Source organism: Protopterus annectens, chromosome 4.part0 (genome assembly GCF_019279795.1).
Source record: "Protopterus annectens isolate FY-2018-M chromosome 4.part0, PAN1.0, whole genome shotgun sequence".
Lineage (NCBI taxonomy): Eukaryota > Metazoa > Chordata > Ceratodontiformes > Protopteridae > Protopterus > Protopterus annectens.
Window position 1 is genome coordinate 1,768,918,259 of NC_056733.1, and position 72,089 is coordinate 1,768,990,347.

Genomic DNA, 72,089 nt, shown 5'->3' on the forward strand with positions numbered 1-72,089 from the left:
AAGAAGTGTGAAGTTGGCTTTTGAGAAGTTTTTTATGATGGTTTCCCTAATTGGGGCTGGGGGTGGGATGTGGATATCTAGGCTGATTAGCTTGTGGTCGGATCTGACCAATGAGGAATTGACCTCTGGTGTGGAACATCGGTTTCCCATGTTGGTGATGACCAGGTCTAGGATATTGCTGCCCCTGGTTGGGGTGTGAATAAGTTGATCCAAGGCGTTGGAATTTATGAATTCTAGAAAACGTTGAGCAAAAGAGTTGGTACATGAGTAGTTTTCCCAGTTAATGGTGGGGTAGTTGAAATCGCCCATTATTAGGGTGTTGGGTTGTACCCTAATACTTTCCAGTGTATCAAGAAATGAGGAGTGTGAATCCTGGGGCATGGTGGAGGGTCTGTAGCAAGCTACAATTTGGATTGCGGTCTTGCCCAAAGTTAGTTGCACTTGGATAATCTCGGATGCATTATGCTGTGCAGCTAGCCTGGAGGTGTGGATATCCTTAATGAATATGGACACGCCTCTGCCTTTAGTGCTTCTTTCTGGGTTAGGTTGCCGAAAGGTGTGGTATGAAGCAGGGGTGTTCTCTGGAGCTTTGAATCAGGTCTCTGTCACTGCACAGATGTCAATGCTCTCCATTTTAAGGAGTGCCTCGAGTGAGTGCATTTTGAGGTTTAGACTTCTAGCATTGAGTAGCATTACCCTCAGATGTTGCTTGCTTGTACCAGTTACGGTGGTGAATTTGTCATTTGAACCTTGCCTAAAAAAGGTACTATAGGGGTGGCAAGAGTCTTAGCCAGTATCTGGAATCCTAAGGGCGACAGGTGCAGGCCATCTCTGGCAAAGCATCGTGGACTGTCTATCATGTCATCCCAGGCAGACAAATACTGGATCCCCTTAGAATGACACCAGAAGCTTAGCCAATTGTTGAAGTCAATCATTTTGTCCTTGTACTGTGGTATCATTCTGGGTGATGGCAGGATGCTACTCAGGGTTATGTAGTGCTTACAATGAGTTCTGAACAAGTGCTGAGTTCAAAGAAATAGATTTGCATGCTGAAACTAGAAAACTGGCTAGTTATAAGAAAAAAAAAATAAGCTAGAAGGCTTCCCTCCAACACAGAAGGGCTTGGGGACTCAGAAGCCTACAAACAGTCTATACCACTTAACAGGAAAGGCAGGAAACAAGCCTATATTTTTTCTTCTGTTTCCCAGATGCTGTCTTTGTACACAGTAGGAGTGCCTGAAATCAGAATATGATCTCACTGCACTCAGTTGAGTAAGAAAATGAGATGGGCCCAGAAGGAGTATCCAAACACAAATTTACAAGAGAGGCGGGCAAGTTTCAAGGCCACTAAGATTAACACCAAAACAAAAACAGGGAGGGTGGGTGGGACTAACTGAAGAGCAGAGTCAAAATTTCCAGTTCAGTTAATATATATTCCTGCAACACAGTTAAATCAATTTAAATACTGTATTCTTTGAAAAAAAAGTGCAGATAAAGGTACTTAAATGCTCTTATACGTCCAGTTGAATACAGCTAGATCTTAGCCAGCCAAAGCTGAGGTTTTTAAGCAGAAAATATTTCAAACTGTACCACTTAAATAGGCAAGGACAGGAAATCAAAGAATGTGGCTACTCCCACACCTGTAATTACTAACAAACAATAAAATTCAGCAGCACTGACTGAAGAGCAGAGTCAAAATTTCCAGTTCAGTTAATATATATTCCTGCAACACAGTTAAATCAATTTAAATACTGTATTCTTTGAAAAAAGTGCAGATAAAGGTACTTAAATTCTCTTATACGTCCAGTTGAATACAGCTAGATCTTAGCCGGCCAAAGCTGAGGTTTTTAAGCAGAAAATATTTCAAACTGTCCCACTTAAATAGGCAAGGACAGGAAATCAAATAATGTGGCTACCCCCACACCTGTAATTACTAACAAGCAATAAAATTCAGCAGCACTGACTGAAGAGCAGAGTCAAAATTTCCAGTTCAGTTAATATATATTCCTGCAACACAGTTAAATCAATTTAAATACTGTATTCTTGAATATGGAAAGATGCAACATATATATATATATATATATATATGTATATATATATATATATATATATATATATATATACACATTTCATTCGAAAACATCAAATGGAAAGGTTGTATGTAATATAACAGGCACACACCATTCTGGACAGAAATTAATCTCTTTGTTCACTCGCCTGTATGACTTAAAGTAATTTATGTGTGAAGGCAAGAACTTTGGCTCCACTTTGCTGTGCAAAATGTTCCCCTATTATATTTTTACAACATTACAAAATAACTTGTCATATGCCCAGCTTTTTACTGTAGCATGGCACTGGAGTTTTGTACAGGGTATAGGGCACCCAGGAAGTGCAGAGCTGTTTGTTGTAACACTGACTTGCCAAGGAGTGGTACAACTGGTACTATGTTTATAAATATGTCAGTGTAAAATTAGAGCTCTCGTTTTTTGTCTGATAAGCAGTCTACTTTATGGCATTCGATTTTATAACTTTAGAGGAGTACCACATGCCCAGGGGTGTTGTGAGGCAAACAACCTAAGTGTCTGTGTGCCATGAAATCCTTTAGCATGGCACTATACATAACACCAAGAGTCCTTTTTATATTTTGAATTTTATATATTTATATTTTGCATTTGCTAGTTATATGTAGAGTAGTATATTTTAATCTAATATAATTCCCATTTTAATTAATTGATTATTCCTCAGAGTTATATTTTTTAGCCTGGCAGAATTTTATTTTAACATTTTCCAGGTAGTCATTTAAGGATCCCTTCTGTCAAACTACTGTTTGCAATTGTATAATTCAATTTGTGAAGGTCATATCACAATCATTTTTGTAAGTCAATTTTATTTCCAAGTTGAGAAATTTACTATCATAGCTCAGGCAGGTTGATGCCATATATGGTATGTTGAAAATCTGAGCTCAAAATGCTAAATTTTGGTAGAGCATTCAGCTTCAGTTTTAACGAAGTGCTTAGATTTTATTTATCAAATTATTTATTGTTTGATAAATAGGTGCGTGGATTGGTACATGATCCTTTTCAGCCACTACCTGGTTTATATGGCAATGACAGCAACAATAATCAGTTGAGAACATTTTGGTATGATCCCAGTTTTTCTCATTAGGGGTAATATATAATAATCGACCATGGTATGGGTAAGGCCAATATATAACCAAATGGGATAGGTTATTTCGAGCACAAAAAGGGAAATTTGCTAGGCTTAAAACAGCCCACAAGAGCAGCTAACCTAGAATTTACATATGAACCTATGAGAAACCAACCTGCCTACTCTAGTGGGTGGGACTGGTGGCGAAGTGGTTGTTTCATTGCATGCAAGAAAAGGGTGCAAGCAAAACTACTGTAACTAAAGATGTGGACTTGGATTATGAAGTAGGTGATGGCATAGTTAGCTCTCATAATGATGTGATACACAATTCAGCCATCAAGGAGTGGAATTAAGCCCTAACAGAATGTCCCCTCCCCCCATCCCAATTGCTGCATAAATGATGGCCTTTGCCAGTTCACTGTGTTGTCTTTCAGGAAAATATTTGAGATAATTGTTTGCAATGGGCTAATATCAAGTCAGCAGAGAGTAGAGGGGGAAAAGCATACAAAAATATGGCCCTGTATAACATCTCACTATTTCTGTTATTTAGTTTTTTAACTAGAAGGCTAAGTCTATTGGGACTGTAAAACATTTTGATACTGAATATTTTTTTTTTTAAAAAAATGTCTGTTTTCTTTTATGTATTGTTACAGAAAGAAGAAAAATATGATGTCATTATTTTCTACCGATGATATATTATCATCTAATCTGAAAATGGAGCTGTTAGGCTTCTGCATTGCAGCCGAGACACGACAGCCTCCAAGTATTGCAGAGTTTGCAGCAATATATTTCACACACATGCTAAAGTTCAAAGCAGGTTTGTTAAAAACATGAGATAAGTTTTGTTTGGAATAAATGTTAGTTTACTCATATCTGCTCCAGACTACTCTTCCATCACCATATCCCTTCCTATCATGTCTGGCTTGTTTCCTTATTTGCTGTAGTAGATTATCTCTGGCACATCCTTTTGCTGGCTGAGCCTTCCTCACCCCTCATGTAAATGATGCCCTAAAGACACTACACTTAGAATAATTTACCAACAGCACCTTCTTACGTAGCCCTGAAATAATATGGTGGTAATGGTTTGGTTTATTTGTACCTCCTGTTCAATGGAGTATTTCTTATAATAAAGCTCCCTAAGTCACTTGGTTTTAGATGACTACCATCCATAATTGCAAAAAATCTCAAAAGACGTGAACCCAACTGTGTCCTACCTGTGGCACTGTAACCCTCCCATATCTCTATGATCAGAGCTACTGAGGTTTGTTCTAAGCTCTGGTCATAAATAATGTATCTGAATGCCTTGTTTGGGAGTAGCCAGCAGAACTCTTTGTTATCTATCACCAGGTAGGAGAATGACTTTATATTTTTAGCCAATGAGAATGCTGTAAGACTTTCTTGTGTCAAAGCATCCATTATTTGATTGGTTCACTCAGTAGAATTAACTGCAAAAATGGCACCTATTTCTTTCACAAGAAAGTACTATATGAATGAGTAGTTAGTCATTTTTGAAGGGAAACAAGGCTATGTGAGGCTACCTGATGTGCAGTATGAATTTCAGGTTTAGCCTTTTAAATCACAATATTTTCACTTGTAAAAAACAAATTGCAGTAATGGTTACAGTGATGGTAGGTACTGTATGTCACAATGTTGTGCATCACAATGCAGTAATGGTGCAAAACTGTACTAAGCATCACCTATCTCATTAATGGTATGTACTATACCTCATTATGCTGTATACCCCTTCACAATAATGGAGGTATTGCATATCACTGCTTTGTACATCATAAATTGCAGTAACAGTATGTACTGTACTGTGTAGCACCGATCACCATAATTCCAGGTACCATATGTCATGATCTAAGCTGTGTGTCACAAATCTCAATAATGGTAGGTACTGTACCCTAATGTTCTGCGCAACAGTGTACTTTCTATAACATCTACTCATCATCATCAAACCCCTTTTCCAATTTTCACATCAGCTGTCGTAATCTCTCCCAATTTAAAACCACTTTCCTGCCTTCTATAACAGCCATGCCTGACTGTCCCAGGTCTTTCACCCATTCCATCTATCTCTTTTCTGGATGATCTTGTTTTCTGTTTCCTTCTTCCTGTCCATCACAAAACGTCTTCAGCAGATGTTCTGCTTTCCGACATGTGCCCAAATTACCGTATTCTGTTCTCTTTGATCCTCTTTGCAGTTGGAGCTACTTGATCTACTGCTGTGATGTCCTCATTTCTTCATTTGTCCCTTAATGCTACCATCCATCTCAGGCACTTTATCTCCATCACTTCTAGCATCCTCATCAGATTTTCCATTACTCTCCAGGTTTCTGTACCATGCAATAGTACTGGCCATACCACTGTTCTGTATACTTACTTTACACCTTCTTTGGCATTCGTCTCTCATACACTACCCCTGACACTCTGTGACACTTTTCTTCATTCAGACTTCCCTTCTTCGTAACCCCCCTACACACAAATATGGAACATGTTACTTGTTCCAATATTTTCCTTTCTATCTCAGTTATCAGCTTCTTCTTATTTCCCCATTTGCTGCCATTACAACTGCCTTATCTGTACTCAGTTTCATTCCAGGTGTCTTCAGCTTTGCATTCTGTTTCCATATTATTTGCTGAATTTCTTAGGATCATTGGTTCATAGGTTTATACTAGGCTAATAACCAACAGGGTCTTTACAAGCATAGCCATGCAACTCAATCCAGTTTTGTCCCCGAGTTCCTTGAATGGTCATATCAGAAAAATCTATTTAATGGCTACTGCATTAATACTGCTTTGAATGAAGTTTTTTTTTTAAAGAACAACCTGTGCCATATTCTTTGGAAAGGAGGGGATGATATAATCAAATATATCTGATAATTTAATTTGGAATACTACAGGCAAGAAACTTTTAGGGGTAAGAAGCTGTCTGGTCATATTTTATGAAATGATTCCAATAAGCTTGTGAATTCCTTGGATGCCTATATGGTGGGGTATGTAATTAAGGAGGTAGCTAAAGGTTATGTTGAGTGCTATATTAATTGGGGATTGGTTTGGGCCTGAAGAGGGCTGAATTTGAATTTTCCATTCAGTGATTAAGGTATTGTTTGAATAGGGTCAGTGGTCATCTCTGCTTCATGCAGATGAGCTTTTTCCATAGCATGTGGATACCTTGAGACACATATCAGTCTGTCCAGCATGTTCTATTTATGCTGCAGGAAAATTTCAGGTCCTTGGATCCAGTGTTTCTGGTGCTGCTTGCTTTGTGGATGTGCAGGAGATCCATCAGAACTTGATCAGAGGATGCCTTATATGCCAGGCATAGATCACCTCTCAGTAACCAGTAGGAGACTGAGTGCAGAGACAGAGCCTTAAAGCAATATGTGTAGGACACAATATTCATACCCTGCATTAAGGCATCCGACTGTTGCAAGTGCCTGGTTAGGTACATGTCAATGATGGGTCTGATAAGATCTGGGGAGACTGGCACTATAACTTCAATGGACCTGGATACCCTATCCTTGCTTATGAATTGGGTGACATAGAATGATTTTCTTACTATCTTGGCTATATGTTGGTTGAAGGCCAAATCACTGTCTACATATTTCCTAGATCCCTAGCTATTGGGTCAGCTCTAAGGGGTGTATTATTGATGGAGTAATTAGCTTGGGTGGGCGATTTCCCAAAAGGCACTAAAATACATTTCTTCCACTGAGTTTTAATCAGTGGCTTTGAGACCAATAATTTGTTTGTGTTAGACCCTCTTGTAGAATGCTGGTGTCATGGTTAATCTATGATAGCTCCCAATTTACAGTCATCTGCAAATTTGGTGAGCCTGAGACCTTTGACATGAGCCTTGACTTCCAAGAAGTAGATGCCAAACAGGAGTGGGCCCAATGCAAACCCTGGGGTATTCCACTGGTGACTGGTCTCCTGGTGGAGGTGGTCTCTCTGATCCTGACTTCTTAGGTCCTATCTGTGAGCCAGCCAGCAATCCAGCAAGTTATGCAGGGATTTATGCCTAGAATTGAGAGTTTGCCAACAATACCTGAGTAGGGCATTGTATCAAATGCCTTGGCCAGGTCAAGTTAGGCAATAGGCATTATTTTCCCCTCATCCATAGTTTTAGTGACCATCTTGAAGAAGTCTACCAGGTTGAATAGGCAAGGCCTTCCCTTATCAAAGCCATGCTGGGATGGGTCCAGTGTCTGTAGGCTGACAGTGTCCGTGTTGATCATTTCCATGATAATTTGTTCCATGACTTTGCATATAAGACTTGTCAGGCTGATGGGTCTGTAGCTCCCAGGGTCAGTTGATGGCCCACCCTAATGAAGAGAGATGACAATTTTGGCTCTCAGTCACCTGCCTGTCATTTAAACTGTTTTGAGGCTGTAGCTGAAGAGTACCTCAAGTGGTCTTGCTAGGTCATGTTTATGTTATTTGGGAGGCAACCAGAGATATTGTTGGGGCCCATTGAAGCAGTGTTTTTTGGCTTTGGTGAGTGCCACCAGGACCTGCTCCATGTTGATTTTTGGGTGGGGAATATGCTAGAAGGGATTTCAGAGGGTGTGATGGGGTGGGATTGGGAGGTGAAGTTAAAGCTAAGTTTATCAGACAGTAGATTTGCTATATCATCCTGGTCAGTGAAGGTTGTGCCATTTACTACCAGCTCTGCACACTGCTGAGTGTTACCCTTAAGGTTCCTGACATAGCTGAAGAAGGCCTTATGATTGTCCTTTGCTTGGGATGCTATTCTAGCCTCATAAATGGTCTTGTTGGACTTTTTTAAACCTCTTAGTTTCTTGTGTAGTTGAATCTTATCTCTTTGAGAGTTGCTCTTTCTGATTTTGGTCATGACTTTTCTCTTTTGTTATATACCCTGTTAAGGTAAGGATTCCATCACTCTTTTTTTAGCATCTGCTTGTAATGCCTCATCATTTCCATATAATGGCTTTGTTGATTTGTCCCATCTGACCAGTTTGATAATGTAGTCCTTTACCAGGATGAACAATAGTTGGCCCAGTGCAGTAGTAGAAACATGTTTTGTAGATGCTTGCAGCTTAGCCCAAGCCCTGTAGAGGAGAAAGCTTTCACAAGCGTACATCTGCCGTTCATGTAGATTCTGCTGCTCCACTGTAAAGGTGTATGACCACCGAATAGTATGAACAGCATCTCATTTCCCTTTTCTTTCCTGCCTTTGGAGAGACTATGACATGTAATGTGGAAGCCTGACCCCCAGCAACAAATGGGAAACTGAATTTTACAGTCAGAGAATGACCACTCATTTATGTTCTGCAGTCCAAAAAAGGCCTTCAACCTAAGTTTTGTTATCTGGGGAGACTTGGGCATGAATATATGATACACGGGTATATACTTACCATACTATTTTCCAGAACAAACTGAGAAGAGGTTACTTTAAATATGCCTTAACTGCAGCAATGCTACCTATTATTCATTTACACCTAAGTTAAAAGCAGGTGTTTTCAGAGTTCCTGGAAGGTTTCAGTAGCTGGGAAACTGCAACTCCATGCAAACAAGGACCCCATTTCTTAACCTGTAACTAATTTTCCTTGCACTGCTGTAAAGTGCTTTACTATAGAAATGGGGAAAGATATGCCTCTCCAGTAAACTGTTGCAACCCTGCCGAAGCACAACTTGAGCAATGAGAAGCAAGGAGAATTCACTAGTCAGCTGCTTTTAGTTGGTTATTATATACAATAACAACTCTCTTAAATTCAGCATTGTACCCAAAGAACAACTATAGAACATGCATAGAGGTGTTCATCTGGAAACTGCAATACTTTACTAATGGAAAATAGCAATGTTCCTCAAGCACTTTACTGACAAGCTTTAAAGTATTCACAGTTTGCAGTTGTTGACAGTCAAGTTTACATGTCCACTTCTGAGTTCTCCATGGCCGTATGTGCATGCCCGACTGATTAGCTAGTGCAGATACTCAGTGGAGGCCCATTTCTCTCCCCTCCCTTCCCATCCCTGGCCATCCCCTGGATTATTTTCTTTACACCTATGAGAACAATCTCCATTCTCATCACCTATTAAAAAGTTAAACTACTTACCTTTCTCCTCCTACTAGGATTAATTACTTTTCATCCGTCCCACACACTACAAGACAACTTGATCTCTTGCAGTGCAGATGCTATGCTTCTCAACCCTGACCCCCATAAGATCACATTCACTAACATGAACATTTAATGCAGTATAAACAGCATATGGTCTCGGCTTGAAATTAGACTACAGCAACAATAACCCCTTAGTTTCAGGCATTACAGAATCCTGGCTGAAAGATGGCCCGTGGATTCCTTCCTTCAATACCAAACATTATGGAGTTTTTGATGACGTTCAACCAGCTGACAGACCTTGAAGTGGATTACTTATGCTAATTAAATACAAAAGATGTACTTATTCCACTGTTATTGAAATAAGTAAGTCTGAACCAGACTCCAGTCCTAACAGGACTTTCGTTCAATTAAATATAGACTGAATCATACTAAAATCTAGGCACATTATTGCTACATTTTATGTTCTACCATCCTCATCTATACAACTTCTTGAATTTATGATTGACAGAATACTGGCCCTAACTAAGCACAGCAAATCAGTAATAGATAAAGATGAATTTCTCTGGACCCTTGAAAAATAGTTGCACCCATTTGACCCTGTCGAAAAATCTCGCCCAGTGAATTAACAAGGCAACTGGAATACATCAATCTACAAACAGTCTCACTAATGGACATCATCCTAATTTTCCAGAAAAATGGCAAACAATGCAAATACTCCTGAATGTACTCTGCAAACACAATCCAACCCTATCTTCACAGATCCTAAAGACTAGCAAATACTGTCCCAGCTACATAACCACTAAAACTATAGCTGAAAATAAGATTGATCGACTGGATCCCTTAATGTAGAGGTAACTGCCAGATTAGGGTTTCTCTGCCTTCATCATCTTAACACCCATCCGCTAAAAACCTAGAAAACTTAAGTCAAGCAGAGAACCATGGTTAACAACACAATTAAGCTCAAACAAATGAAAAGCAGAGACTAAGCCTGGAAAGACTGGTAAAAGACCACAACAATAACGAGAAACTCAGTCATTTGAAGAATCTGAGTAAAGCAACAAGGCCTAGTGCAAGCAAAGCCAAAGATGAATACCATAGGAACATACAACAACAAGGCCTAGTGCAAGCAAAGCCAAAGATGAATACCATAGGAACATAACAAACCTGTATCAGCCCAGTCCAAACATTTCCAGAACAATGGTAAAATACTTTGCAAACCACACAATATTTAAAATCATACCAATCATAAAAAAATTAGCAGCTGAAATTGCACATGGTTTATAATAATACACAGAACCCCCCTCTACCTGATCACTGCTCATTCTGCACCACCAGCACTCATCAAACCACTGAATTCCTATCTAAACTACCCATATTTCTACTTTAAATCCATAACCAAAAAAGAAATCAAGGGTCATCCAAAAATATGTCTAACCATTGTAACAGCAACAGTTAAAATAGTCACCCTCTAATCCTTAAATTAGGATAACAGTCACTTTCAGTACCCCTTGCACATCTTTTTAACCTTTTCAGAACAACAAAATGCACACCATCTCTATTCAAGTATACTAATGTAATGCTTCAACCTTACACATATAGATCATATAACAAAACAACTGAAAAAAGTCATGTATGAACTAATTTTGGAGTTTCCCATTCAATGAAATATTCTCACTAACAAACCACATGGCTTTAGACTCAAATATAATACTATCACAATTATATTTTCTTTTGACAAATGAACTACATACTCATTTTAAAAAAGGAAGGTTAGCAGGTGTCATTTTCATAAACTTATCAAGAGAATTTGTATGTGTTGACTAAACATCTTTCTACTGAAGCCAAAAAACAGAAGATTCTTGGATGAGGTATGTGAATGGTTTAGAAACTACCGAATAGAGGTTTTGTAATTTATATCAGTAAAACAGAACATCATCTTTCTGCACAAGTATAGGAATTGGACCTCTTCAAGAGGAACCTTGATGATTGGATGGGAGAAAGGAAATTCACCCCAGGGATCACGTCAGTCGCCCTGCTAGACAGGGGTCCAATTAAGTAAATAATGTGTGAAGAAATAGCCAGGGAATTGTTATGGCTAGGCTTGTATAGGCCCTAGGGCTGATAGCCAAGTACCAACCTATGAACCTATGAATTCCACAAGGGTCAATGCTAGGTTGACTCCTTTTCTCATTGTGTATTGACAGTCTACCATGTGAGCTGTCCAAGATTAATTGTTTGCTTCATGCAGTTAACATCATTAGTAGGACGTCTGCTTCACAGCAAGAAGTTATCTTAGCCCTGCAGAATGGTTTGAAAAATCCCTGGCATTGGCTGTGCAAAATAAACTCTCACTAAATATTGAAAAGACAACAGCAATGCTACATGGCACCCAGAAAAGACTTTTCACATCACAGCCTCCTAAAACACAAACAGTAACCACCAATCAGTCCTTATCTCACAACAGAAACACCTTAGACTAATTTTGGAATACTCCCTTTCTTTCTAACTTCATATCAGCAGGCCCAAAAATTACTTGATCGACTTAAGGTGACCTATAGAATTCCCAGTTGATTAACAAAATAGACCAGACATGCCATTGTTATTAATGTTCTAATGCCATGTCTTGAGTACTCCCTTTCTATCTTAGCTCTTCATTCTGCCCAGAATGTTGACATTCTCCAAATGACACAGGACGGAATCCTTAGATTCATTCACCTGAGCCCACACTGTGAGCAGCAATGCTTGACAATAAATTAATCCATCTGGCTTACAGCTGAAATCAGAGCCACCTTCCGATTAAACACTTTAACCTAAAAACTATTAAATGACTGACACTGCCTTCCACTCAAAGTTCCTCATATGCTCTATGGAACTTTGATGAAACCATCCTCATCCCACTTCATTAGACATTATCAACAACAGAAGAGTCATATTATCCCCAGACACATGAAATAAAATACCAGATACAGTGAGAAGCATATCCATCCTGCCTATTCTCTGCAAATCTCTTAAAAGCACCTTAGGCAATGTAGTCAATGACATTGCTTTGACACCCATGGAGAAGGTGTTAATAAGATGTTCCCTAACCTGGGAGCACCATCTACAAGGCAGAATTTTATACAAGTGAAGCACTATATAAATTGAGCTACTGTATATAATGTGCATAAACCATGATCCTACAAAAGTGCCTATTCCAAACAAATTATTGGTGCCAAAACCATGAACTGAAACTAAATGCCAAGAAATGTATGACAGTGTTCTTCAGCAATCATGACTCCCTTTGTAACTACCATATTGATAACACTTTCCCTGAAAACTGATCCTGTAGTTAGAGAGCTGGAGACATTTGTTGATAATGAACTGCCCTTTGACCACCACATCCACATATCCACTACTGTAAGGAACGCTTTTTCATTGTACAGTGTATGTCAAAGAGCATGGCATCTAGATCCAGGGATGTAATTGTTCCTCTGTATTCATCACTCTTTAGGCTGTTCATTGAGTATAATGTCCCTTTTTGTAAGCATTTGTCATAGGTGGAACAACAACACTTCCTTACTAAAAATCAAAGGCCTAAATCACAAAACCCATGCAGACCATCTAAAAGCCTTATCTCTTTTTCTCATTGTCATACAGGCTACTGCGAAGTGACCCCTGTCTTACATTTAGAGCCTTAACATATGCTGTTCTGTCTGACCTATTACACATTCATAACTCCAGTGGTATCAGAAACACCTGCTCAAGGGGCCTCGATCTCTTTTGCAATATTAACAGAACATGCTAGAGGGATAGGTATTTATCACAGAGAATACCACTTCTCTGGAATCAGCTTCTACTCCATATAGAGTTGAGTATTTCTCTTATTCTAGTCAAATATAACTTGAATGATTGAATTATTAGCCAGAAATGCACCCTAACTTAGCACCAATGGCTCTCATGGAGAGCGTAAATGTATATGTACCCAACATATACTTGTGCAGCACATATAAAGATATTCAAATTGCAAAGTATAAGGACTAATAATTACTGTGGGAGTGCAGATCTAGGCTTCTTAAGATCTTCACAGATCAATAGCCTAGTTAAGTACCTATAAGCCTAACCACCTTACCTATCAGAAACTGCATATTTCTTCCACCCTACTAATCATTCCATCTTTAACTTTTCCCCGTACTAAAATCCACACTTGCCCTTCTGTCTCTTTTCTTTTACTGTCTTTTGTTGCTGTATTATACAATGTCACTACGTTTTGTATATTTATGTATTTAAGTGCATATATCTGCATGTGTGTGTATTTATTTATCTTTATTAATGGGATAAGTCACTAGTAACCACTTTTCAGAGGAGACTCAATGTGGTATTTATACTACTAGGGGAAATTTGTCCTGAGCATTGAAGAACTTCCCCTACTTTTTTCAACAGGTGCCATGTGATATTTTACATCCACCTAAGCTATCACTATCTCAGGCAAGTGATATCTTGGTTTAATATCTCAGATGGGACCTCAGTTTAATATCTCACTTGACTCTTTTAGGTATATCTTTGTTGCATTTATGTATTGTATTTTGCAAGCATATTTTGGTGTGTCAGTATTATATTCAATGCTGCCATTAAGGCCTGGGTCATACCTGAAAAGGGTCCTCAGACTAGCGTACTAATGTAGTTAACAAAAATTCTCCAGGACATACTTTGTCAAAGTCCTCTAGCCTTAGATCTGAGCCATGCTAAACTGGCTGTACCACAGATCCCAGGAGAACAATGCAATCCTCTAAAAGCTCAGTCTTTGTCTTCATTATGACTGATCACTACAAAAAACGCTCAAAAGCCAAAACTCTTCGAAACCAAAAATTTATTTAAACACTCAATACCAAAACGCTTTTCGTCTGACAGAATCGTTGGACTTCATCAGAACTAAACAAAAACGTCTGTTAACATTCAAACTCCTAATATATAACTTCCCGCCAAATGATGTGGTGACACAATTTGTTTTTAAACATATATACCCTTGTATAAAACTTTAAAACCACTTATATATTAAAAATACCTCATAAAAGAGCTTACCTCATTAAAACATTGTTAGCAACAACCATACAGCTATAAGTAATGTAGAATCTAAACAACATATAACATAATTAAATATAATTAAACAGTGTTATTGAAAAAAAACAAAATACAAAGGAGATAGAGGGCGAAAAAAGAAGGAAAAGGATTTTTTTTTACCACATATTCATTTAACTATATATATGCACCAACTAAAAAAACCTATATGTATATGTATATACAAGTATAGAAAAAGCATAGGTACATATATATATATATATATATATATATATATATATATATATATATATATATATATATATATATATATATATATATCTGGATATTATTAATTTTTGGTCCATAAATTGTGTAATTCCGATTCTATTTACTTTATACTGCTTACATTAGAAATTCTGATTATGAAGTTGCATCTATCCACGCTTTTAAGCTTTAATGAACACATTAGTGAACACTTCTCATTCAATCCTGGGTCCATATATGCATTAAGCCTAATTTGCCACAAAAGCTCTGTTTTTTCTAATAAAAAGAACAATACAGTTCACATATACTTTTCATATCACATCTATAACATTTTTGGATGTAGAACTTATTAAAAATCAAAAATGCACAGCAGAAAGGGTATGAAGCAAGAATTTTTAGGAAATCTACGTATTCAAATAAATTTCTACATTATTCAAGTGCACATCCAATACATCAAAAACGGTCCGTAGTTAAGGGTCAGTTGGTCCGGGCGGCGCGGATGATCACTTCAGAGGAAAGCTTTAGGGAGGAATGTTTCAATCTGAAACATGTTCTTGAGTAGAGCATATCCCCTGAAATTAATAGAAGAATTAATAGAAGAGGTTACATATAAAAGGATTAATGGACTATACAAACCCATATTAAAGCAACAAGGGATTATATTGAGCAATCAAAGTGATTTGCAGACTAGTTTAAATCCATATCTGTCTTCACAACAACTAAAACCATCAGACTATAATTTGGCATGTATTTTGAGTTTTTCTTTAGACTTCAATAGTATAAGAGAGATCATAATCAAAAATCAGAGTATATTAAAAGATGATAACATGCTGGTCTCAAAATTAAGAATATTACCAAAAATAGTTTGGAGAAGAGGACTGAGTTTCAAAGAACTGTTGCACAAGCAAAAAGACCTCCCAAATAAGTAATCGGGGTATGATGCAATGTGACAATTGTCCATATTATCATGTAATGGAATTAGGGAGTATGATTGAGATCAACGGGTTTTGTTTACATGCTAAAATAAATTCAACTGTAATTCGAAAGGAGTGGTATATATAGCGAAATGCCAAGGATGCCCGTCCTTTTATATAGGGAAGACAGAGTGTAGACTGAGGGATAGGGTGTATGAGCACCTTAGAAGTATCAATCAACAAAAAGAAGAAAATGCTACCCTGACCATAGGTTCAAATATAAAGTTATTGATCAGGTTATGCAAGATGTGAGGGGGGGTCCCTTTGGTTTGTTATTAGAAAAAACAGAGTTTTTATGGCAAATTAGGCTTAATGCATATATGGACCCAGGATTGAATGAGAAGTGTTCACTAATGTGTTTATTAAAGCTTAAAAGCTTGGATAGATGCAACTTCATAACAATCAGAATTTACAATGTAAGCAGTATAAAGTAAATAGAACTGGAATTACACAATTTATGGACCACAAATTGATAATATCCAGATATATATGCATGTGTATGTTTTCGTATATATAAGTATATATATATATATATATATGTATATGCTTATATATATATATATATATGTATATGCTTTTTTGTGCATATATATAGTTAAATGAATATGTGGTAAAAATCCTTTTCCTTCTTTTTTCGCCCTCTATCTCCTTTGTATTTTGTTTTTTTTTTCAATAACACTGTTTAATTATATTTAATTATGTTATATGTTGTTTAGATTCAACATTACTTATAGATCTAATGTTGTTGCTAACAATGTTTTAATGAGGTAAGCTCTTTTATGAGGTATTTTTAATATATAAGTGGTTTTAAAGTTTTATTCAAGGGTATATATGTTTAAAAACAAATTGTGTCACCACGTCATTTGGCGGGAAGTTATATATTAGGAGTTTGAATGTTAAGAGACGTTTTTGTTTAGTTCTGATGAAGTCCAACGATTCTGTCAGACAAAAAGTGTTTTGTTATTGAGTGTTTAAATACATTTTTGGTTTCGAAGAGTTTCGGCTTTTGAGCAGTTGTTTTTTTCTTCTTTTTTTGTTATCTTCATTATGACTGATGTCGGATGCCCTGTAGCCACAGTTAGACCTGTATGGAGCTAAGATGGGCAGCTGGTCTGAAAAGGAATATTCTTCTGCTTCAACTGCATCCACACCAGCTCAACCAATGTTTGACACCATCATGGAACATCAATCATCTATCTTAAAGAAGATGAAGACCAAGCTTTGGGATGATTGCTGAGTTCTCTTGAGGTCAGTGGTAGAGAAATCTGGCTTGGACCAGACCTGGGGATAGAGGACGTCAGAGGATTTTGTACAACTGCTTCAAGCAGGTACATGCATTCATGGTGCTCTAGAATGTATGGGGTGAGAAAACTGAGGGAAACCATCAGAAACACTTTATAAATCATGCTATGGTCTCTCTTTTTCACCACCCCAACACACACCTCCCTCCCTCTTCCTCTTGCCTTCTCTCCTTCTGTCTGTCTGTCTCTCTCACAAACACACAGTGACACTTATCTTAGCGTGTGTCATACATCAGCTCAATGGAACAGAGAGATGGTGCCCTGATTTTTCCTTGGCCAATTTGGATTCTAATAATGGGCACAATTGTTATAGATGTCTATGAGGAAGGGACTAGAGAGAGTGAGTGAGTGTCTGATGCTGGCCTGTATATCATATTGGGAGAGGAGTGGTTTTAACACTGTTGATTAGAAGCCAGTTGGCAGACAGGAGGTGGCTGACAGACTGTTGCAGTGGAATAAGCATATCATGCCACAAAATGCAATGTAGTCTAGCAGGGGAGGGGTAGATGGGCAACAGTGCTCACACAAATGTAATCCAAGATTGCAGGACATCATACTTACTGATGCTACAGGGAGAAAAGAGCTAAGAATAACATAATCCCTATGGATACTGAGGATGATGCTGCAACTGGGCTACCCCACATTAGGTGGTTATGTCCCATGGCAAGTCATACTTATAAGCCAGGATTGCAGATGTTTTGTGAGGAACTGATTATCCCAGAGAAGATGGAGGGGTGGTATTTTTGGAAGATAATTCTGAACACTTCTTTCAATATCATGTAGAATGATATTTAAAAAATGCATCCAGATTGAGGGTCAGCTAATCAAGGTTGGTGGAAACTAAATATATATTTGTTTGCTGAGTGAGGACATAACCCCCCACAAATAATACTAAAAAAATAGATTACTGTATCTTGAACAATTATAGGAAATACTTCACAAGGTAGCTGAATTAGTTAAATTGCCAAAAACACTTTAAGAATGTACATTTTATTTTTCACCATATAATGTTTCTAGTGCATAAACTAGACAGACATGGAAATCCAATATAATTAGCTGTCCAGTTACTACCTTGTTTGTCATAGACTTCCTTAGTTTTCTGGGAAGTGAGTTATCCTCCTTTTATTTTTGCTATATCCATAAGCTAAATAAAATTCATAGACAGTATAATATTTGTGAAATGAACTTAGTAATTTTGGCAATGGCATGCTCAGCCCCTGCATACAAGGACTGAATACCTACATTTGTAAATATAAAGAAGTAAAGACTAGTTCTTGACTGGTATATGTATCCAATACTGCTTTACAGGAAAGTTTAACCTATCTATGTTGTTTCAGCAAATCCTCATCTTAGTGCATCTGAAGTCATCACAGAATTCCATCAAAAGATAGGTAAGTATCCCAAATTATATGCATGTATATAAACTCTCTACAGCCAGGTGACACCTGTAGGTGCTTCTGTATTTATATCCTACTGATGCCTCTAGCTGTCTAATATTGCTTGTTCGTATTTGCATTAATAATTTTAAAACCATTCTACATACAAAAAATTAAAATATTTCATATTAAAGGCAAAGCTTACACAATGTCAAACACAACTGGTTTGATATTTGACCCTGTCTAGTGCAAATAAAAATATATTAATTGCTGTTCATACAATATTTATTTATTTTGTCATAAACTGTATGTTTTTCTAAATATCTCTACAACCAAGTAGCACAGACAGAACTTCTTAGCCTTATATAAAAGCTCTCAATCGGATGAACAAAATGCTAATAAGTAGGTGTGTAAAGTGAGTGGTTGCTGAGATATTGTAAGTTGTTAACAAAATATTCTATGAACTGTGAAATATTACAAATTTAATAGTTGCTATGTTTACTGAGACTATTTAATCCAGTTTAAAACCAAGAACCTAAATAATACTACCACTATAAAAATAGTTTGTACTGAAGAGTTTGCCATTTACACTTCTTTTGTAACTCCCATGGTTCAAGGCATATAAGCATTTGTTTGAAATGTCAGGATATAATTTGATTTTATCAAAAAGCTTAGGATCCACCCACTGGAAGTTATGGTGTTCCATTGGAAAGAATGAGTTAATTTTACTATGATTTTGCAGCAAACCTGTTTTTAAAACAGCGTTTTTCAAGCAGCCATAATAATAGTAATCTGATTTTGATCTTAAAAGTGTTTTGATTCTAAACAAGGCTGCTGGTTTGCAAAATAGCATTAAAACAGAATAGCTCAAATGCTTGCAAAACCTTAGGCCATTAAGTTAGAAGCAAGCATTTGATGATGTTCTTCATATGGATTACTGCTGCAGTAGACTTGGCTGTATGGGTTATCTCCTGCCAAGGGTATAACAGCCATCCAGCTTCTAAAGCTTCAGGGCACCTTCTACATGCCCAAATCATTAGTCGCCTCAAGCTCAGCTGACTAAAAGTCAGGTTTGGCACCACACCCTTAGAGCTTTGCTCTCACTGAAGGGAGTGACCCACTCCAGGCTTTTCAGGATTGATGGTTGGGTAATGCTGTTCCATTGCTGGACAGTATGTTCCCTTCAGGGAAAACATTTCTACTTTATTTTAATAACAGAAGGTTTACTTTTTCTGAAAATAATAATTTTAAAGCTGGGGAAAATAATTTTAATGACTGAAAATGATTTCAAATTAACTTTAAATGGGAGCATTACTTTTTTTTTTTTTTACTTTTGTGGTAAAAAAGTGTTAAAACATATTTTAAATAGCATTTTCTTGTTGGAAAGTTTGATTAATTTACTGTTGAGGGCTGGGATATGAGTTTAAATTATTTTTTATTGTGCTTTTTTCTGGGAAAAGTTACTTTTCTACTAGTTATCTGTATTAAAGACTAATGCTCCCAGGCTTCCACGGAAATCTGGCATCTCTTTTGGCTTGACCATGGAACAACATACCAGTTCCTTGGTTCTTCCTTCTTCCTTCTTTCAGCCACAAAAAGAATCAAATTACTATACAACGTTTGCCACCACAGCAGGCTGCTAAAGTGCCGAGCCACAGATGGGTAATTCTGCTGTGGCCAAAACTTGTTCATCTGATCACTCATTTTTTTCTCCTGACTCTTGCTGGTGATGTTTGTACAGTCACTAGGGACTAGGGTTAGACATGTCCCCTGTGGCTGTTGCCCTACCCTTGATGGGCAAAGGGACACCCTTGTCAGTCTGGGAGAAGAGGCAGAGTATCACTCTGCCTAGCAAGAAAGCTATGCCCATCCTGGGTCCTGGCAAAAGTGGGTCTGGCTCTTCAGAAGTTCCTGTCAAAAAATAAACAAAATCTTAGACTTATGTCTTTTTTTATCTCAGTTTCTCTGGGCAAGAGTGATTTATTGGGCTTAGGTTAGGGGGTTTAGTTCAGGATCTTGATCCTGCCTGTATGGCTCTTTCTGGAAAAGATAAAGGGATTCTTCGTTTTCTAAATAGATTCAAGAGATTGAATTACAAAAATGAGTGTGAAGGGAGGAAAAATGTTTTTTGTCCCCACAGATTTCTGATTCAGATTCTGAGAAGAGTGTGGCTTTACCCAGTCCAGTTGAAGGATTCTTTGTAACTTGCCAGACAGCCAGCCTACTGCCCCCAAGAAATTAGATAGACCGCATACATTTCCTCAAGCATTTTAGTTTTTATACTGTCATCCCACTTCAGAGTGAGCAGCCTTTGCTTTAGTGATTTCAGCCGCTGTTTAACATTTGGTTAATACTAACCCCTCTCCTTCTGATAAGGATGGGAAGGTGTCTGATAGATTTGGGAGGAAAGTGTAATCTTCTGCAACACCTGTTTTTAGTATTATCAGCTATCAAGCTCATATGTCAAAGTTTATGCATGTCTCTTGAGAATATGGGGAATGTTTTTATCTGTTTCCACTTTTGAGGAGAAATCTACTTTGCGTAACTCAGTTGGTTCTAATGATTCTGCTGCTGCCTCTGGAACTGTTATGAGGAGGTAGGTTTTGCCTGGCTGTATTCTCAAAACCTCCCAGGTGATGTCAATAATGAATTTTTGAATAATCTTTTGGATAAAGAATTAGTTTTTGTAACATCTGCTGCAGAATACTTTAAGTGTGACGAGAGAGGTATGTAGATTCATGGGACCACTCATTTCTTCAGCCTTCCTTCTCCTAGGTGGTCAAGGGACTTAATGTTCCCCACTAGTACCTTCTTTTAAGCCTAATTAAACTGACCCAGCAAGCTGCCAGTAAGCCAGTATTTTAAAAGCTACGGGCAGGGGGTTTTCAAATACTACAGCAACCCCCCCCACACACACACACACACACTCACCCAAGACCTAAGACAGTTTATTTGGTCCATATGACTATTTAAAAAACTTTCCCTCCCACACTGGCAAACCCTAAATTCATTAAGGTTACTTTTGACAGTGGGCATGTCTTTCCCCCCTTTTGTGAGGTAATCCTCCCTTCACTTGCCATACTTTACTCATCTTTTGTCCTCATGTCATGGAACTCTGGCTGTCTTGGCGGGGTGTTAGAATGTCAATACTCCTCTTTTAGAAGAAGGGTTATATGTAAAAATGCTTCTGATTTCAATTTCATTTTGTTATTGCTTATTTTCTATTTGAGGTTTCTGGTAACCTTAGATTTTAAAGATGTATATCATTACATTCCTAGATCCATATTTCAGAAGTTTCCATATGTTTTCTTGTGTCTGGATCATATTATTAGTTTCTCCTGCATTACCCCTTGGTCTATCCACTGTTATAAGGGTACTTACAAAGTGTCTAACTCCTGTGATAGCCTACTATAGTCTGCAAAGCGTTCATATTTTTTCCTTATTTAGGTGATTTGCCTTTCTTTTCAGTGTATTTTCAAGGTGACAGGAATGTCTCACTTGAATAAGGGATCTCCTACAGACTGGAATTCCAGGAGAGTATACTGGTGTCTTGTCTGACTAACTCTTACAGTATTTCTTTCCTGAGGTGTCACTTTGGATATCTCAATTCAAAGAGCTTTTCTCCTACAGGAAAAAGTAGATTTACATCTATATCTATTCTGGAATTTTTTCACTTGAATTACCATCTCAGGTAAGGAATTCATCAGGATTCTGGGTTTCATGAAATGTTTGATTTTTAATATACCTTTTGCTATACTCCACATGATAAAAATCCATTAGTATCAATAATCTGTAGGGTCTCGGCATCTACAGCCCATGATTTTTCAGTTCCCAGTGTTTGAGGTTTGTGAATAGGGAATGTTTTTCCTGGAGACACCATATTTTTCAAACTCCAGGTCTCCCATTCCCCCTCTCAGCTCCAGCACAGTTGTTTACAACAGATCCCCGAGACTTTGCTTGGGGAGCAGTGTATATGGGGATAAGAATGCTATGGGAATAGAAAACACAGACCAAATCACACAAAATAAGAGATATTGGCACTTAAAAAAATTCTGCATTCCCTAAATAATTTTTGGTTCCTGGGACTTTTACAAGTGTTTACAGACTACACCACAATGATATGGTAGATAAACAAGACGGGGTAACAACTCCTTACCCTCTATGCAGATTAGCCATGATAGCCTGGGATGCAGCTTTCAGCATAATCTAACTCTACAGGCATTCTACATACTGCCAGAGTAAAATGATAACTTTCTTTATAAATTGGACTTTCTAATTATTAACATTTTATTGAGCTTCTATATCTCATGCACACTCATGTAATCTAGTTTCTGCCATCCATAACTGTGGTCCCTCCTACCTTAGCCTGCTGGCTCGTGGAGATAGCTTTTTCCCGCCACTCTGGCAAGCAGGTGCATCCTGCTCTGTTCACCCTCTGCTTCAATCTGGGCTGACTCTGCTCCTCTACCCTACCCCCATTCCTACTCACCCCTTTATAATTTCCTTTATACCACCCACTCCCTCCCTTTCCTGTCTCACCATCCAGTCACACCCAACTTCCTGCCAGCAACCAGTCCCATCCCCTCATCTGCCACACTTAGTCTGCATTCACTTCCAGCTTCCTGACAGTAACCAGTCCCACCCCTACATCTGTCATACTTAGTCTACAGCACTTCTTACCTTTAAACTATTATACCCACTCTACAACCTCTCTACACACACTTTACTATGCAACATCTTCTCATTTCCACTCCACTCCTACTACTTCTCTCTGCTCTAACCTCTCATCACTCCTACCTGTCTCACTCCCACATTTGTTCTCCTGCCTCCTATACCTATCATACTCATTCAGCAACTTCCTCCTTTATTACCTTCCCATCTTTCTTCAACTTCACTATCACCTGTCTTCATAAATTATGTATACTTCAAATTCCCCCACCTACCTGCAAATCTAAACCTAAGCTCCATAAACTTCACTCACCTATTGCTACATTCTCTCTTCTCACAAATAAATTGCTCCACTCTGGAGACATCCACCCCAACCCAGGCCCCTCTCCCTCTCCACACTCCCACATACCCTCCAAGCCTGCCTCCATCTCTCCTTACACGTCTCACCATCCCCATCCTCATTCACAAAACTCATCCTCACTAAATATTCAAATCACTGAACTGCACACCTGGATAGGCCAAATCTCCCCTCACATCCTTTCCCTATCAGAAACTTGGCTAAAGCCACATATCACTAACAGCGAAATACTCCTACCTGGCTATAATATCTACTGCTCTGACAGATTCCCAAAAAAGGGGGTGGCATAGCCATCCTCTACTCTGATAGCATCAGTCTGTCACCTTTCACCTTACCTATTCCAGGTTTCCACCCAGCTGAACTTATCATCCTAAATTGCCACATAAATCCTCACAAGAAAGTTGCTGCCACTTCCATCTATATCCCCCCTGGAAATAATTTGCCCATCCTTGAGAATATTCTATTCTGGTTTTCCCACAATATATCTTATGAAACCCTGATCTTAGGAGATGTCAATATTGACTGGTCCAAACTCACCACTGACTCTCCTCAATTCAGTATCAACCTACATGGTTTCCATCAACTAGTATCATCCCCTACCCGCCACCACAAAAACTCATCTTCCACCTCCACAATTGACTGGATTCTCACTAACTCCCCCTACCACTTACACAGCCCCTCCACCCTGCCAGGCTCCCTAAGTGATCATCTCCCCACCTCTGTCCTGAGACACTCCAGTCAACTTCCCAAACCCCACCTTTACAGAGACTGTTGTAAACTCTCTAACTTTAATATCTCACTATTTAACTCCACTCTTTACAGTACCAACTGGTCCATCCTCAGACAAATCCCTCTTGATGCAGTCAGTATGTTCAATTCCATTTTCCTGAATACCCTAAATTCCCTAGCTCCTTCTAGGAAGATTAGAATAAAATCTAATTATGCTCCCTGGCTTTCCGAGGAAACTAAGTCCTTTATTATAAAAAGAGATAATGCTTGGAAAGCTTGGATCAAAATAAAAGAACTACCCCTGCTACATAACTACAGACAGCTTCAGAATATTGCCAAGAAACAAGCTAATAAAGACAAAAAGTCCTACTATAACTCTGCTCAACTCATTAGCAAATCCAACCCTCGGAAGTTTTGGTCTACTCTCAACAAAATTCTTTCTCCAGGCTGACCTTGCAACCCCTCCTCTTACCGTAATACACCTCCTCAGGAAATCGCTACCCTCCTCAATAAACACTTTATTGACACCATCCAAAAACTCATACCTTCCAACTCTCTAGCACAACTACTCTGCCAACCCCTCCCAATCCTCTGAACCAAAATCTGTTCTCCTTTCACCCTGTTCCCACTTCCTATATCAAATCTCTTCTTCTAAAGGTCAAACCGTGCTCTCCCGCCTCATTCCTCAAACTTGCTGCTGAAGCCATCACCTATCCTGTATCTGTTCGGATCAATAGATCAATTCAAGAAGCCACTGTTCCTTCCCTTTGGAAATCTTTTTTCACTATCCCCCTGCATAAAGGAGGAAACTCAACAGACCCATCCAACTACCGACCCATTGCCATCTTATCCCCCCTCACTAAGATACTTGAGAAATGCATACAGTCACAGCTTCTCAACTACCTCCTCCAACATTACTTTATTACTCCCACTCAGTACGGTTTCCATCCTAACCACAGCACAACTGCTGCACTCCTTTCCTTCACTCATACCATCGCTGAGGCCTAAGATAACAATAAACTCCTTTCCTGTCTCTTCCTCTACCTTACCAAAGCTTTCAATATGGTCTCTCATCCTCTACCGCTATCTAAACTTGCTAACCTCAACTTATCTTCCACCTCCCTTGCCTGGTTCTCTAGCTACCTCTTCTGTAGACAACAATCTGTTAAATGGCTCTCATCATTCTCTCCATTCCTTCCTGTCACAACTGGAGTGCCCCCAAGTTTCTATCCTGGGTCCCCTTCTGTTTAATGTCTTCACTGATGATCTTTATACATCTTGTAACTATCCTCCCTCATCCAATATGCAGATGACTCAACTGTCATCTCCATCTCAAACAATATCTCTGAACTCCATACCCTAACTCATCATGCCTTTCTATCTACTGAGCAGTGGTTGTCTGATCATCTACTTATCCTTAACCCTAACAATTTATTTAACATTTGTTTACTGGGAAAGTCTGACTTGGAATAAAGCCAATTTTCAGCAGAGGCCCAGGGAGAAACACTCTAGATGCATGTCTTTGTAATGTGGGAGGAAACCGGCGTACCCAGGGGAAACCCCACACAAATGTAGGGAGGACATTCAGACTCCACACAAAAGGCACACCAGCCGAGAATCGAACCAGAGAACCTCTTGCTGTGAGGTGACAATGCTACCACTGCACCACTGCACCATCCAAAGACCAAACTATTACTCTTTCTCCCCCGTTCTCTTATTCACCATAAGTCCACCTTTGCTATTACATACTCTAACAATTCAATAATCCAACCTGAAACCTACACAAAACTCGGTGTCTTCATTGATGATGAACTTAAATTCAACCTGCACATACTCTAATGCATAAAAACACACACCAGAAACTAGGGTTACTGTATTGCAACAAAAAATTTCTAACCCCAAATGCCAGACTCTCCCTAGCACAGACACTCCTCCTCCCCTCCCTCCTATATGGTGCTCCTGTTCTTACCAACATTCAGGCCACAACTTTGAACAAACTTCAACAAAGTTATCATAAAATTGCTAGATTTATTACTAGCTCACCTTGCAATGCGCATCACTGCTTGGGCTTAAACTCTCTCCAGTGGCTAGAACTCCCCCATCAACTCCTCCTATCACAATTTCAAATGTTACACTTCATTCTTTACAAATCTTCATCCTGTCCAGCTCTCTCATCCATGGTCTCTACCTATACTCCTCCTCGGACCCTCCATACCTAATCAGTAACATCATGAAATCTACCATCCCAAGAAAACAGTAGGCAAACTTCTATATAAATACTCTGTTGCCCATGCTTGGAACAAACTTCGTTTACATATTCACTTATTACCCTACTAGGTGGGTACCTTCTAAACTCAATCAACAATGCTGACAGATGTAATTTATGTAAATATATACTTTCCTTGTAAAAAAAAAAAAAAAAAAAAAAAAAACATTTGTATGTGTATATTGCTTTGTGCATGTATTCTATTTTGTTTATTTAACTTGCTGTATGCCAACTCTTATGTAATTCTTTTTGACTCAAACATTTTTTACTGTAAATTGTTGTGACTGGAGCTTTTCTCCTCGGGTCTCCACTGAAAATGGGCCACAAGCCCAGTTGGACTAACCCGGTTAACAAATGTCAATAAATAAATAAATAATGCAGACAAGATGAGAAGGACCAGGGTAGACCATTACTAATTGAATTTGTTTCAAAGGATCTTCCACAATCTGATTCTACTGTGCAGAACACCTCCAATGGATGTTTTTGCATCCACTCTCAACTCTCAACTATCATTTGATGGAATTCTGCTCCAGGTACCAACTATTGAAGGCCTTGCAGTCACACCACTGTTTTGTACACCTTACCTTCCATGGACAGGGATTCTCCTGTATGCATTTTCACCCTTTCTAAAATTATCCAGTGTCATTCAGTATTTGTGTTGACTCTCATCAGGCCCAGGCAACAGCGATTCTTCCTTCTTTTGGTACAGCCAATGGCAATTACCACAAATTCCTTGCAGACTGGATCTACTCACGCAAGACCAGGGATGTTTTATACATCCCAGTAATAACCACTATAACTGACTGCCTGTATGATAGAATCTTAATACCTTTAAGGCACCTTTTTTCTGAGGTCATGCAGCATGTTTTATTGTGGGCAACTAATCCTGCTACTAGAAAATCATTTATTAGTAACTTTAACATGTTTCTAGTTTATGCCAAGAAAAGACCATTCATTCAGTGTTAGTGTTTCTCTGGTTCTACTTGGTTTACTTGAGTTACTTTCCCATGGCATGTCTTACTCCAAAATCTAGGTTCATTCATCAGCCATTTCAGCATGTCTGTCTGTAGATCCCAGTCTTTCAATGCAGTCTCATGTGAAAATCTTATTGAAATGAGTGTTGTATGTAAAGCTTTCCAGAATACAGGTGGTTCCTCTTTGAGATTCAAATTTGGTGTTAAAATAACTAGCCCTTGCTCCATTTGAACCAGCTCATCAGGTTGACTTGAGGTTCTTGACATGAAAAACAGTCTTACTTATTGCTCTGACCTCTGCAAGAAGAGTATCAGAGTTGCAAGCTGTTATGATGGGTCAACCTTATCTCATTTCCACTAAGATAGATTCTTTGACAACTATTCCTTCATTTATGCCTAAAGGGTAACCAAGTTCCCTTTGAGCTAAGCTATCCATCTCCCTGTCTTTTTTCAGAAACTAAACACAAGGAAGAAAAGATAGTCCTTCCCTGGATGTCCACAGGCAACTCAGGTAATACCTTGACAGAACAAAGTCATTAAGAACATCTGATCAGCTGTTCATTTGTTATGAAGATAAGCTGAAGACAGAAGACATCACTCTTGGCAGTTTAGCAGTTGTTAACTGAAACCCTCAAGCTATCCACTATACTTTTGGTAGGGATACAACATTGTAACTGCAGATACTGCCACTGTTGGGATTCTAGGTTGGAAAAAGAGGCTTTGATCTCTTCACAAGTGTGGATAGCAAATTATTATCACCATCATCAACCCCCTTTTTCCCATTTTTACATGGAGTCAGGGTGTCATGTCAACTGTCACAAACTCTCTCGATTCAATGAGACTCTGCTATCTTCTTCGACAGTCATGCCTGACTGTTGCAGGTCTTCTCTCACACAATCCATCCATCTCATTGCCAGACGCCCACATTTCCTCTTTCCCTCTTCCTGTCTGACCCCAATCTTCTTAACCAGATTGTCTTTTGCTTTCCTATACATGTGACTGAACCACTGTAAGCTGTTCTCTTTCACCTTCTCTGCAATTTGAGCTACTTGAGCTCCTGGTCTGATTCCTCATTTCTTCGTCTGTCTCACAGTGTGCATCCTACCAGCTGTCTCAGTCACTTGATCTCCATCAACTCTAACTTCCTCAAGTGCTCTGCCTTCATTGCCCAGGTTTCTGTACCATACAGTAGTACTGGTCACACCACTATTTTGTACACCTTACCTTTCAGTTTCTTTGCCATTCTTCTGTCAAACACTGCCTCTGATAATTTGTGCCATCTGGCTGCAGCCTCTGATAATTTGTGCCATCTGGCTGCAGCCTCTGATAATTTGTGCCATCTGGCTGCAGCCACTGATAATTTGTGCCATCTGGCTGCAGCCTCTGATAATTTGTGCCATCTGGCTGCAGCCTCTGATAATTTGTGCCATCTGGCTGCAGCCTCTGATAATTTGTGCCATCTGGCTGCAGCCACTGATTGTAGCTTTGACATCTTAATTCAGACTTAGCCTTTGTAGATACCTGAAGCTGTTAACCTATCCCACTGTTTCTCTTCTATTTTAATTTTCACCTTCTTCTGATTTCCTTTATTTGTTGCCATTACAACTGCCTTCTCTATACTCAGTTTCATTTCATATGCCTTCAGTTTTGCATTTCATCCCCCTATCATTTGCTGAAGTTCATCTTCGGAGTTTACCTGTGATGCCATATTGTTTTGTGCATACAGTAGCATTGTTGATCTGTCTTCTCTGACCTGTTTGCTAATGTAGCCCATCACCAATATGAGCAGCAGTGGGCTCAGAGCTGATCCACAATGCTTACCAAGTTCACTGGGAACCCCTCTATGAGTCTGAACTCTATTCCTGCTTTTGTCATTGGGTCCTTGTACGGAGTCTGCACTAATTGTACCAATGTTTTCAGGACTTCAAACCCTTATAGGACTGTCCAAATCAACTTTCTTGGCACCTTGTCTTATGCTTTCTGCAAGTCCAGGAATGTCCAGTTGGACTCTTTCCACATCTCTAACAACTTCTCAGCCATCTGTCTCACTGTAGACATCACGTTGGTTGTGCATCCTGACCTGAATCTGAACTGCCTATCTCCCATCTTACTTTCTTCTACTCTGTGTATGTGTTTAGCAATCTCTCTCTCCAGAACTTTCATGCATTGTTTGAGGACTGCCCACAGTTGTGACAATCCCCTTTGTTCTTGTACACTGGCACTCAAATGCTTATTCTCCAGTCATCTGGGATATACCTTTGTCTTCATACTGCTAACAGTACCCTCAGAGGGTTCCTATCAGTTTGTCAAAACTTCAGCAGTTCAAACACCATATGTTCGAACTGTGAAGTTCGAAAACTGATTATTGTGAAGCCACAGATGGGCCGTTTCTGTAGCTTTGCGTTTTTCAGCACTATAGTGGAAAGTTACGGGTCGGGTTCAGGTAAGTGTGTGATTGTGTGGATGTTAGGGTTAGGGTGCAGGTGAGGTGGGTGTGCGATAGTGACAGACTTTAGAGTTAGGGCAGGATAGGTGAGTTAGGGTTAGGGTGCAGGTCAGGTGAGTATGTGATAGTGACGGACCTTAGGGTTAGGGTTTGGGTTAAGGTAAGTGGATAGATAGTAGTGCATGTACAGTTTAGTGTAGGGTTAGATGTAGGATTTTAAGTGTATGTGTGTAGAGTGCTGTTTTTTTGGTGTGCTTGTGTTGTGTATGTGTTTCTTGGAACAGCGATTTTATTTCCCTGGGATGGTTTTGTACTTCGAGGTTAGAAGTTCAAACATATGGTGTTCGAACTTCTGCTGTTTCAATGAAGTGATATAGACCCCCCCTCAGCAGCCATTTCTCCCCATCTCAGCAAAATCTTCATCATATCTGTGGTAATCTCATCTGAGCATGCTGCTTTCCCTGACTTCATTTTCCTTAGTGTTGTTCCTACTTCTTCCAGGAGGGACTCTTCGTCCTCTTTCACCATAGGCTGTGTATGGTGTAGTGCAGCTTCTGTTGGAATTTCTTCATTCACAACCAGCTGGAAGTGCCCCTTCCATCTGTCTCTGATGTTCTTTGGATTGGTGAGCAGGCTGTTGCTGGCATCTCTTATGAATGGTGTCTAGTGACTGTCTTCTTTATCTTCCTGTGTTTGTCTTGCAGCCTAATAGAGTTTATTTGTGCCATCTACTGATTCACTTTCCACAAACTGGTAGATACCATTGATGCTTTGTTCTTTGCTACTGCAACTGCTCTCTTAAAGTCTTTGTTAGTCAGCCAGGATTCCTTCTCAGCCTGGTCTCTCTTTTCTATTTCCCACTTTTTTCCTGCACTCTTTCCTTTGATGATTCCTTGGACTTCTGCATTCCACCACCAGCTTTCCTTAAGTACCTTATTTCTATAGCTGGCTCAGTCCCAAATCAGTTCTATAGTCATCACACATGCTTCTTTGAGGCATTGACATTGGACTCCAACTCAACCTATTTCATCTTCTTCCTGTGGTGCTAGTGCCCTGAGTGTTTCCATGAACTATTGTGCTTTCTGTCCAGTAAATGTCCAGGTCTTCAGCCTAGTCTTTGTTGATTTTAAAGCTTTCCCTGACCACTGCTTGCAGCTGATTGTGGCACCAATGGTTTATGCTGTGAGCCGACTCACTGGGGATGACTTTGCAGTCGCTGATTCTACCCCAGTCACAGTCTTGTTGCATGCTGTCTATTTTTGTGTGTGAGCTTGAGACTGCCTTTCTTGTTGAACTATGTGTTGGTCACCATCAAGCCATTTTTTTTTTCAAAAAGAAGTCTAGAATGGCATGTCCTTCATTATTTCTGTTTCCCCACCCATGTGTTCTCATATCCTGCTCTGTCTGTACCAATATTCCCAATATGTGCATTGAGGTCCTTTATTATCAATGCCAGCTCATGATCGGCTTAATCTAGTAGGTCCTGCTACTGCTGCATAAATGTACTCTTTTTCCACATTACCACAATGCTGCTATTGGGCACAGGCTGGGATTATGACTATTGCTCTCTTCTTATACTGGAGTCTAATTGTCATGAATTTGTCACTGATACTGTCTTCCAAAACCTCTCCATCATCACAATTCCCACACCATTTCTAGTCTTTCCTCCCCCTGAGTAGTAGATTCTAGATCCCAAGCCAAGTGACTTTACTGCATTGCCTTTCCATCTTGTTTCTTGGCTACAGAGAATGTCCAGCCTCCTCTTTACCATCATGTCATCCACTTTCATACTGACTGCAGTAATTCTTAGTTCATTATTGGCAAGTTAATTGGTTTTATACTCTGTTTTTGCACAAGAGCTATCCCAGGTAACCCAAATAGGGCAACTGGACACCTGCCAGCCAGTAGCTGATTGACCCAGGGCTGCTGGGCTTTATTATGCACACATACTGGACAATAGCAGCACATAGACCTTCCCACTATTTGCATGGGTCCCTGGTATAGGTCAGACTAAGCCAGTCCTAACCCACAGATAATGATAACCCATGCCCATTTTTGATGACATTAGTCAATGTGACCAAGTCTCCTAGTGGCAATTTTTATACGATCAGGTGGCTTGCCCTGACATGGTGTACAGTCTGTGATCTATGTTCTCCTATCTAGAGCATACTGTACACTACAGTTGATGCCCAAAGCCATTGAGCTATAAACCTGTTCCCCAATAGATACCCTATAGAGTCTGTGTTGCTGCCCACAACTCCATTCTTGGGAGAGTTTGAGGTGGAATCATCCAAGCATGTTTTTGAAAGGTTGGAGAAATCACTCAGAGACACGAGAGAACACGCAAACTTCACACAATCATTGTCCAAAGGCATACACCTCAACCTGCAGGCATTCTCATTAACTGCACAGAGTCTTGTGAAGTACAATGGATTATTGAGTTATGGCAGATAAACGCCCTGGCTTAAATGGGGTTGTCCCATTGAAACCTATTTTAAAGGGTGTAGGCCCTTTACTTAGATTTTGATTGGCTGCACCTTTCTTTAAAATGAATGCTTTTATTGAGGTAGTTTGTCTGATGAAGGGAGTTTTCCCAAAAGCACTTACCATTCCTTACTACTGTTTCTTGAGCTCTAGTAAAGTTTTATTGTTTTAGCCTGGTGGTCTGAGTAGCTTTTATATTTTTTCAAACTGCAGACATTGAAAATAGGAACGAAGGTTCTTGAAAGATAAGAGCATCCAGCTAAAAATCTGGCCATCTAATTAACATAAAATGTGAATACCAAATAACACGACTGCCCGCTTCAGTAGGAATGTGGGATACGAAGTAGAATAACACGTTTAAAAAACAGAGCATGCCAAAAATGATGGAAAATATAAGCACATTATCAAAGATACACTGTAAAATCTGTACACTTAAATGTATTGAAAAACTCTACCACACAAGGTCGTTTATTTCTGCTTCAGAAAAAGTGAGTTGTAAGATGTGCAGCATTTTTCTTTAAATTATTGTTGCCACTAGTTTATTGGTCATGTAGTATGATTTTCTTTGTACTAAACAGCTTCAAAAATCACTTGTGATGAGGGGTAGTCAGAAAATTGAGTGAAGGGAAAATCAAGCCTAAAAATAGGGACATAACTCCAAAAATATGGACATCCTAAATCAAGCTTGAAAATAGGTGCGTTCCTCCAAAATAGGGGGAGCTGAAAGGTCTGTCAAAGGTCAGCATCAAACCGTGTATCTTGTATATGGGAGGCAAAGGCTCCAGAAATGGACAGCCACACCACTGATTTCTTTAAAGCTTACAAACAGATTTTAGATTACCCTTTATGGAGGGATGAATTACCCTTTATTATGTTTTAAAGATTCACAGTCAACAACTGGTTATAGATATATTATCTGTCATGCAAATGAAACTGAAAATATTTGCAAAAGTAATAGCATCAATCCTCTCTGTATATTGCTTAATTTATATGATATATAGCAGTATATGTGAAGTATGTTTGTTATGTTAGAATAGTTTGATTACTTTTGTATGAATACAAATTTGCCTATGTCACAAGTGATAATTCAGTGAAGGTGTTTGGAAAAAAAATCCTCTCTGTATATGAGATGCAGGACCACTGGCTATCTTGGCATATTCCTTCAAAAGGATGTTATTAATCTGTTTGGGGTCAGTATAGCTTATTCCCTTATCATCCTTAAGAAACTGTATTAGTGATTTATTTTGGCAAACTCTTTATATCTCATGGTTAACATCTTTTGTATGTAATATCAGAGGCCCAGTGTAACAGCTTATGTCTTTCCCTTTTCACTTGGAGGTTCGGTACTGCATTTTTTTAATCTTTTGTTTTAAGGAGTTTATCTCCCAGAACATTTCTTTGTGTAAGCATTTTTTTTCAAATCCTCTTCTGAATAATTAAGCTTGTCATTGAGCTTTCATCCACTTTTCTGTACGTCATTTTTATTGGATCATACTCATCGCCCAAGCTCCCAACACTTAAACATGAAACATTCCCAATGGCAAACATTTTATTAGGTAACTGAACTGATGGCTGATATGTAGATATGAGATGGCCCAGCTCAGTCTTAGTGTCTGCTTATTGCAACAAAATGGGATCAGACTTTCATTTTTTATATAGGGAGAACCCCATACTGAATATATATTGCATGGTAACCATGGCATGGTCTGACATGGCATCTGAGTGAATTGAAATGTTAAGTACCCCTTGTAATATATTTCTGTTAACCAGACAGAAATCTAACCTACTAACAATAGCCCTGGCATAGTAAGTATAATTCAGAACTGAAGGTTTGTATGCCGTCAAAATATCTATTACTGGTAAGTCATCCATCAGACAGTTAAGTTCCTTTGTTAACTTTGAGAGGCATATTATACCACTGGGAATTCTATCCAGAATTAGATCTGGAACCATGCTATCCCCACCCACAATTACCAAACCACATCTGGGCCATGGTAGTAGTACCAATCTTAAACTCATCTAGAACTCTGGGATCATGATGATTAGCACCTTAGTAGCTAGCCACACTCAGATGTTCCTGTCTGGTATACACCCAGGCCACAGTCATCAGTTAATACCTGAATGATGATCCATCCCAAGGCATTATGAAGTAAAATTGCAACACCTTTTTTTAAATAACCTGGCTCCTTTTTCTTTTGATTTTGGTTTCCTGTAAAAAAAAAAAAAAAAAAAAAGGTCTAGGAATGCCCAGCTGGACTCTTTCCTCATTTGCTACAGTTTAGACCACACTACAGTGGTCAGATTTGAACACGTTAGAATACTGGCTTATAAAAGCTAGTATTACATAAAATAGCAGTTGGGATGATGGATGCCCCCCCCCCCTTAATTCCACTGGGAATAGTTGCATCTCTCAACCCATCCTAGCTATGCTATTGTTTTAGATTTGTAACTTTTTGGAGGAGTTGAAGACTGACTGATCTCTCTTTTCCTACCACTTTGGATCCCACTATTAGGCTGGCTAGTCACCTCCACATGGGATCAGGGAGTAGTGGTAGTAGACATTTGAAGAAAGTGCTCATCTTCTTACAGGGAGTGAAGGGCCACTTACAAAGTCCTTCAAATAACTGACAATGTGGTTACAGTGGTCAGATTTTAGTTTTAAAAATCTTTGTTCTTTTAAACTGTAGCAAACTGCTTGCTACAAAAGTAATAAACAGTTGTTGCCATTTATACCCTGCCTGCACAGAGCACTACAGGGCTCAGGTTTTCTTGAAAAAAAAATGTGTTTTTTTAAACTATAGCAGACTGCTTGCTACAAACGTATAAAACAAATCCAGCAGTTTATAACCTGTCTGCAGTACTCATACTTAACTTAAAAATATTTTCTTTCGCTTTTAAACTATAGAAAACATTTGCTACAGTTTATAACTGTCCTGCATGGAGTGCTACATTGATCAGATTTTAGCTTAAAAAAAGAAAAGATTTTTTGTCACTTTTAAACTGCAGGAAACTGCTTGCTACAGATGTATCAAACAGTTACTACAGTTTAGAACCTGCTTGCTCAGAGCACTTCAACCCTTAGAATTTTGTTCAAAAAAACATTTTCACTTTTAAACTGGACCAAAATGCTTTCTACAATGTAGCAAGCAGTTACTACAGTTTAGACCACACATGGAGCCTACAGCACTCAGATTCGACCACAAATGCAGTACCAGCATTTAAAAACTGGTATTGCACTAAAGAGCAATCTGGATGATGGATGGCCCCCTGATCATACTCCTTAACACTTTATGCCTGGGGCAGTTGCACATCTTGCCTTGCCCTAGCTACACTACTGTTTTGGGTTTCTAACTTCAGGAAGAGTTGAAGACGGACTGATCTCTCTTTTCCTACCACTTTAGGTCCCACTACTAGGCAAGCTAGGCACCTCTCCATGGGTTCAGGACATAGAGGTGGTAGACTGGAAGTACTCAGCTTCTTACAGAGAGTGAAGGGCCACTTGCATGGTCCCTCAAATAACTGATAATGTGGCTATGAACCTTATAATCACCTTATAGCCCAGATCCCTAAACATGCATAGGAATGGCATCATTTGCTTTTGCTTTAAGTAGAACAAGACCGGCCAGCAACCAAATACAAACACAAAGCATTTTTTATTGACAAGAAACTAACAACCAAAATGAAATGTAGCACCACCACAAGTCACATGGCCCAACTCTCAAGAATTTCACAAAGCAGTGAAATAAATAGTGAATCTTATTATAGTTTGTGCTTTAATCAAAAAAAAATCAGGACTTCATCAGAACTTGATAATTCTAAGCTTGTCAGCTTAACCCTTGCAAACGTCATGGATGCATGGAAATAATTCCACAAAGCTAAATTTATGTAATGTTATCTGCACTTTGCACTATTGTTTGCATGATTTTGGCTCTTTTTATCTCATGCATTGAAAGTTGTCAATCCCACGGTTAATAATTGTTCTATAAAAAGAGTGTGCATTGAGAACTTTACAACTTTTACTTAGAAAAACAAATAAAGGGATGGAAAATGGGAAGGGAACAGCTCATGGCAGGAGATGAAAAGAGCCACAGTCATGCAAACAATAGTTGTCTAACATGAACTTCAGTTTCAGTACCACAAGTAAGTACCATTAGTATATGACAAAAATCATTTCATATGAACAATTTAGTTTATTTTATTTGTATTTGTTAACTGATGGTGGATAGTGATCATATCTCTCAATTGCCCAGATTTTCACAGAATGTCCAGATTTTTGCCTCATATTTTTTGCCTGTTCCACATATTTTTTTTCTGGCAAATCACTGAGGAATGAAGTCACTAAATAATGACACACATTTGAGTATCAGCCTTCATATCTTTCAGAAAATGCACGTTAACGCAATTCTTGTTCTAGAAACTTTTTAAGTTTATATCTGTCCCTATTTTTCACCCTTTGTCATTCGTCATTTTAAGTTATGTCAAGATTTCTTGTGCTAGGATGTTGAGAGGTATGACAGTCATCCACATGGACCATTTTCAAACTGAGCCCAGGAACACTCTCTGGTGGAGTGACTTGCTCAGAGTCACACAGTAAGCAAATGGAACATGAATTTTAATAATCTATGGAACAGTAATCATAGTGTGTGTTGTGTATATCTGGCTAACAAAATGATCTACATACATATGTTCTCAGTCACATGTATAACATGACCCTTTTTGAGAAACTGTTATCTAGCCTACTAGTTATTACTAATAAATAGCATTTAATTCCAGTTATGTATGCCACCTTACAAAATGTGAAGAACAGTAGGACACGTAGGAGTGGTACTCCAAAAAAAAAATAACAGAAAGTTGATAGATATGTAGAAGACTGTCTTGATCCACCTACCTATATAATGGTTTGGATACAGTCCACAACTGGTATAAGAAAACATAACCTGGCATTTAATGTTAAAATGTACACCACAGTATGGTAAAGTATGCTTTAGTAAATATATATATATATATATATATATATATATATATATATATTTGTTATAAACTACTAAGGGCCGAAACTGAATCTGGACCATGACAGCAAGAATTTAGTCAGGTTGGTAGATAACGTTTGCCTTCCCCAGCACACAACAGCATTTTTAAGAAATGAGTTTAGGTTGCAAAGAAGATCACAAACACTACAAGCCACCCTGGTGAGAAGATCGTCATTATTTCTATATTACTGATCATAGGGGATCTTTGCCTTGCTTTTAAGGTAATGACGATATATACCTGCAAAACCCTCTGCCTGGAATCAGCTACCTGAATTCTCCAGTCTCCCTCTCCAACTTTAAGGACAGCATTTCTATAATTCCTTCCTGCTTCTCATTCTTGACATTTTTCACTTCCAATTTACATTGAATTGCTTCTTGAACATACTCTGGCATCGCATAGCTTCCATTCTTCATAAATATCCTGCCCTGTATCTCATGCCCTATACTGTTTATGTCATGTTTCATGTATAACTGGAATGCTGTTCCTTGGTAGATTATGTGTACCCTGGACCTTGCACTGTTTTCATACTATGTTCTTTCTACTCTTTTTTAAGACTGCACATAAGTGCTCATGTTCTTTTTAATCTACCATCCTGATTTAAGACCATTCAAACTGCTTTCATTATAATTCACCAATGTCTGTACCCATCAGTTACAACCACTTGACTGGTATACCTCAAATGTCCAACTGTAATAAAAGTGGCCACTTGATTATGACAACCAAAGTCAGCTAATCTCATCTATAGAGAGTTACCTGTAACAGTCACATTGTTGACTGGGTACACCTCAGATGCAGATTGCATTAAAACTAAAAATGGGTTTAATAATGTAGTTCAAGTTTGTGTCATGATACTCAGTATTCCACATATTCCAATATATTTCATACAAAAGCAAAGTAGCCCCACAAAGCCAGGCTGTTTAAATTGAGCAAGAGTAAGTTATTTTCATCACCATACAGCATAAATCCCCACCTAACTGTTATAGCTAATTTGCTGTCTGCACTTTATCTGGTTGTGATAAAAATAAAACAGTGTAAGAAACTTGTGTGTGTGGAAGATTTTCAGTCAATCACTGTATATTAATTAGATCAGTTGTCTGTGTACTTAATAAAGGATTTTCGACTGGAAACAGACTGCTTGCCTTGCTTGGATTACTTTCGAATACTTAGTAATTCTGTAAAATTATATATTTTTTATTATTATTTATTTATTTTTTTTACTTAAGACAAGTTTAAGTTTGCTACTTCTACTACTATTGTCTGATCAAATTAATATATGGTGATTAACTAGAGATATATGGACTGAAACTATTCCACACAGAGAAGTTTCTTACACTATTAGGACCCACTATAGTTGTTTTGTGGGTTGTTTTGAGACTTCAGGGATACCACGGAGATTACTTGTTTTTTTGTTGTGATAAAAATAAGTACCTCAACCTCTTAGCATGAGAACCAGTGACAAAGCCAAAACATACATAGGGACAAAGGCCCATAATCAGTGACAAATTTTCTTATATTACTTAGAAAGTTGCTAGAATAGCAGTTTTTCATTAGCATGCATTTTCTGGATGATATGAAGTCTGAAACTCTAATGTCTATCATTTAGTGATTAGAGTCCTCAGAGATTTGCCAGAAACCACAGGTATTACAAGGAACAGACTAAAAATATGTGCAAAATTAGAGAAATTCTGTGATGTCAGGCACAGGAGTTTATATTAGATCAACGAATGCTTAGGTAAGTGAACGGTGATTAATCGACCCCATGTAAGCGAAAGCTTACATAACCAAACTGTCAGAACAGTGATTTTTTTCCAAGGGAAAAACATTGCTGTTCCAATAAAAAAAATAAAAGCACATTAAAACATGAGATTAAGTGGGGGGCTTCACCCCCCACACCCCCCTACTTAAATATACTAACTCAGAGACTGCACTACAGTGCCAAAAACGGCAAAGTACCAAAGCGGCCAAACAAATTCTTTGCCAGGGAAAGAATTTGCTTACATGCCGCTTCAGTATTTTGCAGTTTCAGTTTTGTCAGTTCGACCAAGACACATTCGAAAACATGCGTCTTCGGTCTGCTGATAGGAACCCAAGGCACAGCTGAGAGCTGTGTAATTTTAGCTTTCTTTTGCAAACAGTAGTCACAAATATTCCAGCTTATTTCACACTGTAACGATAGGAGGTACTGCCAGCACAGCTAGCTGGAATTCTGTAAATAATTATCTGTCATTTATGAATATCAAACTGATTTATACAATATGCTTGTGTTACAGATGTTTTAGAACTGTATGTCATGTGTATATCAAACTGATTTGTGCATATGTTTGTGTTGAAATGTATTTGTAAACTGCTTGTGTTTAAAATGTATCAACAGTGTCCCCTGCTGGAGAGAACAGAAATGTACATGCACTATTGTTACCGTTGAATGTATATGTTTTAACAGAGAAAACTGGAAGACAGGAGGTTAAACTCAGTCCAGCAAACGTTAAAATATATCTGAAATTAAAACACTTTATGGGCTACGCCATAAAGATGCTATCTCACAGGTTTCAATGCAACCAGAGACACAAAGTCTGTACTATGAAGCTTTCTGCATTGTCTTTAGGGTGAACTAATTACTACTCTGGAAGCATGGAGGTATGAAATTGTTTTATGACTTCCAGCACCTGCCACAGATCTGAGCAAAAGCCCTTGTGTGTGTATTTTAACAGGTAGGTGCTAAATCCTGTCAGCTTCCAGCAATGGGGGTTTGCATGGGAACTAGAAGTCAGATGACCAGAAGTGATGTCATCCTGCAAGCTATCCTGGAAGTAATATTTTAGATATTATTTTGAGAAGTCTCTTAGTGAGTCAGAGTATTCTGTTTGGGGTCTGACTGAGACTGCTCATGTATTTCATCTTGCCTTGTCCAAGTAAGTTATTGGGGAATAGTATAATTCCCTTAGATTCAGTCAGGAATACAGTGAAGCTTAGTTTAGATATTGTTTTTCTTTATTTGGCTGTCTGTCTTTCAATGTTATTTTAAATATTTCCTGTGATTTTGAACTCTTATGTCATTGTGAATAGATATTTAGTATTGTCTTGTTTGTTTATTATTTATTATTAAATATATTTAAACCTTTCTTTGTGGCTGATATTTGTAGAAATGTTTAAGTTTTGAGAGTATTCGCATATTTATTTGGTGACACTGTGTGGGCCACTCCTACTAGCCTTGTTCTTGGTCAAACTGCTATTTGATTTGTATTAGTATTAATATTACACAGTAAAATTGGACACCCTTTGTTAAGGGCCTTAAAGTAGCTGGTGAGGGTTCTGGTGGCATTGATAATTACCTTATAGTCTGGCCCAAAGGGGGCATAGCTAGTAAACATGTGCCAGCCTTTCCCTTGTGTGTGTGTGTGTGTGTGTGTGTGTGTGTGTGTGTGTGTGTGTGTGTGTGTGTGTGTGTGTGTGTGTGTGTGGGCAAGGACATGAATCACTGGTTGGACAGAGAGAGTGTTGGAGGACTTGTCTTGGTACCCTGGCTAAGGTCTCAACTCTATAGCTATGTCATTTGGGAGTCTTATTGGGGATCTGGAGAAAGAGAGAGGAACCATCCCCTGGACTGACTGTGTTCCCTGTGTGCTCTTCAGAGAAATTGTGCTTGATGCAGAGAGCTGCATCTGGAGATGCTGTGTGTGTACTTGTTGTCCTCCCAGTGAATGTTCCCCACAGGTGCCAGTGGTGAGGATTGAGGCTCCTTGATTACTGGCCCAGAGGTGCGTCTTCACACACACCAATGCCCATTAGTCCTGCAAAGTGAGCAAACAAATACAGTAGTATCCCACCTAGCAGATATAGCCATTTTGTCTGACTGTGATAAAAATACTATTTCTCTACCTCTTATGACAATAATTGAGGGCAAATCCAATAAATAATGAAAGACAAATGCTCAAAATCAGGGTCAGATTTTAAATATTGTTCTTATATACTTAGAGCATTGCTTGAATAACATTTTTGTTTGGACTGTATTTTCTGAAGGATGTGAGTACTGAGAAGTCAAATGTCTGCCATAATTTAGTGAAATCAAACCTCAAAGATTTGCCCCCCTCCCAAGCAACACATCTTATGTGGCACACACCAAAAACATTACACTGTTGAGAACATCCTGTGAGATTGACTGTTTCAACATTATTTCACAGAAACAATCACCAAATAATTAATTTTCCAATGTATTTCATGCAAAGAAGGTTCACTAGTCCTGTAAAGCCAGAATTTAAAATGAACAAATAACAAGAGTATAAGTTGTTGCACCACCCCCACCCCCTTTTAGTGATTGCAATCTTCATTGATTTGCCAGAAACTACACATTTGCTAAAGCATGGTCCAAAAATAAAAGGAAAAGTCAGAAACATTCTGTGAAATCAGTGACAGTTTCAACTTTGTTTCACGTGAACAGTCACCGTAGAATACATTTTCAAATGTATTTCACACAAATGCACAATAATCCTGTAAAGTGAGACGCTAAAACAAATAACAAGAGGGTAAGTTGCTACATCCCCTTCATTTAGTGATTGCAATTGTCAATTATCTGCCAGAACTATAAATTGTATAATGAAGAGAACAAAATATAAGGGAGAGTCAGGGACATTCTGTGAGACAGGAGACAGTTTCAGCTTTGTTTCACAAAAGCAGTTGCCAAAGAAGAAATATTCCAATACATTTCATATTACTACACACTAGGCCTAAAAAGACAGACTTTAAAATTAACACACAAGAAGGCTAAGTTGATTTCATTCACAGACAGCCTCATTCCCCAGTTTAGTGACCGTAATCCTTAATGACCTGCAGGAAAACGATATTTTAGGAGTCACAGACCAAAACCAAATATTTAATTAATTTATTTAATTAATATATACACATATATTTATTTATTTTTAAGTAAAGAAACATTTCTTTATTTATAAATAAATTAATACATAAATCAAATAATGTGCCCCAAGGTGAATAGCTTCTCTGGCCTATACCGTGCACATGTGAAGGGTAAGCACTGCACAGTGTCTGACATTTAATGTTTGTGTTTTAGAAAAAAAAAAAAAACTTCCATTTTCTCAATTTTTTGATGTTCTATTACTTTTCTCTGAAGGAAAGTTTCTTTAAAGCTATGAGTGTTGTGTTTGAATGGATTGACTCAAAAATGTAATGTACTTTTAAAAGGATCGTTTATTTTTTTCTGTCAGTTTAACTGGCTCAAGGTTAAGAAACAGAAAATCAAACGTATGTTCTACTCCTCAATTTTCTTTGGCTAGTAGTTTAATTCAGAGGAAACCTCAGTTTCTGAGTCTCTCTGTGAGATTTCTCTTTCTGTGAGACTACTGCTAGAATGTCACAATGTTTTGAGTGAGAGTACACTGAGGTTTCTCAGTCCCTCAGAAAATACTATGAGTTGTTACAGAAGAATTTTACAGAACCTACACCTATTCCTCGTCTGCTTTAGAGGATATGTTTATTACAGCCTGCAATTTTCCAGTCAGTCATCCAGTTTCCCCCCAAAAGGCAGATAGGATGTATCAAGTTCCACAGACTTTTAAATTTTTATATACAATTCCCAAACCTGACCCAGCAACTATCAGTTCCTCCTCCAAGTAGGGAAAGGTTTATTTTTTTATATTCAAGGATGTTCAGAGTGCCAAAGAAAGAAAGAAAGAAAATGCTTGGAGACCAGTTCTCGATCTTTCTTTCCTAATCCACTTTGTGAAAGTGCCCAAATTAAAATGGTGTTGTTTTCCCAACCTGTTACCTCTTCTTCCTCTTTCAAGTTTCATGGTAACACCAGATTTAAAAGATGCTTTTTACCACATCCCTATTCATCCAGATGTGAGATGTTTCTTAACCTTTTATGTGTTTGGTCACATTATCCATTCTCTGCCTTACCCTTTGAACTAAACATTGCGCCAAGAGTATTCACAAAGTGGCTAGCTTCAGTTATAGTTCATTGCAGGCTTCACTGTATCCATATCCACATTTTTTTCATATTTAAATGACTTGCTTATTTTTAGAAAATCTTTTTCGAAGTGTCAGGAATATATCTGTCTTGGGTGAGAGATCTCTTATGCATTGTTGGAATTCCAAGAAAACATTCAAAGTCTTTCTTGACTCCTTTACACAGGATTGTGTTCCTGGGATGTCAGCTAGACATCTCAGTTCAAAGAGCTGTTTTCCCACGGGGAAAAAAATAGATCTTTATCTAGATCCATTTCTAAGGTTTTCCACTCAGACTTTGGTCACTGCTAGAGATTACCTCAGGATTTTGGGTCTCATGACATGTATGATACCCCTGGCAAGACTTCACATGAGAAAGATACAGTGGTATCTGAAATCTCTTTTGTTCCAGCATCAATTACTTTTATCTTTTCAAGTTCCAGTGCTGGTGTTTGTCAGAAGAGAAGTCTTTTGGTGGAGAAAACAGATACCCTTAAATCCAGGTCTTCCATTCTCCCTCCATGCTCCAAGGCAATTAGTCACCAGAAATGATTTGGACTTTTCTTGGGAAGCAGTTTCATGAGGGGTAAAAGTGCAGGAGGTTTGGGACACCAGGGACAGATGTAAGTACAGAAATATCAAGGAGATGCTTTCCCTGATCAAATCACTCAACTCTCTAAACCATCTTCAGTGCCCAGGACCTCTTCAAGTGGTAATGCACAATACCACAGTCATGTGATACATCAAGAAGTAAGGGGGAACTGGGTCATACCCGCTTTGTAGACTAGCCATGTTAGCATAGGATATAGTTTCATAGCACAGTCTTACTCTACAGGTAATTTATATTCTGTCAGAGCAAAACTGTATGGCAGACAAGCTGAGCAGGACAAGGGCAGACCCTCACAAATGAAACTAGAATGAGGGGGAGGGGTCTTCCAAGATTTCATCCATCTCTGGAGAGTTCCTCAAGTAGAACTCTTTGCCTCCTCTCTGAATAATCAGCTGACAAGATTCTGTTCCAGAACGCCATGCAAGAAGGCTGGAAGACATTTGCCGTTACTTTTCCTTGGACAGGGATGTTCCTATACACCTTTCCACCATTTCCACTAATATTCAGGGAACTTCTGAAAATTCATAAGGAATCTCTCAAGATCATTGTGTTAACTCCCTTCTAGCCCAGGAAACAATGATTCACCCTTCCTTTGGAAATAGCCAGGGACAATTACCGCAAGCTTCCTCACAAACTGGACCTACTTAAATAAGAACAGGGCTGTTTGATACATCTTGACATCATCAACTTCAGCTGACTGCCTGGATGAGAGGGTCTGAATTCCTTTTAGAGACTTGTATATTGAGGTTGTGCAGCTGGCACTCATGGAGGCAAGAAAGCCTGCTACTAGAAAATCATATATTAGCAAATGGAAAAGGTCTTATAGTTGGTGCCAACAACATAACCAGGACTCATCCAAGACTAGTTGTTCTCTGGTTCTACAATATTTGTGTGAGTTACTATTCTATGGCCTTTCTTATTCCTGTAGCAAGGTTAATTTATCAGCCATTTTAGCATGTCTGTCCATGGATCATTTACTTACAATACAGTCTCATGTCAAAATGTTATTGAAAGGGGTGTTGTATAAGATGCCGCTAAGAAAACCAGTGGCCACTCCTTGGGATCTTAATTTTGTGTTAGAGAATCTAATACTTGTTCCATTTGAAGTAGCTAATATAGCTAACTAGAGGTTCTTAACATGGAAAACAGTTTTACTAATTGCTCTGACTTCTGCAAGAAGGGTATCTGAGTTGCAAGCTCTTATGGTGAGTCAATCCTACCTCATTGCCATAGGGGTGGGGTTTATTTGAGAAATAATCCAAGTTTCTTTTAAGCCAAATCCATTTTCTTTCCTGAATATAAAAATGAGGGAGAAAAAATACTCCATACCTTGCATGTCCACAGACAACTCAGGTACTATTTTGACAGAACTAAATCTTTCTGATGTTTGGATCAGTTGTTCATTTCTTGTGAAGGGAAGAAGAGACAACCTGTGTCAAATCAAACTTTTTCCATATGGTTGTCTGAGGCTATTGCCTTTTGTTATACTCACCATAACAAAACTATTCCAAGCAGGGCCAAGGCCTACTCTTCCAGGGCCTTGGATTCAGCTAAGGCTTTTTGGAAAGGGTTGAATTTTAGAAGCACATACTTTTACAAAGCACTATAAACTTGATTCCTCGTCTAGGTCGTAATCAGGCTTTGCTTGGACCATTCTCTAGGAGCTCTTGAACTCTTCTTCTTCCACCTCCCAGATGTAGATAGCTAAGGTAATCTACCCATATAGCTAAGGCTACTGCAGCAGTGATCAATATGATGAACATAGTACAGCTGTGTAACTTGAACGTACCATAACAGGAGATGCTCAAACGATCACTGCTGCAAAGCTGCTCCCTCCTTTCATCCCCCTTGTTTTTGGCCTGTTTTTTTTTTTTTTTTTTTTTTTTTTTTGATGCCAGGGAGTGGACATTTATTTTTTGTTGTTCCTAGCATTGCCCTTTCAGGGCTCAGCCCCTCTCTCTGCTGCAGCAAAGCTCTGAAGGACTTTGCATCCAGACTTGCTTCAGTCAGCTTGGTCTGCCTGACAGTTTGGGCACATGGAAGGTGTGCTGAAGCTTTGGAAGCTGGCCAACTGTTATAGCCTTGGCAGGATATAGCCCATATATTTAAGGTTACTGCAGAAGTGATCATTCAAATATCTACTGTTACAGTAAGTTTAACTTACACAACTGTATTATCTCTGTACACACCAAAAAAGACAAGAACGGCAATGTCTGTTCATTCCTCAGTTTGATATTACAGAGTGTGTGCTGTTTTTTCCCAGATTTGGACATAACACTGATACATGAAACATTTATTTATCTGTGGAGTTCTAATTTGGGTCTATTTGAGCATATTTGCCTCTGCTGCTTATGTGAACTGTCTAGACACCTCAGCACTTGTCTCTAAGAGACTGTGCAACCGCTAACCTGTAACACTGTACCTCCTGCACCTGTGTTAAGAGGCATGCACACCTGCCCTGCTTTCTTTCTACCTGTCACCATAGGACTGTAACACCATTAGATACTAAAAGAAAAGTTTGAGCTTAAGCCACCCACATACATTTATGACAGGAAACGATGACATTCAGACCGTTAGATTTGCATCTGTTCTGCAGAGTATTCAGTTCAGACATTTAGCAGTGCTATAAGCACAGAAAACTGAACAATTCATACTGAAACTGAAGACAACAGCAGAACTAGCTGCAGCTCTCCAGAGTAGGAGACTTCCAGTGTGTCATACTTAGGATGACTGGTTACTTGCAACTCAGTTGCAAAACTCTCCCCTTCCTCAGACCTGATATATACACTCAGCTATTATAATAAAGTTTGAACTTTATTATATGTTACTAAATTGTTTCAGTAAGTGAGTAACTTGGTTAAGTGAGCACTTTTGCCAGAATGCCATCTGAATGCCAACATACCAAAATAAGAAAACTGAACACTCATATAGCTGAATTATAAAATGAAGTCTTGATCTGCCCTCCATGTAAATGAAAGTATATATACAATGAAAATTAACATTTAGTTTAGGGACTCGAATGCTACCTCCTATTAGGGTGTTTATTCTTGCATTTCTACACTGCTTACAATCCTTTCTGAGGCAGCAGAAATTCACAAGACAGCAGAGGCATAGCTAGGGAGGGGGAAAGAAGGCAGCTTTCCTGGGGCACGATCAGGAGATGCCGGACAGTTAGCAGTGCAGTACCAGTATTCATTCCTTTACTGGTATTTCTGAATGCAGGTACAGAAATTAATTTCAATACTGCTTGCTTTTATGGTCAGGAGCGCAGTACTGGAGTGATTCAGTAGTTTATGTATGGTATAAGTTAATACTGGAGTGATTCAGCAGTTTATGTATGATATAAATTAATACTGGAGTGATTCAGTAGTTTATGTATGGTATAAGTTAATACTGGAGTGATTCAGCAGTTTATGTATGGTATAAGTTAATACTGGAGTGATTCGGCAGTTTATGTATGGTATAATTAATACTGGAGTGATTCGGCAGTTTATGTATGGTATAATTAATACTGGAGTGATTCGGCAGTTTATGTATGGTATAAGTTAATACTGGAGTGATTCGGCAGTTTATGTATGGTATAAGTTAATACTGGAGTGATTCGGCAGTTTATGTATGGTATAAGTTAATACTGGAGTGATTCGGCAGTTTATGTATGGTATATGTTAATACTGGAGTGATTCAGCAGTTTATGTATGGTATAAGTTAATACTGGAGTGATTCAGCAGTTTATGTACAGTATAAGTTATAGCAAGACACATGCTACAGTTTTAAAAAGTACAAACAGGACCATTGTTGTTGTTGTTGTTGTTGTTGTTTCCTCAGCTTAGAGCTGAAAGGCATGGAAATGGGACCTGACTGGCTCTCCTGGATGGGGTTAGGAGTGCCAAGCAGACCTTTTTTATCTTCTCCTCAACTTCTGCCGGATTGGGAATGGCACCAGGTGTTGAATAAGCCAGCTATGGTGCTACAAGACAGTATCAAATTACAAAACATATTCATAGGTTCATAGGTTCATAGGTTCATACTAGGCTATCTGCCCGAGGGCATTTACAAGCCTAGCCCATAGTTTTGTGGCTTACGCCACCCCTTTAGTATGGGGAACTATACCCATTATTTTGCTGTGCCTCTGTTGAGCAGTGACACTGAGGTAATCCCTGGGGTATATCTGCGATCTCCCATCCATTGGTCAAGATTTCTCTTGAACAAGGCCAGCGAGGTGCTCTGCCTCACATATACCGGGATTTTATTCCACAGCATAGGGAGTCTTTGGGTGATGAATCTATCCCTCCAGCACGTCCTATTAATAGCCGTGTCGAGGTTTAAGTCTCCGCCCTTGTGGCTCTGACGGATCTAGATTTTTGAGGTGAAGCATATTCATCAAATCTGGGTTTGACATGGCCTTGTATGTTAGGCAAAGGTCACCTCTGAGCAAGCGTGGCGACTGAATAGAGCTGGAGTTCTTTCAGTCGGGCAGCATAGGACAGATGTTTGAGACCCTTTATCCTTTTGGTGAGGAACTTTTGTGGCCTTTCCAGCTGCTGCAAGTGTCGGGTCAGATACATTCCGAATGGGACACTGTACTCAATCATTGGTCTGATGAGTGATGAGTATAGGGAGACTATGACCTCCCTTGATCTAGATGAGAATCCCTTCATGATAAGGTGGGCAATGTAGAAGGTCTTCCTAACTACTTTAGCTACATGGGTGTCGAATGACAGACTACTATCAACCTGGGTCCCCAGGTCCCTGATAACTTCTTCTGTACTCAGTGGATTGCCACCTATTTGGTAGCTAGGGGTAACCTTGTTTTCCCGAAGGTATGACTATGCATTTTTGGCATTTAACTTTAGGCCATGGCTCTGGCACGAGTTATCCGTTCGGGTGAGACCCTTCTGACGGATAGCTGTGGCACACGTCGTTTCTACTATGGCGCCCAGGTTGCAGTCATCTGCAAACTTTGTCAGCCATAACCCTCCTGTGTTTGCTTGTACTTGAAAAGTAGATGCCAAACAAGAGTGGGCCCAGGACTGAGCCCTGTGGTACACCACTTGTGACAGGCTTTGAGTCTGACATGGCGCCAGCAACTCTGACCCTGTGGGTTCTGTCACTCAGCCAGTTTGCAACCCATCTTGTGATGTATGGGTTAACATTTAAGCTGATGAGTTTTTCAATGATACCCGAGTGGGGTATTGTATCAAAGGCCTTAGCCAGATCGAGGTAGGCTGTATGGACTGCCTTTCCCTCATCAATGGCTTTGGTGACTGTTTGAAAAAGTCAACCAAGTTTAGAAGGCATGATCTGCCTTTGACAAAGCCAAACTGGGATGGATCCAAAGTCTGCAAATTCCTATGTCTTTATTTATGAGGTCCATTATGATCCTCTCCATGGCTTTGCAGATAAGGCTTGTCAAGCTAATGGGCGGTAATTTCCAGGGTCGGTGGAGGCACCGCCTTTGTGAAGTGGGACCACAGTTGCAGTGCACCACTCCTGGGTACGTATCCAGAGGTAAGACTATGATTAAACAGCTGTCCTAGCTGTGGGTTTAATTCCTCGTTGAGTTCGTGGAGCACACAGCCGGGGACACCATCAGGTCCCATGGATGCTGTGTTTTTGCTTTGGAGAGCAGTTCTCACTTGGGCGTTGGAGATGTTTGGGGGCTGCAATCGCTTGGTATAGATATCTCTCCTTTGGGGAGGGGAGAAGTTTGCACTGAACCTGTCAGCCAGTATGTTGGCAATGTCTGTAGGATCAGTAATCTTCACATCATTTTGAACTAGTTCTGAGCATATCTGGGAGTTTCCTCCCAGGTTTCTAACATAGCTAAAAAGGCCTTATGATTGTCTTTTGAGTCTTTAGCTATTTTTCTCTCAAAATTTGCTTTGGATGATTTTATGAGAGCTCTTAGTTTTTACTTATAGTGATCAAGGGTGTCTTACCTTTTAAGGATTTTGCTCTATCTTGTAGTAGCTTCCTCCTTTTGTTGTAGAGTTTGTTTATGGCTGGGGTCCACCAGAGTGGGCGCTTGCCTTTGGTACAAAGAGTCTTTGTTTTGCTTGGGATTGCCTTATCCATGCAGTCCTGCAGGTGCTGGTAGAAGGCATTTGTAAGTGATTCAGCGGCTTGAGTACTGTTTTCCGTCGGCTCGGGGCCTTAAAGGAGACCACACTAGTCTTTAGAAGTGTGAAGTCGGCTTGAGAAGTTCTTTACTGTGGTCTTTTTATTTCAGGTGGGGGTGGGATGAGGACCTCCAGCGAGATTAGTTGTGATCTGATCTCACCAGTGAGGGGTATACTTCGGTGTTGAACATTGTGCTCCCATGTTCGTGATGATGAGATCAAGTATGTTTTCTCCTCTTGTGGGGATGGTGACTAGTTGTTCCATGGCATTTGAGTTTATGAATTCCAGGAACTTTTGGGCTAGGGTGTTTGGGCTTGAGTAGTGTTCCCAGTCTATATTAGGGTAATTGAAGTCACCTAGTATGATGGTGTTTGGTGATACATTTATCCCCTCTAGTGTTTTCAGAAAGGCCATGTGAGGTTCCTGAGTTTGTGAGGGTGGCCTGTAACATGCTACAATTTGCAGAGCAGTCTTGCCTATGGTTAATTGCACCTGGATGGTCTCCGATGCATCGTCGTTGCCACCAGTTTTGAGGTGTGGGTGTCTTTGATGAATATGGATACCCCCTCCTTTCTTGGTATTGTCCGGATTTTGGGGCGGAGCATGGTAAGAGGTAAAACCTGATAGTGCTGGGGTGCTCTCAGGAGCCTTGAACCAGGTTTCTGTCACTGCACAGACATCGATGTTCTCCATACTGAGAAGGGCCTCGAGTGCGTGCATTTTGAGATTTAGACTTCTGGCATTGAGCAGCATTACCCTTAGTTTTTTTCCTTTTTTGTGTTCTAGGGTGGTAGGTTTAGAATTTGAGCCTTGCCTAAAAAAGGCACTATGGGGGTGGCAAGAGCCTTTGCCAATATCCGGAATCCCAGGGGTGACAGGTGCAAGCCGTCCCTTGCGAAGCAGCGTGGCTTGTCCAGCATGTCATCCCAGGCAGACAGACATTGGATCCCCTTTGAAGGACACCAGAGTTTAAGCCAAATTACAAAACATATTGGTGCTTTTTTCACTTGTCAATCTATTCACAAATTTCTGTAAAGTCAAAGTTGATTATATATTAAAAAGATTGGTAAAACTATACCATCTTACCATCTGCTACTACCAGTACATAAATAATAACCACATTAAATGCAACTGAATGATTTGGAAATGCATTCTAATTTAAGCCTGGACTGTTAGTTTGAGGCATATATTAATGAAAGAAACCAGGGCCATTGACAAGTTATTGTCATGCAATAATTAGCTGTACTTTTGTTAGGAAAAAGTAAATCTGCTGTGTCCACTGTGTACCTACCACAGTATGATTTTTCCCTGTTTTATAAAGACACAAGTTTACAGTTGTAAATGATGCATCCTTAGACAAAACTAAAGTATAAACTGTAAATTGTGGTAATGCAACACATGTGAACTAACACTGCATACATATACTCTTTAAAACAGTAAATAATCTGCCAACATCCTCACCAGAGATGAAATCAGTCGCATTGCAAACATCATTAGATGAAGTGTCTGATGAGTTGTTTAGTTCAAAACAAGCAGTAGTGGATTCTTCATTGCCATGGAAAACCGAAGCATCTGCATTAGTACTGAAGCCATCCTTGACAGAACCAGAGGCAAAACTGCCCATAAAGCTTCAGTCCCAAGCATTCTTACACACGGATGAAGTACCATGCATTCTTGGCACAGATGATACCCTCCCTTACCAAATGCCTCTAAGATCAAGATCTTCAATTTCACTCAGATGTAGGTCTTCCCCAAATGTACCTGAAATGTTGACATACTCGTACCATGACACAACAACTTCCAGATCTGATCCTGTCACAATGTTAGAAAGAGGTATTACTGTGGATGGTAGCTCTAAATCAGAGCCCAGTCCATACTTGCAGCCCTCTTTTGAAAGTTCAAAACAAGCCATTCTGGACTCACCATTTCCTCAGAAAACTGAACCATCTGCATTAACACTGAATAGAACTATGGTAGAACCAGAAGAACAGTTAAAGATTTACTATCCAGCACCATCAGACATTCTTGAAGTTCCACATGAAGATGTTCCCAGCACTAGAGATGCTGTTTCCGGGTCTTCAGTGGTATTGTCAATAGCTCCTGCTGCAGTACCATCGCTTGCTTATAATGTTCAGGAGACTGAGATAGAGGTTTCTCCTATGGAAATAGAAGTTCCACTTGCTGAATGTAGATGTGAACAACAGGAAGTTCGATATGAGCAACATGAAGTTTCTCCAGAAAGATATTCTGCTTACAGAATGAAGTTGAGCTTAAAAGAAGCAGTACTAGAATCTCCACTGCATCCCCAAACTGAACAGCCTGTATTAATAACAAAGGCACCCAGGGCAGAACCAGAGGCAGAACTACCCATACAAATTCAGTCCCAAGTATTGTTAGATACTTCTGATATACCAAGCATTGCTAGCACCAGTGAGAATGTGTCATGCCATATACCTGTAAGATCAAGATATTCAGTTCCACATGAATACAGCTCTGAATCATTTAGACCTGAAACCCTGACTTTCTCTTATTCTGATGCAGCAACTACCAGATCTAGTTCTGTCAAGATTTCAGAAATTTGTTTGGATGGTAGTTCTAGGTCAGTGCCCACTGTGGCTACATCATATGACCATTTCCTTTCTGTACATTCTCTGGATACAACAAACCCACCCCTGCCTCCCTCTGAGGCAAGTTCAAAAGAAATAGTAGTTGACTCTCAACTGCCACAGAAACCAGCTATAACACAACCAGAAGCAGAACCGTTCATAAAGATTTACTATCAAGCACTGGCTGAAGCTTCACTTGATGAAGCCATTCCCAGAGACAGACATGATCTTTCAAGTTCTTCAATGGTAGAATCAGGTGCTCCTGCAGCAGGACCATCATTTCTTCATAATATTCAGGAGACTGGGGTAGATTCTCCAGAAAGCTATTCTGCTTCAGGTTTAAAACAAGCAGTACTAGAGTCTCTGCTATGTCAGATAACTAAACAGTCTGCACGATCAAGATCTTCGGATCAACATGAATATAGTTCTGCCCCACTTAGACCTGAAACTCTGACAGACGCAGTGACTTTCAGATCTGGTTCTGTGAAAATGTCAGAAATTAGTTTGGATAATAGCTCTATGTCAGTCCCCAGTGTTACTACATCAAATGGCTATCTCCCTTCTGCACATTCTCTGCATGCAGTAAAGCCATCTCTGCCTCTCTCAGAAGAAAATACAAAACAAACAGTACTGGACTCTTCATTTCCTCAGATAACTGAACAATTAGCACTGAGATCAACTACAGCAGAACCAGGAGCAGAACCTTTCATAAAGATTTATTATCAAGCACCATCAAACGATTTTGAAGTTCCACTTACTTCTCAGCCAGCTCAGATTGCAGAATATATTATGCCAACAGAAGAACCTGTTGTCATAGTTCCTGTAGAAGACAGACATATTTCCTCTCCTATGGCATTAGAACAAATGCCACAACCAGAAGAAACTGCAGAATATGGCATGCCAACAGAAGAACCTACCATCACATTTTTTCTAGAAGCCAGCCCAACATCCCCTCCTATGCCATTAGAACAGGTGCTACAGCAAGAACATATTGCTGGATATGGTATGCCAAGAGAAGAACTTATCACCACAGTTTTTGTAGAAGACACACCTCTTTCCTCTCCTGTGGCATTAGAAAGTATGTCACAGCCAGAACAAACTGCAGAATATGGTATCCCAACAGAAGAACCTGTTATCCCAGTTTTTGTAGAAGACATCCCAACTTCTCATCCTGTGCAATTAGAACAGGTGCAACAGCCAGAACAGATTGCTGAATATGTTATGCTAAAAGAAAAATCTATCCTTAAAGTTTCTGTAGAAGGGAGCACTCCTTCAGCTCCTGTTGCCTTACAAGGCCAAGAGCCTACAAACCAAGTATCTGTGACAGAATGTTTTTCTGTTCCTTCTAAGGTCATAGAACAAACTGACCGGAATGCTTCTTCTAAAGAATCTGTTGCCTCTCCTCAAACAACATTACTCCACCTTCAAATTAAATATGCAGAAAGGGAACAAGATCCCAAATATGAAACATCCAGTGTGACCGAACCCTTGGTATCTGAAAAGGAATTGACAATTACTGATCACAAGCTCCTGGAAATGGACAGATTTGTGGAGGTATATCACAAGGTAGTAATAAGGTCTCCAAAGGAACAGTTTCAGTCTCATGAAGTAGAAATGGATCTGACTCTTGAAAATGTACTTGAATCACAAGTTGCAAATCAGGACCATGATGACCAGCACTCAGTGGTTCTGAAGGTGTGCAATGAATCCTCTCCAGATGAAGACAAAGACATGGTTTCTGGGGCTGTGGAATCAGTGGATGTTAGCAAGTTATCATCAGGTGAAATTAACGACGTACAACAAACTTCTTTTCAAAAAACAGCTACAGCTCAGAAGGCGACACTATGTGTACAGAAAAGTAAGAAACATTTCCATCGTATCTTATATAGAATGGTAGTTATTTGCTCTGTCCTGTTCTAGCATAATAGCACTGGTATTCTTGTTTTTAAGAAATTATTTCACTCACATCTAAGTAAAGCATACATAATATGGTGTTACTGTCATTCCAGTCCAATGAATATGTGTTAGTTATGCTCTGTACATACTCGATGTTTGTAGTTAGTATGCCCCTCCTGTTTCATTGTGTGTTTCCCATTTTCTTCCAACTTAATAAGTTCACAGATGTTTACTAGACTAATGATGCAAGAACCTTTTTAAGCCTAGCTATGCATCCCAAATATCTGACGAGTTCTGATACCCTTGATAGGTGTAAGCAGGGAGGGGCTTGGTAGATGAAACAATTACAAGCTAGGGCCTAGGAGATGAACCATTTACAGGTTGTCTGTGTCCATTAGAGACATAGGTGCCAATTACCAGGGATGAAGTTCCTGTTCCCCATCCAGTTGTCCAGGTTGCACTTGAATTGGGTTAGGGAGGAACTCTGCTTCACATGGATAGGGAGCATGTTCCAGAGATGGGGTAATCTCTGGGATACATACCCGTCTCTCCGGCAGGTCCTATTTATATCTTAGGCAAGGTTTAAGTCTTTAAAATGGGTAATTCTGGTGCTGTTTGTTTTGTGGATAAAAAGGAGGTCCATCAGAGTGGGGTATGACAATGCCCTGTATGTCACGCATAGATCTTCCCTCAAAAGCCTGTAGGAGACAGAATACAGGGATAAAGCCTTGAGGCAGTCTGCATAAGCCATTTTACTTAAGCCCTGTATTCTTTTAGTGAGAAACCTCTGTGGACATTCTAATTGTTGGATATGCCTGGTTAGGTATGTACCAAAGGGAACATTGTACTCAATGACAGGACTGATGAATGCCAAATACAGTGTAATAGTGACTTCCTTGGACTTAGATGCAATATGCGCAACATAGAATGATTTCCTCACTAGTGTAGACACATGATGGTTAAAGGCTAGATTACTATGTATGTGTGTCCCTAATTCCCTGACTACTGGGTCAACTCTAAGGGGTGTGTTGTCAATATGATAGTTACCAGGGGTGGATGGCTTCCCAAAGGATACTATTATGCATTTCTTGGCATTTAGTTTTAGTCCATGGCTCTGACACCAGTTGTTTGTCTGTGTCAGCTCCTACTGGAGAATATTTGTGTCAGTGTGGGATTCAATGACGGCTCCTAATTTGCAATCAACTGAAATTTAGTCAGCCAGAGACCAATGACATTGGCCTTGACTTCAGAGAATTAAATGCCAAAAAGGAGCGGTCCAAGGACTGATCCCTGATGGACTTCATGTGTGACTGTAGAGGTGGACTCCCCAACTCTATCTTCCTGGGTCCTGTCTGTGAGCCAGTTGGCTATCCACTGGGTGACATACAAGTTTGTACTTAACCTCTTGAGTTTGTCAACAATGCCACAGCGGGGTATTGTTTCAAATGCCTTGGCCAGGTCAAGGTAGGCAGTATGAACAATTTTGCCCTCAGGCATTGCTTTGCTGACCTTCTTAAAAAGTCCACTAGGTTAAGTAGGCATGATCTGCTCTTGATGACACCAAACAGGGCTGGGTCCAGTGTCTGGAGGTTTACTATATCACTATTGATCATTTCCATGCTAATTCTTTCCATAGATTTACATTTAAGATTAGTGAGACATATGGGTCTGTAGTTTCCAGGGTCTGCAGAAGGCTCACCTTTGTGCAAAGGGATGACTGCTGCTGTTCTCCATTCATGAGGCACGAAGCCTGTTTGGAGGCTATAGTTAAATAGTAAAATAGCAATTCCAGAGGACCTGATAGGTCATGTTTCATGCTATTTAGAAGGCCTCCTAGGATATTGTCTGTACCCACTAATGTAGTATTCTTGGTCTTAGAGAGAGCATTAAGGACCTATTCCCTAATGATAGTAGGGGGACTTATATTTGATGGTATTTCCTGAGCAAAGGTTGTACGGGAGAGAGGGGTAAAGTTGGAGCTGAATTTATCAGCCAGTAGGTTTGCTATATCTTCTGCCTCAGTATAGGTGACTCCATTTACAGTGAGCTCTGCACAAAATTATGTACTGCCTTTGAGGTTGTGGGCATAGCTAAAGAATGCCTTGTGGTTGTCCTTGGGCCCGGGGAGGTCAAATTCACCTCAAATTTGGCTTTGGTGGACTTTTATTTGTCCTCTGAGGTGTTTGTTTAGTTCAAGAGTGCTTTTATCCTGCTGCGTGCTGCATCTCCTAATCTTTGCCATGATTTTCTTCCTTCTGTTATATAGCCTACTGATTTTGTGATTCCATCAGGGTGGCTTGTTTTCTGAGTTAGTTCTGTACTTCTTCTGGGTGGGTATAGCTGCCTCTATGCAGCTATTAGCATGCTTGTGCAGGGTTTCTGTGAGGAGTTCTGCATTGCCAGCAGTGTTGTCAGGATTTATGGGGGCTTGAAATTTTGCTAGGTTGTCCCTTATTAGCAGGAGGTTAGCCTTATAGTGGTTCCTGAATATTCCAGGTTTAGCTGGGGGGTCCAAGTTTTATTTTTACTTCAAAGGAGACCATTTTGTGGTCTGATCTTACCAGGGAAGACATTACAGTAGGGGGTATGCAGCACTCTCCCATATTAGTGAGGACCAGTTCCAGTATGGCTGCACCCCTGGTTGGTGTATTGACTATGTGGTCCAGGGAGTTTGTGTTTAAAAATCCAGGAATCTCTGTGCATGTACATTTAGTGTCATATAGGATTCCCAGTTAATAGTGGGGTAATTAAATTCATCCAAGAATATGGTACTGGGTTGGATGGTTAGTGTTTCTAATAATTTTAAATACATGGTATGGGTTTTCTGGGTCACAGAGGGGGACCTATAGCTGGCAAGGAAGTGATTTTGGATTTTGCCTATAATGACTTGAACATGGAGCAGCTCAAGTGCATTGTCCTGTTTGACCAGACTTGAGGTATATTTATTTTTGATGTAAATAGAGAAACCTCCCCCCTTAGTCCCTGTCTGTGTAGTAGCTGGTCTAAATATGTGGAAGGCATTATAATCTTGCCCTGTTGATGTGCTCTCCATGGCTTTAAACCATGTCTCAGTGACCACACAGACGTCAGCATGAGATGTGTGAACTTTATGCACTCTGCATTCACATATGTACAGGTCAAGACTGAAACATGGTCTTTGGAGTGTAAAGGCAGTACGTACCCTGTGGCATGTAACTAGATAGCACACTGTCATGGCAGTGTCTACAATACTTGGGCAAGCTTGTGTACTACATAGCCTACCCAAATGCATTGCATATGTATTGTTTGACAGGCCAAAGTGTTGCCTACTCACTTTCATCCTTTCTTGGCTGGTTCCTCTATTATTTAGGCCTTCTACTCAAACCAAGGTCACTGGGGCTGCTGTCAAGGTTCTACCCATGGCCTGTGTCATAGAGCCAACTTTACCTTTTTACAACAAGAGCCAGTCATCATTATATATATTTAAATGACAATGGGTGGAAGGACAAAATCAAGGTGCTTTCATCAAATTCAGGGATGTGTGATAGCTTCAAAGTAGGGTTCATTCTATTGCAAGTAATCATTTGGAAATTGAAAGTATCAAAAATTATATGCAAATTTATTTCTTTGGCAGGTTAGCTCCATGGCACATAGAGATAAAATCCTGACCCAGATGATCAAATCAGCTAACAACCTAGTCACTGCCGGAGTGAATGAGGGAGGAGGGAATGGGTGGGTGACACCAGCTTGCCCTTTTTTGGAGGAGGGGAGAGGTGGTCAGCATTACCAGTGCTGTTGGAGTGACAGGTGCACAGCATGTTGGAATTTGGCTGCTAAGGTTCTTCCTGCATGGTGGCTCATTTTTGCTACCATGACGGAATATTAATAGATGGCCTGATTGTCTGCAGTCACTGGGTTAAATGAAGAAAAAAATGTTTTCTTAAGCTATGTAGTCTTTCTCTTATTTCCTTAATAGAAAAAATATAATGTTATGTACTCCCATGACTGTGCGTGCATTATTATAAAATGTGAAACTTTGAAAATGCTGATATGTCTTTACTGATAATGTTGATCTCTGAATTTATTTTTTCTGTTTAGCTACACAACATGTGAAAAAGCCAAAGAAATGTAGACGAAAGAAAGAAAGCGCCACTCCAGTGAAACAGAATGAAGATGTTGATTGTACTCCCTTTAGTGCTAATCTAGTCCCACAGCCTTGTTTCTCTGATGGGAATCCATTATCAAATAAACCACAGTTTGGTGTGGCAGCAGAGGTGACACCTAGGGAGGTTACTCCAGGTTTCATGCTACCTGCAGTCAAGACAGACGTAGGTATGATAAATATTTCCAGACCTCCTTTGGCAGCAGAGGTGACATCTAGGGCCATTTATCCAGATCTCAAACTACCAAACATCAGTGCATGCCAGGATACTCCAACAGTTATTCCAGTAGAGCAGATACCAGCATTCCATAGTTGTGTTGATGTTTGTCCAGAAGAAACTTCTCCAAAAACACCATGCACTTCAAGAACTCATTCTGATTCACAAAGAAAACATGATGGTCAAATGTATAACTACCACTGTGTAGAACATATAGGTAGGGAATCCAGTTCTTCATACATTCCTATGGATGTGCCAGTACAACAAATGTCAGCATCTACTGGTTATGCTGCTAGTGTTTCTCCAGAAAGAACTTCTCCAGTAACATTATATGCTTCTAGATCTCCACCCAGTCCTTCAAGTGAACATGGTGGTCGAGTGCATAACTGTCATCATGCAGAGGATGTAGGTAGAGAATGTAGTCCTTCATACATTCCTGTAGATATTGCAGTACAACAGGTACCAGCGTTCTGTGACCACACAGGTGTCTCTTCAGTAAAAACTACTAAGAATGCACCATGCACTCCCAGACCTCCTTCTGGTCCTCCACGAAGAACACATGGTGGTCGAATGCATAACCACCATCATGTTTACAGAGAATCTGGTTCTTCATACATTCCTATAGCTATTCCAGTACAACAGATGTCAACATTCCCCAGTTGTGCTTGTGCTTCTCCAGAGGAAACTTCTCCAGAAACATTGTACACTCCCAGATCTCCTCCTGCTTCACCAAGAAATCATGGCAATCAAATGCATACTTACCATCACATAGCGCACGTAGGTAGGAAATCCAGTTCTTATTACATTCCTACGGCTGTTACAGAACAACAAATGTCGGCATTCTCAGGTCATGATGCTGTTTCTCCAGAAAAAACTACTCTAACATCATATGCTCCCAGACCTCCTTCTGGTCCTCCAAGACAACATGGTGGTAGGGTACGTAACTGCCATCATACGGATAGAGATCCCAGTCCTTCATATATTCCTACAACTGTCCCAGCAAAACAGGTGCCAACATTCCCTTGTCATTCTGGTTCCAGACCTCCAGCTCCTCGTCCTACAAGAAACAATGGTGGTCGAATATTTGATTGTCATCATGCAGAGGGTACAGAAAGAACATCTGTTCATTCATACATTCCTGCAGCTGTTCCAGTACAACAAATGAACATACACAAGTGGGCACCTACAATTGCTTATGTTCCTTTAGGTGAAATCATGTCCAACTGTATACCTTTTTCACCTCAGTTTGACTGCCCAGGTACTGGGATGCAATAATTTACTGGAAGGAGGAAAAAAAAAGAGCCTATTCTAAGTATCATGAAAATAGATTTTTGAGTGAATGTTATGCTACAGAATACGATACAGACAACTGAAATGAAAATTAATAAGAAAATGAACAGAGTTAGTCTGCAAGTTCAACAATAAACAAGAAAAGGAACAAACTGTCCGACTACAGCAGACAAAGGAGAATTCTCAATGCAAAGCAGAAGACCGTTAAGAATCAGGTACTGTTTTATGTTAAGCTGTCAGCATCAACAACAACTTCTTTTTCAGAGTTTTAAAATGTGTTGCATGCAAGAGGTTTACTTGTCTACAGAAAAGAGTACTTGATCAGTCCAATTAATAACAAATATGATTTGAACCCTACAATCTGAGCTCAATTCTAAATGCATAAATAAAGCCATGTCATCCATCCAAAACAGGACTAATGATTAATTATACATGTTTAGCCACAAGGAAAGAGAGAGAGAGAGAAAGTATAGTGTAAGTAATGGAATTTTAAATAAAAGCATCACTCTCTTCCCATGTTGGCACTTTGATGATCAGTTTCAATTTCTTACAGTCATGGTAATGCAACGTTTTCCACATGATTAGTTTTTATGATGAAATGCCACTGCACATGCACACACATACACACACACACACACACACACACACACACACACACACACACACACACACACACACACACACACACACACACACAGGTTCATAGGTTCATACTAGGCTATCTGCCCTGGGGCAATTATAAGCCTAGCCCGATTTTGTTTGGCTTACGCCACCCCTTGATTTGAGTATACTGTGCCCTTTTTAATGTTTAGTTTGCTGTGCCTCTGTCTAATAGTGACACGGAAGTAATCCCCGGGACAAACCTACAATCCCCCATCCACTCATCAAGATTCTTCTTGAAGAGATTCAGTGAGGTGCTCTGCCTAACATGAATTGGAATTCTGTTCCAGAGTGAAGGGAGCCTCTGGGTTATGAATCTGTCCCTCCAGCAAATTCTATTTATTTCAGTGTTGAGGTTCAAGTCCCTCGAGCGTGTGGCTCTAAGGGATTTAGATTTACTGAGGTGGAGCATGTCCATTAATTCTGGATTGGACATAGCTTTATATGTCAGGCATAGATCGCCTTGAAGTAGGCAGTATGCAACTGAGTAGAGCTGGAGTTTTTTTAACCGAGCAGCATATGGCATCTGTTTGAGTCCCTTGATCCTCTTGGTGAGGTACACACACACACACACACACACACACACACACACACACACACACACACACACACACACACACACACACGTACACTGCCATTGCAGATTTTAATGGTGGCACAGGACCACTTCAGCAATATCTTCTGCCTATTTCCTACCAACTAAATAAGCTACAGTTTCTAACTTAGCAGAAGCTTATTTCCCCCATCTTCATAAGAACAACCTTATGAATGACTCGTATACTCTTCAATTATGCCATAGTTTTTGACTTTACTGCTTCTTAAAAACAGCTGTTCCAGTCATTCCACAATCCTCTCTGTGAAATAATACTTCTTCACATTTCACTTCAGTTATTCACCATTTATCTTTGTGAATTCCCCCTAAGGTACTTACATGCTCTTTCTCCATGGCTCAAGGGCATATTTGGCATCACCTGTGACATGAAAAACACAACATTATATGTAGCATGCATGCTCCAAGCATATATATACATAGATATGTGTGTGTGTGTGTGTGTGTGTGTGTGTGTGTGTGTGTGTAGGCCATGATGTCTAGTATGTGTATGCACCTACTAACCAGGAGTACGTTTGCAGGAAATATTGGTATGGATCCAACATGTGACTCATATAAATAGCCTGTAGCCTGTATCGTGCCTTAAACACACATTGCAGACAATGCCCTGAATATTGGAGACTCCCTGCCAGGCCACAGATTGGTAGCACCTAATATTTAAGTATCTCTGAACAAGTGTAACCTTAACAGAGACATCGTTGCCAACATATGGTACCCAGAACTGGGAAGCATGCAGTCTTGTAGAATGCCTGTGTGGTCTTGGTTCCCTCATCTGGTGTCTGTGGGAACTGACGCACAGTTTGATTAGGCCTGATAGCGTATCCCTGTCAGCTATGAAATGCTCGATTATCTGCTGCTCTGTCAGGTACTGATATTTGAGGGTCTGCCTGTATCATCTCTGCTGGAGGAGGTGGCTGCAATGCCAAGACTAGCTCTGACAGTGACTTCCTTTATATGTTGTTGAACTATTGGTTCTGTTTTTGTTTCATTGATCCTGTTCATGGTTGACTGGAATGCAATTATAACTTGCTGCAAGGCACCCATGGAGACAAGATTTGCTAACAATATCATGTCATCGCACTGATACTCAGGTCACTGTGCAGTTGGTGCATGTTCTTTTCCATGCCACGGTGCGCACTTTATTTATTTATTGCATTTTTTTACCGTGAAAGTCCAACTGGCACAGGCTTTCCTTTTTAGTGGAGGCCCAGGGAGAAATGTTCCAAATGATGCATATTAGATAAAGATTTATACATCGTATAGAAACAAATCATCATTTTACAAGTGTATAAGTAGTCTACTGAACATTGCTGAAAAAGTAGCATTTTACAAGTGCATACATAGTCTAGTGAATAATTGCATTTTATAAACTGTATAGTACTGAAGTCATTCAACAGTGTTTTGAAAAGTCTGCATAGTGATGGAGTCATTGAAGGTAGTACAGTAAGGCACAGACATGGATTATTGTTTTGAGCAGAGAAAGGTGATTAGTATAATTCAATATACAGACACAAATATTAGTGATCTAGTAGTATTGGACACTTCAGTATGCAGTTTTGTAATAAAGAAATAAAATAGACATAAAGTAGCCAAAAAGCAGCATCGCTTTATGCTTTTTTGAATGCCAGACATCTGGTGTAGTATACTAAAGAAGAAAGCTGTGATAGAAAGTGTGAAGAATGTGAAGACAGAGGGGAAAAGAAGATTTTATAGGTGAATGTAAGAAGGATGTCGTAAATGGGGAAGTAGGGGGGTTGTAGTTAGTTATGGTGAGGGGGAAGAGGATACAAAAGAAGGGTTGTGAGAAAGGGAAAAAGAGGGAAGTAGCTGAAGGGTATGAAGAAGTGAGCCATTATGGTTTATGTAGTTGAAGGGTATGAAGAAGTGAGTCATTATGGTTTATGTAGTTGAAGGGTATGAAGAAGTGAGCCATTATGGTTTATGTAGTTTAAGGGTATGAAGAAGTGAGTCATTATGGTTTATGTAGTTTAAGGGTATGAAGAAGTGAGCCATTATGGTTTATGTAGTTGAAGGGTATGAAGAAGTGAGCCATTATGGTTTATGTAGTTGAAGGGTATGAAGAAGTGTGTCATTATGGTTTATGTAGTTGAAGGGTATGAAGAAGTGAGCCATTATGGTTTATGTAGTTGAAGGGTATGAAGAAGTGAGCCATTATGGTTTATGTAGTTTTAAAGGTATGAAGAAGTGAGTCATTATGGTTTATGTAGTTGAAGGGTATGAAGAAGTGAGTCATTATGGTTTATGTAGTTGAAGGGTATGAAGAAGTGAGTCATTATGGTTTGTGTAGTTGAAGGGTATGAAGAAGTGAGTCATTATGCTTTATGTAGTTGAAGGGTATGAAGAAGTGAGTCATTATGGTTTATGTAGTTGAAGGGTATGAAGAAGTGAGCCATTATGGTTTATGTAGTTGAAGGGTATGAAGAAGTGAATCATTATGGTTTATGTAGTTGAAGGGTATGAAGAAGTGTGTCATTATGGTTTAGTCTAGAGATGCTTATCCGGGGTTGGTGCAGGGACAGAGTCAACGATTCTGCACATGTGACTTTACCTTATGTTTCAAATGTTGCAAGACTTGTTATATTTTTACAGAGAGAGGTATGGCGTTCCATACCTCTTTCTCAAAAACAGAGAGAGAGGTATGGCGTTCCATGCTTTCATTACATAGTTAGACTGTCACGGGATGTATTGTTGGATTTACTAATGTGGAGGAGCAGCAACAGTTGGGCGGAGCAAAGGGGTCTAGTTGCTTTGTATAGCTGGATTAAAGTTGACTGTGATGGACAGCTTGTAGATTTATAGATTAGGTTATGAGTAGTCACAAGCTGGGATAAGTGTGATAGTCTGAGCCACTTTAGTTCTTTGAGTGTTAGACAGTGGTGGCATTTTGAGGGTGATTTACTGTAAACTTTGCTACTTTGTGATAGAATTGTTTGAGCTTTGAGACCTGAGTGACTTGTAAGTTGGTGAGAATGGTCTGAGTGGAGAAGTGTTGGGAGTAGTAGGATAGAGGATAAGTGTTTTCTGATTTGGTTAGTGAGGTAATGTTTGACTGGTTTGTTTTCTTTATTGTATGTTGGATGTAGTAGCAACATTTTAAGATATTTTCAATGTAGATACCAAGCAGCTTAGTATGTGAGACAATTAAAACTGTAGTGTCATTTGTTCAGAGAATATCAAAGGAGAGCTTCTGGGTTGTGATGTGTGTTGGGGTACAGACATCAAATTTGCTTTTTCTTTTAGGGTTAAGAAAAAGTTGGGAGTCAGTTAGCCGGACTTTAATGAATGAAAAGGGTTCTTGAGTTATTTTTTTGCAGGTTGTTAAGGTTTTGGGAGCTACAGTGGAGCTACAGTGGATATAAAAAGTGTACACACCCCCTGGTAAAATGCCAGGTTTTTGTGATCTAAAATATTGAGATCACAATAAATCCCTTCAGATCTTTTCCCACCTTTAATGTGACCTGTAATTCAGTTGAAAAACAAACAAATCTGGTAGGGGAAAACATAAAAAAAGGTACAATAAGCTGGTTGCATAAGTGTGCACACCCTTAAACTAATACTTTGTTGAAGCACCTTTTGATTTAATTACAGCATTCAATCTTCTTGGGTACACACCTGCCATCAATTAAAGAGACCCTGATTAACCCCAAATAAAGTTCAGCTGGCCTAGTAGGATTTTCCTGACATTTACTCAGTTGCTGCTACAGCAAAAGCCATGTTTCGCAGAGAGATTACAAAACATCAAAAGGATCTCATTATTGAAAGGTATCAGTCAGGAGAAGGGTACAAAAAACTTTCCACAGCATTGGATATACAATGGAACACAGTGAAGACAGTCATCAAAAAGTGGAGACAATATGGGCAACGGTGATGTTGCAAAGAACTGGACATTCCTCCAAAATTGATGAAAAGACAAGATGAAAACTGGTCAGGGAGGCTGTCAAGAGACCTGCAGCAACACTGAAGGAGCTGCAGGAATTTCTGGCAAGTACTGGTTGTGTACTACATGTGACAACAATCTCCCATATTCTCCATATGTCTGGACTATGGGGTAGGATTGCAAGATGGAAACCTTTTCTTACACAGAAAAACATCCAGACCCAGCTAAATTTTGCAAAACAATGCATCAAGTCTCCGAACATGTGGGAAAATGTGTTATGGTCTAATGAGACCAAGGTTGAACTTTCTGGCCACAATTCCAAAAGGTACATTTGGAGAAAAAACAATACTTTGCTACTTTGCATCACCAAAAGAGCACCATCCCCACAGTGAAGCATGGTGGTGGCAGTATCATGCTTTGGAGTTGCTTTTCTTCAGCTGGAACTGGGGCTTTAGTCAAGGTGGAGGGAATTATGAACAGTTCAAAATACCAGTCACCTTTGGCCCAAAACCTTCAGGTGTCTGCTAGAAAGCTGAGGATGAAGAGGAATTTCACCTTTCAACACAACAATGACCTCAAGCATGCATCCAAATCAATGAAAGAATGGCTTCACCAGAAGGAAATTTAAGTTTTGGAATGGCCCAGCCAGAGCCCAGACATAAATCCAATAGAAAATCTGTGGAGTGACCTGAAGAGGGCTGTGCATAAGAGATGCCCTCTCAGTCTGACAGATTTCAAGTGCTTTTGCAAGGCAGAGTGTGAAAATATTGCCAAGTCAAGATGTGCCATGCTGATAGACTCCTACCCACCCAAGAAGACTGAATGCTGTAATTAAATCAAAAGGTGCTTCAACAAAGTATTGGTTTAAGGGTGTGCACACTTATGCAACCAGCATATTGTACATTTTTTATTTTTTTATATTTTTCCCCTAACAGCTGTTAAATCATCCTGAAGAGATTTCAGCAAATCATAGAGTTGAGAGTATTTGTAGGAGGATGCTATGTGAGACTGTGTTGATTGCTTTGGAAAGATACAGAAAGATAGCAGATAGTAGCCTTCCTTCATTCCTATGGGTATTTACAGTATTAATGAAATGTGAGGGTGCTGTAGTAGTGATATGATGGAAGCAGAAGCTGTGTTGGGAGGGGGAGAGGAGTTTATTTTTGGCAAAATGTTGAGAGAGCCGAGATTGACTGCATGTTTCAAGAATTTTAGATAAGAAGACAGAGTAGCAATAGGGTGGTAGTTACTAGGTTTGTGTTATTTTTTTCCTTTATGTAGTGGTAGGATATAACTTTTTTTTCCATAATGTTGGGACAAATGCTTCTGTGATAGAGTAGTTTATGAATTTGTTAATGAGATAGGCTATAGCCTCAGCAGCCATTTTGGATAGTTAGTGGGTAGACTGTCAGATGCTAGGGTGGTGGGTTTAAGTTTTAAGAGAAGAGTTTTAATGGTTGAGGTGGGAACTGGTTGCAATGAGAAGAGTGCAGAGGCACAGATGTTGCTGGGGATGGAGGGGTTTGTGGGAGGGGTGTGGTGTTTGATTAGGGATGTGACTGAGTTTATGAAGTGCATATTATAGAGAGTGGTAATGTTTTCTGTGTTATTGGACACTGTGGGTTTGGGTTGGGTGGCATGGTCTGGTTTGAGAATTTTGCTAATAGTTGATCAGAATGTCTTTGGGTTTTGAAGGTTTTTGGACTGCAGGTTAGTGTGGTATTTTTTATCTATTGTGATTTGGTATTTATTATGATTTCTGAGTTGCTGAAATATTTGTAGGTCACTTTGTATACAATTTTTGATCCAGGAATTCCAGGCCTTGTCTTTTGAGTTTCATTAGATGTTCTGTGGTCCTGGTCAGCCAAAGGGCTAGTATGGGTGTTACACATTTTGTTCTGATGGGGGCTAAACTGTTTAGAATGTTAAAGAAGGTCATGTAGAGTTCTGTAATAGCATAATCTAAGGGCAGGCTCTTTAAATCTTGCCAGTTACAAAGTTGTAGGTTCTGGAGAAATGTTTATTTTTGGAAGTAGGAGCGATTGTATACTTCCCTAAGGTGGTGTGGTTTGGGACTGTGGTTTTGAGCTCTAATGACAAAGGTAGGATGGTGGTCACTTAAAGTATTAGAGTGAGACAGAGAGAGAGTCATGGGAGAATATGTTGTTAGGGGATGCAGTGAGTATGCAATCAAATATTGAACCATTGTTGGTGTTGCTTATGAAGCAAGTGGGAGTGGTAATTTAATTGGGTGAAGCCATGGAGATTGATGGCATTTTTAGCATAATTGCAGTTGACAGTCAGTCAATATTGAAATCTAAAATTATCTTTTCTTGTGGGATATTAGAGGTGACCCATAGGTTCATAGGTTCATAGGTTCATACTAGGCTATCTGCCCTAGGGCATTTATAAGCCTAGCCAGAGTGTGTTTGGCTTTCGCCACCCATTTTAAATTAATTTTGCTATGCCCTTTTTCGAGGTTAGTATACTGTGCCTCTGTCTAACAGTGACACAGAAGTGATACCCGGGGTAAACCTACGATCTCCCATCCACTCATCAAGATTCCTCTTGAAAAGAGTCAATGAGGGACTCTGCCTAACCTGGACTGGGATTTTATTCCAGAGTGAAGGGAGCCTCTGGGTTATGAATCTGTCCCTCCAGCATGTCCTATTTATTTCAGTGCTGAGGTTCAAGTCTCTCGAGCGTGTAGCTCGATGTGATTTGGATTTTTTGAGGTGCAGCATGTCCCTTAATTCCGGGTTGGACATGGTCTTATACGTCAGGCACAGGTCACCTCTGAGCAGGCGGTATGCCACTGAGTAGAGCTGGAGTTTCTTTAACCGGGCAGCATATGGCATCTGTTTGAGCCCTTTGATCCTCTTGGTGAGGTACTTTTGGGGTCTTTCCAGTTGCTGCAGGTGTTTGGTGAGGTACATCCCAAAAGGGGCATTGTACTCAATTATGGGCCTGATGAGGGATGAGTAAAGAGGCACGATGACCTCCCCTAATCTAGATGTGAATCCCTTCATGATTAGGTGGGCTATATAAAATGTTTTTCTAACCACTTTGGCCACGTGGTTGTCAAATGAGATATTGCTATCAACTTGGGTCCCCAGGTCCCTAATTACTTCTTCTGTACTTAATGGATTACCACCTATGTGGTAATTTGTGGGCACTTTGTTTTTGCCAAAGGGGATGACTATACACTTTTTGGCGTTTAGCTTGAGGCCATGGCTCTGGCACCAGTTGTCTGTTTCTACAAGGCCCTTTTGGAGGATGCTTGTGTCGGCTGGAGAGTCGATTATGGCGCCCAGTTTGCAGTCATCTGCGAACTTGGTCAGCCACAGTCCTTCTGTGTTGGCCTGTACCTCCGAGAAATATATACCAAACAAGAGAGGTCCCAGGACTGAGCCTTGTGGGACGCCACTTGTAACTGGTTTGGAGTCTGACATGGCTCCAGCAATTCTAACCATGTGGGTTCTGTCCTTGAGCCAGTTTGCAACCCATCTAGTGACATAGGGGTTTATATTTAAGCTGGTGAGCTTATCTATAATGCCCGAGTGGGGTATTGTATCGAAGGCTTTTGCGAGGTCCAGATAGGCTGTGTGGACCACCTTCCCTTCGTCAACGGCCTTGGTGACTGTTTCAAAGAAGTCAACCAGGTTTAAGAGGCAGGATCTGCCCTTAACAAAGCCAAACTGGGTAGGATCCAGTGTCTGTAGGTCCCCAATATCTTTATTTATGAGGTCCATGATGATCCTTTCCATAGCTTTGCAGACCAAGCTAGTCAGGCTTATGGGGCGATAGTTTCCAGGGTCTGTTGAGACACCACCTTTGTGGAGAGGGACCACTGTTGCTGTACGCCACTCTTTGGGTACATATCCTGTAGTAAGGCTGAGATTGAACAGTAGTTTTATGTTTGGGTTTAGCTCTTCTTGGAGTTCATGTAGGATGCAGCCTGGGACACCGTCTGGTCCCATTGATGCTGTGTTTTTTGCTTTGGAGAGGGCGGCTCCCACCTGAGCATCTGAGATGTCATGACAGATATTCTTCAGCTATGCTAATATTATTTTCTGGAGGGATGTAACATTCCCATTATGGATAGAGTTTGTGGGAGTTTAGCATCCGTAGAGCTCTAATGATTTCAGCATTATTAAAGATTGGGATGGGGATAGGGGAAAGGGGAAATTTCAGACTATTTTATATAATATGGCTACACCTCTTACTTTTTTGTTTTGCCTATCTACCTTTAGTATGTTGTAAGTGGATGGTAGTATTTCTTCATCTTTAATATGGGGTTTTAGCCAAGTTTCTGTAATTATTAGTATGTCAGGATTGTGTCAGACTATCCATGCATGCAGCTTGGTTATTTTCTTGCAAATGCTACAGATGTTCAAGTCGGACATTTGCAATGAAGATATCTTGGGAGCTGAGGGGAGGTGTATCTGGTTTGGGGTTATTGGTGGAGTTGGCAGCAGATGGCCTTGGACTGGATATATGTCACCATCTAATGTTAATTTGACAAGTTATGGGGTGCATGTTGAGGGGGTATGAATTATAAAGTTTTTGGAAGCTTATGTTCTTGTTTTAAAGTTTGTAGAGTATGGATCTTAATTCTGAAGTAATGAATGAAAGAGGTGGGGTAGACTGATGGAGATATGGAAGGTTATGTTACAGCCCTGCATATGGAAATAGATTGAGTAGTTGCAAAAGGGATAATTTGTGATGGGAGAACATGGTTTGTATGGATGTGGCTGGGAAGGGAGGTCAGGTGGGCTAGAACAAAAAAAGAGTTGTCAGGACTGTTAGGTGTAAAGGCCATGGGTGAATGAAAGTGAAGGTATTGTAAAAAGTTAATTGACAGCTGAGGAATGAGTTTGTGTATGCCAATTTTTTCCCAGTTAGGGGTCTACACAGTGGATCACCTGTCTGCTCATGATTGGCAGTGGAGTTTTATGGTGTTGAGTTGCCAGCCCAGTGCCCAACCTTCCACAGAAGGCACACACACGCATGCACTCATGCCTAGGGCCAATTTAGAGTGTCCAATCCACCTACAGCATGTCTTTGGGATGTGAGAGGAAACTGGAGCACCTGGAGGAAATCCACAGGGAGGACATGTGTACTCCACACAGAAGGCACCCCAGTCAAGGATCGAACCAGAGAACCTCTTGCTGTGAGGCGGCAACGCTAACTGCTGCACCACCGTATTGGTTCATTACTTAGATGGGTATAGCTTTGAAAATATATGTTTAGTCAATGTGGAGATGGGTGGGAATTGGAGGAGGGCAGAGAAGCAGAGTGATCCCAAGCATAGTGAGGGTGAATGGAGCAGGCTAAACTGAGCAGGAGGGTAAGGTCACAAAAATAATCGGAGAAGTGGCCTTGGAGCAAAAGCAGATGCTTCCATTTAGCTAATGCAAAATATGCCCACTGTTTTTATTTGCGTCTTTAGTTTGTAATTTAAATTAATTACTCCACTATTAGTCCAATATCTGATGAATAATAATATATAACATTAAAAACTACACTTGTCTGTTTAATTAACTGTCTAATGGTAACCTCTAATGGAGGTTTCTATGGACATTGATTTGCTAAGTCCATAGGCTAAGCTAATCTCTCCCGCAAGGAGCACCAAAACAATGAAAATGATTAAGCCCAAAATGCAGGGCTGAAGCTCATCAAAAATAAAATATTGACTCAGAGCTGAAAATAGCTTAACAAGTATCTGGGGAAAAGGAGAAATAAAATTAAGGAAGGGAGACAGAGGACTGCTAAAAACAATCAGCTGGAAAAACAGAGTACCAATAGAGCTGATGTGGTTTAAAGACAATGGAGAAACAATAGCAGACTAAGTTCTTTGTTTTGGGCTGCCAAAATGTTTATAAACAATTTGCATAAAAATATAGCACTCAGACAGATGTTCCAACTGTGAGCTTGCATATTACACAAATCTATTTACTTATAGGACAATTTCTACAGAAAAATAAAAATAAAAAACAGGAAGATGAGTGCACTGAGTCACTAGTGACTCGGGCACAAATTCTGATTCAGAAATGAAAGTGATTTAACAAGTATCTGGGTTGAGGAGAAATAAACTAAAGGAAGGGAAGGAGCAAAGGAGAAATAAACTTAAGAATGGAAGCTCAAGGGTGACTTTCTTGAAGGCATGCAATGCCACTAAAAAGAGACATGAAGAGACAAATAATGGGAGTTGCACCTATAGAAAAAAAGAAGGAAATATAGAGGAAAAAAATATTTGAGGAGTAAGAAGAACAGGCAGTAAAGCTCAATGTCTGTTAGGAAGCAGAGAGTAAAAGCTAATGAGCAGGATGTCTGAGGAAGAGGGTTTAAAGACTGTAAAGTTATTGATTATAAACTAGGGCACTGAAGACCTTGTCTACACACTAGTTAATGTGCAAGCTAAAATACTGCAGAGAAAGACTGGTTGCCCAGCTGCCCAACACTTACTTAAAGCATAAAGGCAGACATGGTAGAAAGTTTCTGTTCAAAATAAATAGTGGGTGGATGAAGCTGACTCAAACTGTCTTCTGGATGAGCCTACTGTGTGTATGGTTTAGGGATGTTTCCAGTGAATCTCTCTGTAACTCCCTTGCCCCTGCTGTTGAGACACAGGGAAGGGAGGCACGATCTCGACAGTGCTCCATGCAGCAGCAGCTGTTTATAACTTGCCTGTCAAGGCTGCTTACGAAGGTGAAAAGAAAGAGGCAGACAGGTATGCATATGTCTAGGCTTTGGTAAATCTGTATTTGTGCTCCCCTCATGATAGCCTATAAATGTAGAGATTAGATGCTTTGAGCTTAGGTCTGGTCTATGGTACAGCACACTTTAATATAAAACTATACTAGTAAATGACAGAACTAGATGCATATTAGGTTAGGCAGTGGCAATGAAATGAGCTGTTAGATGATACAGTGCCTGAAATCAAAAT

At 39.6% G+C, this 72,089-nt stretch overlaps 1 protein-coding gene across 1 annotated transcript; it reads left to right on the plus strand.

Annotated features, from left to right (window-relative positions):
- The first annotated feature begins 3,807 nt into the window (after nucleotides 1-3,807).
- Nucleotides 3,808-59,978, plus strand: LOC122800014. The gene is made up of 4 exons (XM_044069478.1): nucleotides 3,808-3,964; nucleotides 18,140-18,193; nucleotides 51,260-54,286; nucleotides 58,402-59,978. The coding sequence occupies exons 1-4, from the start codon at nucleotides 3,814-3,816 to the stop codon at nucleotides 59,955-59,957; spliced, it is 4,788 nt and encodes a 1,595-aa protein (XP_043925413.1). The 5' UTR covers nucleotides 3,808-3,813; the 3' UTR covers nucleotides 59,958-59,978.
- The last annotated feature ends 12,111 nt before the right edge of the window (nucleotides 59,979-72,089 follow it).

Bases quoted from the DNA above. Each gene is read 5' to 3' on its own strand.
- LOC122800014 (XM_044069478.1), top strand. From the start codon at position 3,814: ATGATGTCATTATTTTCTACCGATGATATATTATCATCTAATCTGAAA. The intron at 18,194-51,259 runs GTAAGTATCCCA...TCTTTAAAACAG, and splicing joins AGAATTCCATCAAAAGATAG to TAAATAATCTGCCAACATCC. The intron at 54,287-58,401 runs GTAAGAAACATT...TTTTCTGTTTAG, and splicing joins GACACTATGTGTACAGAAAA to CTACACAACATGTGAAAAAG.